Source organism: Colletes latitarsis, chromosome 9, assembly GCF_051014445.1.
Source record: "Colletes latitarsis isolate SP2378_abdomen chromosome 9, iyColLati1, whole genome shotgun sequence".
In the NCBI taxonomy this organism is placed as follows: domain Eukaryota; kingdom Metazoa; phylum Arthropoda; class Insecta; order Hymenoptera; family Colletidae; genus Colletes; species Colletes latitarsis.
In genome coordinates, this window is record NC_135142.1 from 7,571,713 (window position 1) to 7,643,801 (window position 72,089).

The 72,089-nt window shown below is 48.0% G+C and overlaps 1 protein-coding gene across 1 annotated transcript; it reads left to right on the top strand.

Moving 5' to 3' along the window:
- Positions 1–31,532: 31,532 nt before the first annotated feature.
- Positions 31,533–37,108, top strand: LOC143345630 (uncharacterized). The gene is made up of 2 exons (XM_076772977.1): positions 31,533–34,022; positions 36,938–37,108. Exons 1-2 carry the CDS (start codon positions 31,533–31,535, stop codon positions 37,106–37,108), a joined length of 2,661 nt encoding a protein of 886 aa, XP_076629092.1.
- The last annotated feature ends 34,981 nt before the right edge of the window (positions 37,109–72,089 follow it).

The following is a 72,089-nucleotide window of genomic DNA, read 5'->3' on the forward strand; positions in this document are numbered from 1 at the left end:
ATCCCCCTGATCCGGTCGACGACGCGTTGCGACCCCTCCTCCGCGCGACGCATGGCCCTCCCCCAGTGCGCCCCGACGGCCAGCACCAGTGTGTCATCCGCATAACACACCGTGCTGACGCCGTCGGGGAGGCCGGCCCGCAACACCGAGTCGTACGCGATGTTCCACAGGAGTGGCCCGAGGACCGACCCCTGCGGAACACCGCAGTACACCTCCCTCCGCATATCACCATCCCGGCCCGGATACTCGATCCACCTGCCGCGGAGATAATCCCCGACGACCGCCCTGAGACAAGGGGGGACCCGATGATATTCGAGTCCCCTCCTTATCTCTTCCCAGGGGAGGGTGTTAAAGGCATTGGCAATATCCAAGGATATTGCCAATGCCACCCCTCCCCGGGAGACGGCCGCCCCCGAGAGGGCCCTCACACGACCTATCGCGTCGATAGTCGATCGGCCCCCCCGGAAACCGAACTGGCAGTCGGCCAGACCGGGATCACCCCGCGACAGGTGCTCGACGAGGCGGGCAGCAATCACCCGCTCGAAGAGCTTGCCCACCTCGTCGAGGAGACAAATGGGCCGGTATGCGGAGGGAAAACAGTATACTGCTAAGAAAGCAGTTAGCTATTAAGCAAGTAGTAAGCTAGTAAGCAAGCAGGAAGCTGGTAAGGAGGCACTAAGGTAGAAAGCAAGTAGAAGGCTAGTAATGAAGCAGTAAGCGTGTATGTAACCAGTAAGCTAGTAAGCAAGCTGTAACCTAGTGTGCAAGCAGTTAGCTAGTAAGCGAGGAGGAAGCTAGTAAGGAAGCAGTACGCTAGTAAGCAAGCTGTAATTGGTAAGAAAGCAGTTAGCTAGTTACGGAATAGTAAGCTAGTAAGCAGGCAGTAAGATAGTAAGCAAACAGTAAGCTAGTAAGCAAGCAGAAAGATAGTCTGAACGCTGCTAGTTAGTAGGAGAGCAGTTTGCTAGAAAGCAAGCTGTAAGCAAGAAAGCAAGCGACAATCTAGTATGCATGCAGTAAGCTAGAAAGCAAGCAGCAAGCTATTAAGCTAGCATTAAGCTTAAAAGCAAGCAGAAGGCTAGTCAGAAAGCAGTTAGTTATAAAGCAAGCAGTTTGGCAGCAAGCAAGCAGTAACCTAGATAGCAAGTCGTGTGCTAGTAAGCTAGCAGTGAGCTAGTAAGCGAGCAGGGAACTAGTAACAAAGCAGTAATCTAGCAAGCAAGCAGTATGCTGCTAAGAAAGCAGTTAGCTATTAACCAAGTAGTAAGCTAGTAAGCAAGCACTAAACTAGTAAGCGAGGAGTCAGCAAATAAGGGAGCAGCAAGTTAGTATGAAGGCAGTAAGTTTGGAAGAAAGCAGGAATGTAGTAGGATAGCAGTATACTAGCAAGCAAGCAGTGGGCTAGTAACCTAGGGGGAAGCTAGAATGGAAGCACTATGCTAGTAAGCTTATAGTAAGCTAATAAGCAAGCAGTGAGCTAGAATGCGAGCAGGGCGATAGTATGGAAGCAGTATGCCAGTATGAAAGCACTAACCTAGTAAGCAAGCAGTAAGATAGTATGCTACCAGTATGTTAGTAGGCAAGCAGTGAGCTAGTAAGCGAGGGGGAAGCTAGCAAGGAAGCTGTACGCTAGTTAGCAAGCGGTAAGCTGGAAGGCAAGCAGTGAGCTAGTAAGCAAGCAGTAAGCTAGTTAGCAAGCAGTAACCTCGTAGGCAAGCTGTGAGCTATTAAGCGAGCAGGAAGCTAGAAAGAAAGCCGCATGCTAGTAAGCAAGCAGTTATCTAGTATGAAAGCTGTATGCAGGTATGCAAGCAGTATGCTAGAAAGCATGCAGCAAGCTAGTAAGCGAGCAGTAAGCTACTATACAAGCAGTAAGTTAGTAAATAAGCAGTGAGCTACAAAACGAGCAGGGCATTAGTATGGAAGCAGCATGCCAGTGAGCAATCAGGAAGCTAGTAAGTATGCAGTGAGCCAGTAAGCGAGCAGCGAGCAAGTAAGTAGCCTGTACGGTAGTAAGCAATCAATAGGCTGGTAAGGAAGCAGTTTGTTACTGAGCAAGTCGCAAGCTAGTAAGCATGCAGTAAGCTAGTATGCATGCAGTAAGCTAGTAGGCAAGCAGGATGCCAGCAAGGAAGCCGTATGCTAGTAAGCAAACAGTAAACTAGTAAGCATGCAGTATGCTGGTACGGAGGCAGTAAGGTACTAAGCAAACAGTAAGCGAGAAAGCAAGCATTAAGCGAGTAAGCTGGCAGTAGGATAGTTAGCAACCAGTAAGCAAGCAGTAATCTAGTAAGCAACCAGTAAGCTAGTAAGCAAGCAGCAGGCTAGTAAGAAAGCATTATACTCGTGAGCAAGCAGCAGGCTGGTAAGCAAGCAGTGAGCTAGTAAGCAGGCAGCTGGCTAGTAAGAAAGCAGAAATTTAAGAAGAAAGCAGGTGTGTTGTCAGAAAGCAGTTAGGTAGTAAGCAAGCAGTATGCTAATAAGCAAGCTGTAAGTAGGTATCAGAGCAGTATGCTAGTAAGCAAGCAACAGGCTAGTAAAAATGCAGTTAGTTAGTAGGGAAGAAGTAAGAATGTAGTAAAGCAGTATCTTGGTAAGCAAGCAAGAAGCAACTAAGGAAGCAGTAAGCTAGCGAGCACGCTGTAAGATAGTAACAAAGCACTTTACTAGTAAGGAAGCAGCAGGCTAGTAAGGAGGCAGTTAGTTAGTAAGGTGGCAGTTCGCTAGTAAGCAAGGAGCAAGCTTGTAAGCAAGCAGCAAGGTAGTAAGCGAGCATTAAGCGATTAAGCTAGCAGTAAGCTATTAAGCAGCCAGTAAGCTAGTAAGTAAACAGTGAGCTAGTAAGCGAGGAGAAAGCTAGTAAAGAAGCAGTAAGCTATAATGTAAGCAGCAAGCTAGTGAGCAAGCAGCAAGCTAGTAAGCATGCAGTAAGCTAGTAAGCAGGCAGTGAGCTAGTAAGACAGCAGTTAACTATTGAGCAAGCAGTTAAATAGTAAGCAGCCAGTACGCTTGTTAGCAAGCAGTAAGATGGTAAGAACACAGTTATCTAGGTAGCTCGTAGTAAGCTAGTAAGCGAGCAGGAAGCTAGTAAGAACGTAGTATGCTACTAAGCAATCAGTAAGCTAGAGAGAAAACGGTAAGCTAGTAAGCATGCAGCCGGCTAGGAAGCAAGCAGCAGGCTAGTAAGAAAGCTACTACCTACTAAGAAAGCAGGAAGGTATTAAGCAAGCAGTAAGCTAGTACGAGAGCAGGAAGATTGTAAGAAAGTAGTATGCTAGTAAGCAAGCAGTAAGCTAGTAAGCAACCGGTAAGTTGGTAAGCAAGCATTGAGCTCGTAAGAAAGCAGTAAGTTAGAGAGCAAGCAAAGAGCTAGTGAGGAAGCATTTAGTTAGCAACAAAGCAGTAAGTTTGTAGCAAAGCAGTAAGCTGGTAAGCAAGCTGGAAGCTAGTAAGCATTCGTATGGTAAGAGAGCGGTAAGTTAGTAAGAATGCAGTATGTTAGGAAGAATGCAGGAATGTTGTAAGCAAGCACTAAGATAGTAAGCAAGCAGTACGATAGTAAGCAAACAGTAACATTGTAAGCAAGCAGCAGGATAGTGAGCGTGCAGTAAGCGAGTTAGCTAGCAGTGAGCATGTAAGCCAGCAATAAGCTAGTAATCAAGCTGTAAGCTGGTAAGCATACAGTAAGTTAATAAGCAAGCAGTGAGCTAGTAAGCGAGCAGAAGCTTGTAAGGAAGCAGCAGGCTAGTAAGCCAGCAGTAGGCTAGTAAGCGAGCAGGAAGCTGAAAAGCGAGCAGGGACCCAGTAAGAGAGCAGAATGCAAGTAAACTAGCAGTAAGCTTTTAAGGAACCAGTAAGTTAGTATGCAAGCAGAAAGCTAGTAAGGAAGCAGTATGCTAGAAAGTAAGCAGCTGGCTAGTAAGCAAGCAGTAAGCTAGTAAGCGAGCAGGAAGCTAGTAAGCGAGCAGGAAGCTAGTAAGCAAGCTGTATGGTAGTAAGCAACCTACGGGCTAGACAGAAAGCAGTCAGCTAGTAGGAAAGCAGTATGCTAGAAAGCAAGCAGTAGGCTAGTAATTAACCGGTAGGCTAGTTAGCAAGCAGCAAGCTATTAAGCGAGGAGCAGGCTAGTAAGAACGCGGGTAGCTTGTAAGCAAGCAGTAAGCTAGTAGCCAACAAGATATTAAGCAAGCAGGAAGCCAGTAAGAAAAGAATTGGCTAGTAAGAAAGCAGTATGCTTGTCAGCAAGAAGCAAGCAGCAAGCTAGCATGCAAGCAGGAAGCGAGTAAGCTAGCAGTAAGCTAGTAAGCATGCAGTAAGCTAGAAGACAAGCCGGAAGTTAGTAAGGAAATACGAAGCTAGAAAGCAGGTAGGAGGCTAGTAAGCAAGCAGTAAGCTAGTAAGCAAGCAGTAAGCTAGTGTGGTGTGTGTGTGTGTATGGTATGTGTGAATCATGGGTGGTATGAGTAAGCGACGGATGCTTGGAGCCGAATGATTGTTTATGCAAGGGTATCGATGCCGATGCCGTCAATGTTGCGGGTGGCGTCATTCGTTTAGAAGATGCATGTGGCCGGCCCTGGGAGAAAAGGGCAGAGTCGAGCGAACCGTCGAAGTGTCCACACGAGCGATTTAAGACGTAGCGAGTTATATTTTTTACCACCTTTATTTTATTTCATGTTGAAATAAACTTGACATCTTTTATTCTATTTTAATTTCATTTCCTACAAAATTGGGGGCACGTCCGCGATCAGAATTTAAACCGAGTCGTAGCAGAACGTTTAGTGTGGACAGTAAAGTATTGTGAGAACAGAGTTTACTTAAAAGGGTTGAGGTGAAAGTGTAGAGTGTGTACTGCGAGGACTAGTGTTGAAAGTCACGATTCATAGTTGTGGTGGTCAATAAAATGGCTTCAGTAAGGAGGGATGCAAGTGATTTCTGCATCGCAGAATTGAAAGAAAAATTATGAGAGAAGGGACTTTCAATATCTGGTTTGAAAGCGGAATTGATTCAGCGGCTGCATGAAGCCGATCCGACCGGCGAATGGTTAAAAGTATGTACAAGCAGCGTGGTCGAAGAAACTGCGAGTGACAATAGTTCGGGATGCGCATACGATATGGTACAGATGCGGCGAGAAATGGAACTTGCGCAAAGAGAGAAGCAACTAGTAGAGCGGTAGCTTGATTTAGCTCGCCAACAAATTGCATTACTTCGAGAAATGCAGAGGCTTAATCTCGACAGAGGTGAGGCAGGGGAATCAACAAGCGTACCGACGGGGCAAAGACGACCGCCACCGGTAAATATCTCTGCCATTGCGGATTTATTAAGTTATTTTGATGGAAGTAGCAATACATTCGTCACGTGGGAGCGTCAAGTTCAAACATTGAAAATGACGTATCAACTGACGGATGATATGGCTAAACTGTTGATGGGATCGCGAATGAAGGGTAACGCACTTGAGTGGTTACATTCGAAACCTGAACATATTGCAATGTCAGTAGAAGAATTACTGAGGAATCTACAGGAAATGTTTTACCATCCTGGAAGCGTTCTTGAGATGAGACGACGTTTTGAGGCGCGTGTTTGGAGGAAAGAAGAAACGTTCAGCGAATATGTACATCAAAAAGTGATTTTAGGATACCGCGTACCTAGCAGTGACGCAGAAATCATAGAGTACATTATAGAAGGAATACCTGATCGAGGATTAAGGGATCTGGCGCGAGTGCAGAAGATAGCAACTAAGGGGGAACTGTTAGCAGCATTCGATAGGATTTCCTTGCAAGGAAGATCGTTGCCGTTCAACCCAGCGATCAAGCCAAAGAAAAGCAAGTGGTCACCAGTGAAGACAATAAAGCAAGACGTTAAAGAAGTGCCGAATAACCAATTACGATGCTCTAATTGCTGTGAGAGGAACCATCGAGTTGTAGACTGTCTTGTTAAAAGCAAAGGGCCAAGATGTTTCGCTTGCCGAGACTTGGGACACAGAGCCATGGATTGTAAGAAGGGGCAGGACAAGCAGGTAAACGAGTATACGGCAGTGGCCGTTCAGGACAATAAAGTATACAAGCCTGTTACATTACTAGGTAAGCAGATAGTAGCGTTTATAGATATGGGTAGCGATTTACATTTAATGAAGGCCGAACAATATATTAGGTTAGGATGCCCAACTTTACACGGTACAGAAATATCTTGTAAAGGATTCGGTTTAAGTAAGGTCACTACTTTAGGCAGTTTTTATGGGAACGTACAAATCGATACAAATATTTTCCGATTCTTAATTCACGTGGTACCGGATGAATATTTGAGACATAATTTTTTGATTGGCTTGGAATTGTTGCAAGAGGCTAAATTGACGTTAGACGGTAAGAGTGTTGAGGTTTCAAAACGCGATAACAGGGTAACGAATTCTTATGATGTACCAGAAATATTTTGCATAGATACTTTCGATGAGTCCGAGAACAATGTAACTAATTCTTTAATAGATTTGCAGCATATTAAAAATGATACCGTTAAACAAGAAATAGAAGATATATTAAGTAATTATGAGCCTAAAACTATTAAAAAGTCTAACATTAAAATGAACATTGTATTGAAAGATGATATATCTATATATCAACCTCCACGTAGATTAGCGCCAGTGCAAAGAGAAATAGTTAATAAACAGTTAGATGAATGGATGCAACAAGGAATAGTGCGAGAAAGTACATCGGAATATGCCAGTTCGATTGTACTGGTAAAAAAGAAAGATAATGGAATGCGTTTGTGTATAGATTATAGATTACTTAATAAGAAAGTATGTAAAGATCGCTATCCGCTTCCGTTGATAGAAGATCAGCTGGATCGTTTACAGGGCGCGACGATATTTAGTACTCTCGATTTAAAAGATGGTTTTTTTCACGTCCCGATTGAGGAAAATAGTTGTAAATTCACTGCATTTATAGTACCTGATGGGCATTTTGAATTTTTAAGAACCCCATTTGGTCTCTGCAACTCTCCAGCTATCTTTCAAAAATATATCAATAATATATTTCGTAACCCGATTCAGACAAGTGTTGTTTTGACATATATAGATGATTTAATTATTCTTGCGAATAACGAAAATGAAGCCGTATCAAGATTGCGTGAGATATTGTGTATTGCAAGTGATTATGGATTGCGAGTGAATTGGAAGAAATGTCGTTTTCTTCAACGTAGCATAGAATATCTAGGTCACATAATTGAGGATGGTCACGTACGTCCGTCGAAGCGTAAGACATTAGCTGTTATGAATTTTCCATTAGTAAAAAATGTTAGAGACGTACAGAGCTTCTTAGGATTAACCGGGTATTTTCGCAAATTTATTCCACAATATTCAGCAATAGCCCAACCCTTGACGAACTTGTTGAAAAAAGACGTAAATTTTGAACTAAATGAAAAACATATGCTAGCGTTTAAACAATTGAAAATTGCATAGAGCAGTGAGCCGGTTTTAAAATTATACCGCGTAGGTGCGGAAACAGAACTCCATACGGATGCGTCGAGCGTCGGACTCGGTGCCATCCTGTTACAGAGAGACGATGTCGATCAACGTTACCATCCAACATATTATGCGAGCTGGAAAACATCAGAGGCAGAATCGCGATACATTAGTTATGAATTGGAGATATTAGCTATAGTTAAAGCGTTACATAAGTTTAGAGTTTATCTTTTAGGAATACCGTTTAGAATAATAACCGATTGTCGTGCGTTTACTCTCACTATGAAAAAAAGAGACTTATGTGTTCGAGTTGCAAGGTGGGCATTATTGTTAGAGAAGTTCAATTATATTATTGAACATCGCTCAGGAAGCAATATGCGACATGTCGATGTGCTAAGTCGAAAGCCTATTCCGGTGTGTATGCTTATCAGTGAGTGTGAGACGAGTGTGCTCGTGAGATTGCGAAAAGCGCAATGTGCGGACAAAGAGTTATCGGAAATGATGGATTCTGTGAATAGTGTACAAAATAATGATGGCGACTACGTAATAAGAAACGGACTTTTGTTTAAGGTAATTGCCGACGATGTTCGCATAGTAGTGCCGCGTGCTATGCAGTGTCAAATAATAAGACAGTTGCATGAGAAACCGAGACCCTTGTTAGAAAAGATTATTGGTTCAAAGGTCTAAGATCTAAAGAGGAAAAAGTGATTCAGAATTGCATTGCGTGTATGTTAGCTGAACGAAAATCTGGAAAACGAGACGGACTATTATACCCTATCGACAAAGGAGACGTTCCGTTAGATGTATACCACATTGATCACTTAGGACCGCTTCCGTCAACTCGGAAGAATTACAAACACATATTCGTAGTGATAGATGGATTTTCTAAATTTGTGTGGCTCTATGCTACAAAATCTACCGGTACTGGAGAGGTCGTCAACCACTTGAAAAAACAAGCGAAAATTTTTGGCAATCCCCGAAAGATTATTTCGGACCGTGGAACTGCATTTACTTCGGCAGAGTTTCAAGAGTACTGCAGAGAAGAAAATATTGAAGCTGGCCTTATTACAACGGGGGTACCAAAAGCGAATGGACAGGTAGAAAGGGTGAACAGGACAATCATTCCTGTGTTAACTAAGTTGGCCGCACCAAAACCTAATGAGTGGCACAGGTACCTAGACGTATGCCAAAACTACCTGAATGCAACTCCTCACCGCAGTATCGGCAATACACCTTTTAAGATTCTATTCGGGACTGATATGAGGTTGAAGAACAATCCCGCGGTCCGAGAAATAATAAGCAACGAGTGGAACGAACTATTTCAAGAAAATCGAGACGAATTGAGACGGCAAGTAAAAAACAACATTTTGAAAATCCAACAGAAGAATCGGCGTAGTTTTAACCGGAATCGTAAAGAGGCTCATCACTATCACGAAGGAGATTTGGTCGCTATCAAAAGGACACAATCAGGACCAGGTTTAAAGTTTGCGCATAAATATTTAGGCCCGTATCAAATTACCCGTGTACTGCGCAATGATCGGTATTTGGTAGAGAAAGTAGGTGAGCACGAGGGGCCACGACAAACATCGACAACTTCAGAATACTTGAAATCGTGGATTGAGGACTTAGAAGATGCATTGACGGATAGTGAGAATACATCTGATATCTGAGGGCAGATATCTCTGCAGGATGGCCGAATGTGGTGTGTGTGTGTGTATGGTATGTGTGAGTCACGAGTGGTATGAATAAGCGACGAATGCTTGGAGCCGAATGATTGTTTATGCAATGGTATCGATGCCGATGCCGTCAATGTTGCGGGTGGCGTCATTCGTTTAGAAGACGCACAAAAAAGGGCAGAGTCGAGCGAACTGTCGAAGAGTCCACACGAGCGAGTTAAGACGTAGCGAGTTATATTTTTTACAACCTTTATTTTATTTCATGTTCAAATAAACTTAACATCATTTATTCTATTTTAATTTCATTTCCTACACTAGTAAGCTACAAGTAAGCTATTAAGCTAGCAGCAGGCTAGTAAGAAAGCAGTTAGCTAGTAGGAAAGCAGTATGCTAGTAAGCAAGCAGTGAGCTAGTAAGCGAGCAGGAAGCTAGTAAGGAAGCAATATGCTAGTGAGCAAGCAGTAGACTAGTAAGTATCCAGTTATCCAGTAAGCAAGCAGTGAGCTAGTAAGCGAGCAGGAAGCTAGTAAGGAAGCAGTATGCTAGTAAGCAAGTTGCAGGCTAGTAAGCAAGCAGTAAACGATTAAGCTAGCAGTACGCTAGTAAGCAAGCTGTGAGCTAGTAAGCGAGCAGGAAGCTAGTAAGGAAGCAGTATGCTAGTAAGCAAGTTGCAGGCTAGTAAGCAAGCAGTAAACGATTAAGCTAGCAGTACGCTAGTAAGCAAGCAGTGAGCTAGTAAGCGAGCAGGAAGCTAGTAAGGAAGCAGCATGATAGTAAACAAGTTGTAAGCTCGTAAGCAACAAGTAAGCTGGTAAGCATGCAGTAAGCTGGTAAGAGAGCAGTTAGCTAGTGAGCAAGTAGTATGCTAGTGCGCCATGCTCGGCAGCGTGAGGAAGTGGTGGGCCGTGACCTCCTTCTGCAAGATCGTAATGCTGCAGAAGGAGGCCGCGGGAAGGGAGCGCGAGCGTCAGCAGCGCGCTGAGGCTCGCGCTCGTATGGTGGCGCGAGGGCGTCGCGGGAGGCCGCCTTTGCGCGGCGGATGACCCTGGCTAGGAGGGGGGCCCTGAGGGGAACCTCCTCCCGTCAGGCGGCGAAGGGTCGGACCGGGTGGGTCACGGGTGGGGGACACGGGGAGGCACCCTCGGTGGCCTGGAGCGGCCATGAGCTCCCGGCCGCCGAGGAGTAGAAACGGGGCCGCAGCCGCCACTAAACGCGGCCCCGGGACGGATGGCGGTAGGGCGGAGTGACCTCGTCCTGCCGCCATGAGATAGCGTGACAGCCGGGGGGACCCTTTTGTCCCCCCGTGGATGGGCGCACAGCGCAGGCACGGGGAGGATACCGGAAGTATGCTTCGAGCGATTCCCGGTATCCTCCCAAAACGTGCGGAAGAGTCACCGTGGGGTTTTTAGTGGGTAGGTCCCGCGCCCGTCATTCCATGGGCGCGGGGAATCCCACACACCCCTTCCGCCTCTCCACAAAGAGGTGGAAGGGAGACTTACGGATATTTTCCCCACGAAAAAAAAAGCTGGTATGCAACCAGTAAGCTAGTAAGCGAGGAGGAAGCAAGTAAGGAAGCAGTATGCTAGTAAGCAACCAATAAGCTAGTCAACTAGCAGTTAGCTAGTAAGCAAGCAGGAAGCTAGTAAGCAAGCTGCAATCTAGTAAGCAAGGAGTGAGATAGTAAGTAGGCATGAAGCTAGTAAGGAAACAGTAAGCGTGTAAGCTAGCTGTAAGCATGTAAGCAAGCAGTAAGCTAGTAGGTAAGCAGTGAGCTAGCAACGCAGCAGTATGCTAGTAAGCAAGTAGTAAGCTAGAGAGCAAGCAGTAAGCTTGAAGGCAACCAACAAGGGAGTAAGCAAGCAGTAAGCACGTGAACAAGCAGTAAGCTGGTCAGGAAGCAGATAGCTAGTAAGGAAGCTGTAAGTTAGAAAGCAAGCAGTGAGATAGTTAGGGAGCAGGAAGCTAGAATGGAGGCAGGATGCTAGAAAGCAAGCAGTTAGCTAGGAAGAAACAAGTTTGCTACTAAGCAAGCAGCTCGCTGGTAAGGATGCAGTTAGCTAGTAAGGAAGCAGTAAGTAATGAAGGAAGCAGGAGGGTTGTAAGAAAGCGGTTAGCTAGTCTGAAAGCAGCGAGCTAGTATGCCTTCAGTGGGCTGGTAGGTTTGCAGTTAGCTAGTAAGCAAGCACTGAGCTAGTATACGAGGAGGAAGCTGGTAAGGAAGCAGTATGCTACTAAGCAAGCGGTAATCTAGTAAGCGAGCAGGGAGCTAGTAAGCAACCAGTAAGCTACTAAGCAAACAGTCAGCTTGTAAGCAAGCAGCAGGCTAGTCAGAAAGCTGCTAGCTAGTAAGAAAGCAGTAAGCTAGTAAGCAACCTGGAAGCTAGAAAGCAAGCAGTAAGCTGGCGCGAATGCAATTAGCTTGTATGCAAGCAGTAAGCTAGTATGCAAGCAGTGAGCTAGTAAGTGAGACGGAAGATATTAAGCAAGCAATAAGCAAGTAAGCTAGCAGCAGGCTAGTAAGAAAGTAGTTAGGTATTGAGCGAGCAGCAAACTAGTGGCAAGCATTAATCTTGTAAGCTAGCAGTGGGCTAGTAAGCGAGCAGGGAGCTAGTAAGGAAGCATTAAGCTAGTAGGCAAGCAGGGAGCTAGCAAGAAATTACTCAGCTACTAAACGAGGAGGCAGCTAGTAAGCAAGGAGTAAGCTGGAAAGCAAAGAGCAAGCTAGTAAGCAAGCAGTAAGCTAGTAAGCAAGCTGAAGCTAGTACAGAAGCAGTATGCTGGAAAGCATGCGGTATGTTCGATAGCAAGCAGTGAGCTAGTAAGCGAGCAGTAAGAGCGATGGCAAGCAGTGTGCTAGTAAGCGAGCAGTGAGATAGTAAGCGAGCTGTAAGCTAGAAAGCAAGCAGCAAGCAAGTAAGCAAGCATTAAGCTAGATAGCAAGCCGCTGGCTAGTAACAAAGCAGTATGCCAGTAAGCTAGCAGTAAGCTAGTAAGCAAGCAAGTAGGTGAGAAAGGGGAGTTCTGGACAGGGGGCTCTGAGGGGGGTGCGGGGAGGGGGGAGATGAGGGTGAGGGAGGGTGGGGGAGGGGGCCTGTGCGCCGGAGTGGGGGGGGCCCGTGGTGGGTCCGTGGGGGGGGGGGGGGGAGCAGTCGGATTGGGAGGTCGGTAACTATTACCGACAGTCGATAATTGGTATCTACGGTCGATAATTAGTATCTACGGTTGGTAAATAGTATTTATGGTCGGTAATTAGTATCAACGATCGATAATTGACATTAACGGCTGGTAATTAGCGGAGGTTAGAAAATGGAAGAGGGTAATTGCCTGGTATCGATAAAAAGGGAAGGGGGGATAAAAGAGATGCATCTGGTAAAAAGAAGTGGTAATTATCAAAGGTAATAATCAGAGGTCGATAAAGAGGAGGTGGGGAAAGAAATTAGACGTCTTTTGACTATTTCGAAATTTTATTCCACAAAAATTAGATACAGTTTTTATTTTTAATTATTAATAGCATTGTTAAAATAGGTACGAGTATGTGCAAAGGTTGTGAAAAGACCTTGTCTCGTACCCTTTAACGTAGTTTGGTCCGGATCACGAGGGATTGGGAATATGGGGGAAAGTGAATGTACAGTTTATAATTATCTTTCGCCTAGTCCAATGGGCTGGCCGTTTATTAATAAGAAAAATTCAAAATTAAATAAACGTAAAAAAGGAAATTAACGAAAAAATTAACTTTATATTTACGATTTTTTTAAAAATTGCAGGAAAAAAGCCCGAGCTGATGGCTCGGGAAAAAAACCTGCACCGCCGTCGGCGCCTACGGCTCTCGTCTCGGTCTTCTGTAATCAAAAGAAATACCGAAATCCGGCGGTTAATACCTGACAACGCTCGGTGCGTTGTCTGACTCGCTTTAATCCACACGCTCCTTCTTCCGTTTACGGTGAATAGGAGCGGGATTCTTACACAGCGATACACAACTGTGTTAGTGGACTGTATTATTATTTCAACGTTTCAGATTTTGGAAACGTTGAATTGCAGATGGGGAAGACGAGATTCTAATCTCGATCTTCCCACTGCTGCAAGCTTGGTTTTTGCAGGAGAGGACAACAAGTGGAGGTTGTAAGGCTCCAAAGGTTGTCAACTCCGCGGTCCCTCGCCGTTCCCTGGTCCGTACGGGACCGGTGTGATGCAGAGCCTTAACTGCGCAGAAGCGACTGATTATTAAGGTTCTAACACCACGGTGCCCTTTGAACGTAGTTCTACGTCGAGTGTCCGTACCCACTGACGATCTGGAACCCACGCTCGAGCAGGTCGAAACTAGCCGAGATATTTACCCAGGGAATGCCAATAAGGCCCCTATCGGGTGTTATCCCAAACTTTTGTTTCGACCCTGGAAAACGACGAACCCAACCCAGGGATTTTGCAACGAAGGCTCCCTGTAGGTTGGGGTTCTGAACCGTGCAATAGCCAAGCAGAGAATCAAGAAATTCTCTCGGTTCTCAAACACGACCACTGATTTCAGCAATACGTGTTTGTCCGTCACAACGGTGGCGATAATCAAGCACTGTTTAAGTGCAATCTGATTATATTCAGCCACCGATGGCGGGTTGTGAAAATTACTCAAGTTATCGAGTAAATTTTCCCGTTCCTATGGTTCAGTTACCGCGGAAATCGAGATATTCTCACGAAACCGTAGGGTACGAAATTCGACTGGACGTGATTCTTTCGAATCCGCAGCAGTCTCTGTCTTGTACCGTTTCGGTTAAGTGGATCCACGATCGTATTAGACGAATCTAATTAATCGTATGTATCGATTCCGACAGATTGACGAGGTCGGCTCAGGAGATCCGCACTCGTCGAGAACCAGATAGCAAGTGTTCCCGAGACATACCTGCTTAACCGTGGCCACGAGGGAGGGGAAATTTTCATCTCGTGGCGCTGTCTGGTTTAAGCTGTCTGTCTCTTACTAATTTTGTATCCTCTCTGTAATTTTGGCGTATTAACACGTGTTCTCATGGAACCGTTACTAGGCCGATCGCGTGATTTGTATCGAAAGTAAGTTTGTAGTTTTTCTACACGGTATTGCTCGAAACATATTACGCCGCAGATAAGGCTCTGGAATGTCGCGTAAACTGAGAATACCGTATAAGAAACTTTCTGCTTTTTCTATCGATCACGCGACGGTTTAACCGACTTTTCAAACAACGAATTAACGCGTTATTTAAACAAGCATCATATAAAATGTTATCCAGCGCATATGCCAACAGCTCGCAATCTACAGGCGAATTTTTGTCGTAATATTCACGAAGGATTTTGTCTGCATCACGTTTACGCATAATACTATTGCGTTTTAAAATATTTGTAAATTCTTGGTATTTCTCACCAACATAGTGCGCATTTTGGCATAGCCACGAATATGCATGCTCGATGCACTGTTCCAGTTCGAATAAAAACAATAGAGTTGTCGGTTTCATATACATGCAAGCATCATGCAATTTCACTTGTACAATGTTCATATCACGCATTGCAACAACCGTAAGCACCAAATCACAAATTGATAACGATGTTGGAGAAGGAGCTGATAGCACATGTTGTTTGATGTCCTCGCGTTTCTGAATAAACACCATCCATGTTGAGTAAGACAGCAACAATTTATTTCCTCGAGTATCGCCAAGTATAATTTCCACGGCGGATACAGGTCCTACACCGATTGCAATATCCAAATACTTGTATGCTGTGGATGTGAGGGCAAACCTCCTTCCCAGTATATGAGGCGTTGAATGCTGTTTCTTGCTACTGTTACATGTAGAAAAGTAAATAAAGAATAAAAGGTAAGTAATGACAATAAGTAATAACAATAAGAAAAAATGGATAAGAAAAAATGGTGATAATAATACTTACTGATTACTTGTGCATGCTGTATCGCAAGGAATGCAATAATTCATTTTTTCAGAAAAAATTTGAACGTAGAATTCAATAGATAATGTTTCACGACGATACTATCAAACGAGTGTGAATATTGTGCAGCACTTAAATGCAACGTTGCATCATATGTATCAGGGAAGCGGGTGGCGCGTAGTGGGGGGACGAATTTCAGGGAAGCGGGTGGCGCGTAGTGGGGGAAGGAATTTTTTATATCACATGTTCTTCTTCTGCGAAAAGTGCAGCTTTTGCAAAAATGTCTTTTAGATTACCTTGAACACGTCTAAACATGCAACTTCTGCAAAGCGTATAACATTACATTCGCAGGATGATGCAAACAAATAATATTCTTCGCGACATAGATCATTTGTGGGGAAGGAGGAATTTTTTATATCACGTGGAAAAGTGCAACTTTTTGCAAAAATTGTTTTTTAGATTACCTTGAACATGTCTAAACATGCAACTTCTGCAAAGCGTATAACATTACACACGAATTGTGCGAGCTATTGGGGTCCTAATCATTTTACGTACACGCTATTCATATTCTTATTTTATGTCGCATGTTCTTCTTTTGCGAAGAGCGCAACGTTTTTTTTTTTTTTTGCAAGACGTTTTAGATTACACTGAACACGTGCAAAAACGCAACTTCTGCAAACGTATACATTGCACTCACAGGCAAAGAATTCTGTAATATATATATGGAGACCCTTACCATGGGAAAGAAATTAGATACCATGTTTTGATGATTTAAAAATATGATATATTTATTAAAGCAATGAATAATTATGTTACGAAACATTACTTTTATGGATCCACGAATTGTGCGAGTTATTGAGCCCCAACCATTTTACATACACATTGTTCCCCTTCTTACGCAATACTTTTTCAACTATATACACGTCGGAATTTGCAACGCGTTGCAACTCGTGTTCGTAGAATCCTCCAGCAATTGGTTTTTCATAAATATCTTTCAGCAGATACGTTGCAGGATTAGTTTTCTGTACCTCGGCGATTGTAAATATTTCAGTGCTCCAATTCGGTGTGTAACTTTTTTCAAAAATTGTCTTGAATTTGCTCACGCGTACTGCATCTCCCACTTTGAATCGTGCAGGAGCGGCAATTTTTATATGATTATACGCCATTGTTAAGAGCATAGCAGCGTTTGTTGGTGTAACATCAATTGGTCGCATAGCGATAGTTCGATGCTTTCGCGCGTTGTAATTTGATATGAGATGCTGCAGCGAATCAATCTATTTATAATTTCCATTAAGTGTAAACTGTGTCCACGTATCGTTTTTGAGTGTACGATTGAACCGCTCGACGACTGACGCCTTCATCACCGAATACGTTGAATAATGATTTATGGTGTATTTTGACAAAAGTTTTTGCATATTTGCGTTGTAAAATTCCTTTTCTTTGTCGGTCTGCAAATTTTTCGGATACCTCCCACTGTCTCGGATTATCTTCCCGATCGCTGTAGAAACTTCATTTCCATTCTTGGTTTTGAGGGGTATAGCCCACGCATGCTTACTCAGCACATCGATAACAGTGAGTATGTAATGGAAGCCTCTGTTATATCGCGTGTAAGGTCGCATCTCAACCACATCCGCTTGCCATAGGTCGTCGTATCCATGTACTATGACGCGTCTTCGAGGAAAATGTCTTCTCGCTGGAGCATGCAATTCTTCCACAAGACATCGTTTCTCGATACTGGAGGTTTTCTTCTCGGCCATGTATGACTCGCCACTAACGCGAAGACCTAACGCACACGTCTTATCAATCAATGTTCAACGTCTCAACACCCCAACGTCCCCAACACCCCAAAACCTCAAGGCTCCAACATCTCAATGTCCCAACATCCCAACGCCCCAACGTCCCAACGTTCCAACGTCCCAACATCCAGCTATTGATGCATTTGATTTCGGAATTCGATAATATCCCTCTCCAAGTGATTCAGTTGATCTTTCAAATTCTGAACGTAATCATGAAACATGATCATCTTCTTGTCGAATTCATCTTGCCGATTTTTTATAAATGTCATGTTTTCTTGCAAGTATAGTTTGTTGATAGCGTCACCATCCTCTACGGGTGGTGCTACTCGACGAATCTTGCGCGCCTTTGCATCATAATCGGCACCGACAATACATAGAGCGTTGTTGCGCACATAATTTCTCACTATTCCATTCCAGCGATAGTATGATTCCATTGTTCCAAACGATGACCCAAACTTGTTGATTGGCATTTTGATAATGATTGATTCTATCGTCAAAGTGCAGCTTAATTTATAATGAGCTCTGCCTCGCGAAGTTCCTCGATAATCGATAACATCTCATTATCGTGAGCATTGTGACCAGCTTGACGCGAAGCCTCGAGCAATCGAAGCCGATCTACGAGTTCGTTAGGATCATTCCAATGAACGTATTCAATCTTGTTGCTGGTTAATCTCATCGAGCTTGGTACACCCTTTCCAACTTTTCTATCTTTCAATAAAGGCTTGACTACATAGTTATACTTGTATCCTTTGTTGCCTAATGTTTTACCATACGAATCATGCTTGTACTTATGTGCACTCGTTGTCAGCAGTATGTCCCTATATTTGCATTCATCAGCCTCAGTATAAATGTCGTTATCTGGAATTTTCTTAAATATCAATTTATAAAGACCGGGTGTACCAGAATATCGTATGCCATCGATAATTATGTTATCGGCATTGTCCACATCAACGTGTTTATTACCGAGCATCGGTCCATCATTACCGAGATAAACACCATACACATGATCCATACCAACCTCTATGTCTCCACGTAATACAGGCGCGATGTATTTTTGACTCAGCGGACCTAGGTGATTCCGCAACGTTTTTTCACCTTCCGACGTTTGCAACCGACTTCGAACAGATGTTGAGAAACTGCTTTTTGGGGTTTCAAAAACATCTTCGTTGCGAAGCTTTTTGGACTTTCAAAAGTATCTTCGTTTCCTAAGCTTTTTGTTGCTGGTGTTGTTTTAATCGGTATAGAGGTCATCGTATTCATACCAGGTAAACTGCTTAATCTTGCTGAGGTTTTTATTGTTGGTGCTATCTTAATCGGTGTAGAGGCCATCAGATTCGTATCGGGTAAACTTGCTGAGCTTTTTATTGTTGGCATCGTCTTAATCGATGTAGAGGCCGCTGTAGAAATCATGGGATTCATATCGAGTAAACTGCTTAATCTTGGTTTTTTTATTTTTAGTGGTTTCGAAAGATTTAGCCAGTAATTTGATTGTGTTTTATCCAATTCCTTGATATTCGGAGTGGCTAATGGTTCGCTTCCGATATCTGTATTATTGTATAGATCATAATTTTTTGTCGCGTTATCAACAATTGCTTTCAACGGTTCAGTAACAGGCTTAAAGTGTTTTTCCAGCGCAATCTCTTCCTCAATTTTACCAGTTTTCAATTCACGATACTTTTTGCGAATCAAATCACTCGTTCTCGCAATCTGTTTCGTTATCCTCTCACAATCTTCAATATTGTTGCTCATGTTGGAACACTGCTTTGTCAACGTATCGGAAATAACTGAACATGTTATGATATTGCAAAGTCATTAAATCCCTTTCTATAGCGACCATTCCATAATGCGCTGTCTTTATCAATCACTACAAATCCATATTTTTCTTGCCAACAAGCGGTACACAATTTGCAGAAATTCTCAAATGACATGTCAGTGTTAACATGATCGTTGTATACATGTTTTAGATTTGTACCATCTTGTTTGAACATGATCAGCAGGTTCGCGTTGTCGCGTATCAGATGCTTCGGTATCTTTGCATATGTCTGACAAAGATAGAAACAGTCAACGTCCGAGTGCCTACCCATTGCAAAGTATTCTCTTACCACGTTTTGCTTATCACATGCCACATCATTAAAGATAAAAATGGAATTCGGAAGTGCATCGCTCGGCGGAACGACATCGCTGTTATTCGAAAATGTAAAATAACCAATTTCGTCTATCGATGAGAATATATTTTCTAGATATCGATATTTCGGTTGGTGCAACGATTTCGAGTACACGTATACGTTTTCGAAATAAATACCATGCGGACTTTCTAACAAACTAATCAACACGTTCGTTTTGCCACAATTCGATGGACCGCAGATGATACCACGTATAGAGGCCGGCAGCATATTTCCATGTTTGCGTAACTCTTTCTCAGACTGTATCTTTTTGTCCAGATTAGTCACTTTGATCATAGGTGATTGGCGTATAAACTGCATATTTTATCAGCATTATACAAATGAAGATACTTTCGAAAGAGTGCTGGTCTATTTATAGCGATGCATAGAGCTGAAACAATCAGTATTCAAATATAACCTGTCGAGTCAGCAGAACACACATTGACTGTCTACCACCACCATCGATAAACAACTGTGACGAATGTCAGCAAAAATTGGGAAAGGCCTATTAAATCGCGTTATAAACACACTTCCGATTGAATTACATATTCCAGGTTATCAGTTTTGTGGCCCCGGAACACATTTAGAGAAACGTTTGGCGCGAGGCGATCAAGGTATCAATCCGCTGGATGCTGCATGTCGCGAGCATGATATAGCGTATTCACAAAATAACGATCTCGTAAAACGACACGCAGCTGACAACATCCTAGCAGCAAAAGCACGAGAACGCATTACTGCGAGAGATTCCAGTCTCGGGGAAAAGGCTGCTGCTACAACCGTTTGGGCGGCTATGAAGGCCAAAACAAAATTCGGCATGGGTTTGAAAAAGAAAAAAAAGAGTGCTGTGAAGAAGCGAATACTTCCAACGGCGAAACGTGGCGGTATCCTACCGATTTTACCATTATTGGGGGTTCTTGGCTCATTGGTCGGAGGGGCGGCAGGAGTCGCGAAGGCTGTGAACGATAAGAAGGCGATGCATCGCCAGCTAGAAGAAATGAATCGTCATAATCTCGCCATGGAAGGTCGCGGACTTTATCTCGCGCCATACAAACGCGGGCGAGGAGTCTCAAAGAGGAAAAAAAAAAGTCAAAATTAAAATGCCTGCAGGCGTAACCACAAACATACAATTGCAGCAACTGGCAAAACGTATGCGTATTCCATATTTCAGAGGTATTTTTATGCGCAATACTTTACCAACAGATGGGGTACGCAGGAATGAGAGCGGGATCGTAAATTTGGATACTGTTGAGGGACCAGGTACTCATTGGGTGGCATACGCAAAACGGGGAACATGCGCCATATATTTTGATAGTTTTGGCAATCTTCAACCACCGAGGGAACTGATACAATATTTGAAGAATAGTGTAATTGAGTATAATCACATGCCTTATCAGCGCTATAATCAAAGCAATTGTGGACAGCTGTGTTTACAGTTTCTGCTGACAGTTGACAATCAATTTAAGGATAATCATTGTACGCTTTAACTCCAGTATCCATTGGAACATGTCGCTGACGCTAACGCTCACCGGGCAAAGTAGTATTCTCGCAGTAAGCTATTTTCCAGCAATCGATTTGAGCAATGATGATTACGAACTCGGTCTTATGGACTTTGAAACATATTACACAATACCGAATGTAAATTTGTCAAATAATAAATTTTACTATGATAATGATGATAAGGAAATCATTATTCCCGAGGGATCTTATGAGCTGGACGACATTCACATGTATTTGCAACGATCGCTTTCATGGGATAATGAAGGGAACCCGCCCTTGATGCTTAGAGCTAACAACAATACGATGAAGAGCGAAATTAGGTGTAATTATACCATAAATTTTACCAAACCCAATACTATTGGCTCGTTACTGGGGTTTTCAACGAATCGGGTGCTACAACCACGAAAATGGCACGAATCGGATACATCAATCAATATAATGAATGTAAATATCATTCGCATTGAATGCAACGTGACAGCTGGCGCTTACAGCAATAACAAGTGTGCGCACACGATACATGAGTTTTCGCCTACCGTTCCACCAGGATATAAGATATCGGAAAGACCAACACAGATCATTTACCTTCCGATTACTGCACGAAGCATTTCGGATTTGACGATTCGCGTTGTGAATCAAGACGATCAATTGCTCGATTTTCGAGGGGAACAGATCACCGTTCGATTGCATGTGCGGAGACAGCGACTGTAGTAGGAGATGCTTGTGCTGAACGAAGGGGAGCAAGTGAAACAGACGACGCATGAAAATAAAGAGAAGACAATTCAATCGCTTGCACGCCACACTGTATCGAATATTGACTGTCTAAAACCATCAGGCGAGAGGACAATTCGATCACCCACAAAACTTACTGCATCGAATGTTGAATTTCTGAAATCGTTGGGTTTTGTTGTACGAAATGACTAATATCTTAAACATTGGAAGTGAACCGATCTTTGATGATCGCATTATCAAGATTGAGACTCACACATACAACCCATACGCCAACACAACGTTTGGACACAACGATGAGATACGAATACCTATACAACAGCAGGATTTATACACGCTACCATGTGAGAGCTTTCTATACGTTGAAGGAAGATTCATAGTAAAGAAGCCAAACAATGAGTTGGATGCATTCCTCGGAAATAATTGTGTTGCGTTTATGTTTGATGAAATTCGATATGAACTCAATGGTGTGGAGATCGATCGTAACAGAAACGTTGGGATAACAAGTACCATCAAAACATTTGTGTCCTCAACATATGACAAATCGTTAATTTTACGGAATGCTGGATGGGCCGTACAATCAAACATACCGACAGGTTACTTTAACTTTTGTGTACCGCTCAATATGCTGTTGGGGTTTTGCGAAGATTACAGGCGTATAGTAGTCAACGCTCGACATGAACTCATTCTTATACGCGCTCGCAATGATAACAACTGCATCATTGCAAATTCCGCGCTGGAGCCGGAGATCGAATTACTAAAGATACAGTGGCGAATGCCGCGCATTATACTGAATGATACGAATAAACTATCGATGTTGCGGATTTTGGAAAGCGGACAATACCTAAGCATGAGTTTTCGTTCGTGGGACCTGTATGAGTACCCATTATTGCAAAGTACAACAAAACATTCGTGGGCTGTTAAAACTGCAACTCAGCTGGAGAAGCCGCGATACGTCATTTTTGCGCTGCAGACTGGTCGGAAGAACAACATGTCTAAAGATGCAAGCAATTTCGATGAATGTAACTTGACCAATGTGAAACTGTATCTAAACTCTGACTTTTATCCATATGATGACTTGAATCTTGATTTTGATAAAAACAGATATGCTATTCTTTTTGATATGTATGCACGTTTTCGTAAAGCTTATTATGGATACGACTGTTACGAAACGCTTTGCAACAGGGAGAACTTTTCGTTGTATGGACCGTTTGTAGTCATCGATTGTTCGAGACAGAACGAATCAATCAAGAGCGCTACCATAGATGTGCGAATAGAATTTGATTGTAAAGAAAACGTGCCAGCAAATACTACCGCCTATTGTCTTATTTTACATGATCGTGTTGTCGAATACTGTCCCCTGTCCAACGTTGTGCGCAAGATTACCTAAACTGTAACATCAGCAATGTTTGTAATATATATAACAGGCGGACACGCCGCATTGCAGCATAGTTTCACAGATATTTTCATGATGGTACCAACATTTGTCGACATACAAGGATTCGTTAGCGACACAGAGTTTGTTGTAAAGGAAGTGGCAGTGTTGAAAAAAGGAAGCACTCTAGCGCATTATATCTTCCAAAGTCCATATCCATGGTGTTTATTATCTGCGCCCGATAAATCACGAGCTACTTGGGTGACGAAGAATCATCACGGACTGTCGTGGGACGACGGTTTTATACCCTACAGCATGAGCAAAATGCTTATTACATCGGCAATAGTAGATGAGTCAAACCCAATCATCTATGTTAAAGGGCTTCAAAAACGTGATTGGTTAATAAACATGGTGGCTGAACATATTAATGCAGAGAACATCGATGCTGATTATGGTGATATTGAATGCTTAAAAAATCTTGATTGTGCAAACACATGGCGATGTGGTAACCATAAAAAGACATGCGCTATGCAAAATGTATTTAAATTATACAATTGGTGGTTAAAATATCAAAAATAAATGTACCTTTTTTGATTTGTAAAATGTATTTAAATTATGCAATTGGTGGTTAAAATATTGGAAATAAATGTATCTTTTTGAATTAATTTATGTCATTTAAAAAATACATCTAATTTCCCCATCCTCCTCCTTCCTAGCAATTTTTATAAAATTATGAACTTTCAGAATATGTCTAAAAATCTTTTAATGTTTTTGCAAGCTTCTGAAAAACATGTACTTATTAGTGATGGTTGAAATATTGGATATAAATGTATCCTTTTATAAAATTATGAACTTTAGAATAAATCTAAAACCATTGATGCCGATTACGAAGATATCAAGTGTTTGAAAAATCTCGATCGTGCTAATACATTGTAATCCAACAACCATGAAAAGACTTGTGTTTTACAAAAATGTATTTAAATTATACAGCGAGTGGTTGAAATATCAGAAATAATAATTTTTTTTTTTTTTTTTTTTTTTTTTTTTACTGTGAACTTTTCCTAATGTAAAATTAATAACAAATTGGGGTGAGGGAGATGTGTAGAGATACCATGTATATATAAATTGTTTTATTACATACTATAATTACATACATAAAAAATATATATATAATGAAATGAATAAAAAATATAAAAATTACATGAAAATGTAAATAAAAAATATATATATATTGAAAAATGAATAAGAAATATAAAAATTACATAAAAAATATAAATAAAAAATATATATATTGAAAAATGAATAAGAAATATAAAAATTACATAAAAAATATAAATAAAAAATATATATATTGAAAAATGAATAAGAAATATAAAAATTACATAAAAAATATAAATAAAAAATATATATATTGAAAAATGAATAAGAAATATAATTGGTATGTCTAAAGCGGTATTTTATAATGCCCCCACGGCAGCGTCTTGGTTGAATATGGTACAATATATCGTTTGTCATCGTATGGACTCAAAGCAATTTTTGTTTCTGATACCGTGTACACTTCATGCAACATGGATCTTATACACGATTGGTGACAAATCTTTTCAACCTCACCCATCAAACATTGCACATAATCATCAAATGTTATAGTTCGCGCTACAACATTACTCTTGACACCTTTCACCTTTTTCGTATCTTTCTTACCATCGACTTGTATGGCATACATTTTCGCTCTCAATCCAACAAATTCCGTCATAATCGCATCATTATTTTCATCTTTCATTAAACCTGGTACCTTCTTATTAGCAAGCGGAATACCATATCGATTATCTGTGGGATAGTCGCTCGTGTCAAAGCGGATAATATCGCGTATCATAAGTTCATAAATATCGTCACACTCGATGTGGTAGATTAGACTGTCTGTACCGGTGTACATAATTTTACATTTATTCCTATGTGTGGGTAACATGTAATCGTGATGGAATTCATACAAACAAATCTTAGATATATCTAGTATACACATGCCCACATAGATTGGTTTGTTAAATTTTACGAACAATTTATGCAGTTTGATCGCAACTAGGTTTTCCGAAAATATGCTGCGACTGTGGAAATTTGGTTTAGCGATCAGTGCCTCTGCACCGTATCTCCCTTCCCATTTCGTTACTAATTTGACATCTACATGATTGCGCACATTCTCCATGGTTTTGCCAAACACTGCATTATTCATTAACTTATATAAATTTTTCTCAAAATCGTTTGTAGCAAGAGTTCTGAACTTTGTATTTAGTTCGATGTAATCGCGAAGCCATGGGGATTGGAAAAACTGTAATACGCGGTGAACTTCAGTTACGCGAAGGCCGTGACGAATACATTGCTGCAGATTGCGATAGTGTATTACGTAACGCTTCTTATCGTATAGAGTTGCGAGGAGCTTCTCCTGGCGCTTGCCAGGCGGTTTATCATGTGTTGGGCAGAACGGTAGGTCAGTGTGCGAATCATGCAGATGTTGCGGATACTCCAGATCGACTTCCAAAATATACCCCGTCGATGAGTCTAACGCTACGGTCATTACATCTACATCTTTGTTGTTGACCCACTGAAAATTGGCATATGGTAATGGTTGACACATTGCCCAGCCGTACAAATTATTTACATCGAAATACATTAAATATGACGACGGTTGCGATGGATCGTGCGATTGCGTGTATTTGTTGTTGGCTCGTGCGCGTCTGTTGGAACATTGACTCAAACCACCACGTATACCACGTTCGATAAATAGGACCATGTCGATATCGGTAAGAAGTTCGAAATTGATACGTGTATGCTTCAGCATGGCATCCCACGTAAAACCAGGCAAAGTATAATAGTGCGCGGGGTCGAGTCCATAACTTGCGATGCAACTATTGCGAAAATTTTCAAAAATATCAGCCAACAGCAAGACATCCGTCTTCAGATACAAATCGCTATACTCGCCGAGCGTTTCAATGGAGAACCGCTTCCACACGTTGGCAGCGTGTGCGTAGTCGTTTTCGGATACTGTATCGCCAGTTACGGAACTGTAAAATGAATTGCGTGATGGTAAACATGATTGGTCCAACTTTTCAATACAGTCAATGTACTCGTATGGAAACACCCCTTTTCGCGTCAATAAATCAAAATCTTCCACAGATAATTTTTGAAACTCGGACCGTGTAATTTCAAGTTTATCTTTACTAAGAAAAAATACCAATTTCTCGTGACTTGTATTTAAAAATTTAAATGAATCGATGAATTGCAATTTTATGCGCTTGCGCGAGTTTGATTCTTCATTCGCGTTTTCAACGTATTTTGTAAATGAAATGTACTTCTCTTTTGTTATCGGCAATACAGTGACATCACCCTCAAATGCTGTGGCTATCTCCTTGATAATAAAATGTGAATCATAACCGGATAAATTGTGAAAGACTATAGGGATGGCAAATGCGTCTTTATAATTTAGATTGTGATTTGAATGTGCAGGACCTCTGTACCGACCGGTTAAGTGGCAATGATCGCGTACTCGCATATCATCTCGCGTAAACGGTGTTTCGCATATATGGCAGTGTGTTGCCGTATTAAAATTTCGTAATTGTTCAGCTGATAAATTTTCCATGGGTACATTGGTCGATAAGATGGACTTTACACGATGTGACAAATCTTGAAGTTGTCTCACAAACCATGATACGCAATCAGGATCGCGACGACATTGAAACGTAGATAACGAGTCGTCGTACGAGCACCGCACATAATATCCCACGCTAAATACTCGATGATGCTGGTACGTGTATCTTGACGCTTCTCGATCAGTATCCGTTTTCTCCAGGATGCATTCCAGATCGGCATACACGATAAACGGAACACGCTCTTTCCTGTTGTAGTTGCTGAAGCTGAGCCACTTACTGCAATCATCATTTGGCAATATGATTGCACAATCGTTCATCTTCTCACAATCCATGGTGTGAGCTTCCAGCTTCTCATTCGAACTAAAGTAGTGCATCTGCAATAAGAGGCATAATTTTTATCTAACATAAAATATTTAAAAGATTTATTATATACATACCTATCACAAAAGTATTTCCTGCCATTATGTTTACTCAATTGTGTGCATACGAGGCGAGATAAGTTCTTAATCCATGTGAAATGTCCCACGTCGTTTGCTCCTTCTAAATACAACAAATTGACATGTCTTTCCATCTTCTTATCGGTGACTCGTATTGGTAACACCTTCTTATTCTCAATGGTATAGACATTGATGGAGATGTTGTTGATATGTTCAAACTTTTTAATTTGGTTCAATGTCATTGGAAATTCAATATCCTGGATATTCAACACTGTTGTATAATGAGGATATGACGATGCGAGAGATACGTGACTTTCGGCTGGATACAGAGCGGCCACCACCGACCACGCAAAACATGCATTGTCCGTCGAGCATACATTGATTACTGCTTTCTTTAGTCGTACCTCTCGCGGTAATTGTATGGCACATCCTGCATGCATTGGCATATATTTATTTACATTAACAATTAAATTCAGTATCCGCGACAGCGCCCACCCACTATCGCGTTCCTGAAATTCGTCTAAGGATGCTAGAATGGGTTCGATGACACGTAAATCATACCATTCGCGTAGGTCAGACAAGCGAAAAAGTTCACAATTTTTCGTGTTAACACTTTTGTTTGCACATTTGTTACCAGCAACAAATTCACCATTAAGTATAGTATTTATTTTTACACTATCATGTTTCAGCACAATGTTTCGCACATGATCGACTACAATATCCCTCGCATCTTCGAGGGATATTGTGATTCTATGTGGTTAGAATTTATCACTGCACCGGTCAATATACGGTTAACGAAAGCCGTATCAATTTCACGCCATCTGAGTCTTGCACTATGTCCAGCACCCGCATGTACAAATCGATTGCGTGTCGAATCTTTTAGACTTTCTAATCTAGCGATACGAGCAATCAATGATTGTTTTTCACCGATTGAGAGTCGCAGTCTCTTGATTCGGCTTCGTTCCACCAACGAATCGAGATAATCGCCAAATCGATGTTCCCATAAATTGTATTCTTCCATCGACCTTAATTGAGCGGCTTGCTCGTACAGCTCCTGCTCTTGATGATCCATACTGTCGTCTTTTGTGTTAATGTGTATAGTGATGCATACGATATATTACAAAAAATCACTGTTCCCGATGATGCTTTCGGTGATGCTCGCGATATATTACAGAAATCTGTGTCCGCGAATGCGCTGTTATAGGTTTTGCAGAGGTTGTGTTTTTTGCGCGTGTTCATCCACAAATGTATTGTATACGTTTTTTGCACATGTTCAGTGTAATCTAAAACACCTTGCAAAACAGTTGCGCTTTTCGCAGAAGAACATGTAACATAAAATAGTAAGAAGGGGGAACAACGTGTACGTAAATATGGTTGGGGTTCAATAACTCGCACAATTCATGGATCGAACACGAGTTGCAACGCGTTGCAAATTCCGACGTGTATCTAGTTGAAAAAGTATTGCGTAAGAAGGGGAACAACGTGTACGTAAAATGGTTGGGGCTCAATAACTCGCACAATTCGTGGATCCACAAAAGTAATGTTTTGTAACATAATTATTCATTGCTTTAATAAATATATCATATTTTTAAATCATCAAAACATGGTATCTAATTTCTTTCCCATGGTAAGGGTCTCCATATATATATGTTACAGAATTCTTTGCCTGTGAGTGCAATGTATACGTTTGCAGAAGTTGCGTTTTTGCACGTGTTCAGTGTAATCTAAAACGTCTTGCAAAAAAAAAAAAAAACGTTGCGCTCTTCGCAAAAGAAGAACATGCGACATAAAATAAGAATATGAATAGCGTGTACGTAAAATGATTAGGACCCCAATAGCTCGCACAATTCGTGTGTAATGTTATACGCTTTGCAGAAGTTGCATGTTTAGACATGTTCAAGGTAATCTAAAAAACAATTTTTGCAAAAAGTTGCACTTTTCCACGTGATATAAAAAATTCCTCCTTCCCCACAAATGATCTATGTCGCGAAGAATATTATTTGTTTGCATCATCCTGCGAATGTAATGTTATACGCTTTGCAGAAGTTGCATGTTTAGACGTGTTCAAGGTAATCTAAAAGACATTTTTGCAAAAGCTGCACTTTTCGCAGAAGAAGAACATGTGATATAAAAAATTCCTTCCCCCACTACGCGCCACCCGCTTCCCTGAAATTCGTCCCCCCACTACGCGCCACCCGCTTCCCTGATACATATGATGCAACGTTGCATTTAAGTGCTGCACAATATTCACACTCGTTTGATAGTATCGTCGTGAAACATTATCTATTGAATTCTACGTTCAAATTTTTTCTGAAAAAATGAATTATTGCATTCCTTGCGATACAGCATGCACAAGTAATCAGTAAGTATTATTATCACCATTTTTTCTTATCCATTTTTTCTTATTGTTATTACTTATTGTCATTACTTACCTTTTATTCTTTATTTACTTTTCTACATGTAACAGTAGCAAGAAACAGCATTCAACGCCTCATATACTGGGAAGGAGGTTTGCCCTCACATCCACAGCATACAAGTATTTGGATATTGCAATCGGTGTAGGACCTGTATCCGCCGTGGAAATTATACTTGGCGATACTCGAGGAAATAAATTGTTGCTGTCTTACTCAACATGGATGGTGTTTATTCAGAAACGCGAGGACATCAAACAACATGTGCTATCAGCTCCTTCTCCAACATCGTTATCAATTTGTGATTTGGTGCTTACGGTTGTTGCAATGCGTGATATGAACATTGTACAAGTGAAATTGCATGATGCTTGCATGTATATGAAACCGACAACTCTATTGTTTTTATTCGAACTGGAACAGTGCATCGAGCATGCATATTCGTGGCTATGCCAAAATGCGCACTATGTTGGTGAGAAATACCAAGAATTTACAAATATTTTAAAACGCAATAGTATTATGCGTAAACGTGATGCAGACAAAATCCTTCGTGAATATTACGACAAAAATTCGCCTGTAGATTGCGAGCTGTTGGCATATGCGCTGGATAACATTTTATATGATGCTTGTTTAAATAACGCGTTAATTCGTTGTTTGAAAAGTCGGTTAAACCGTCGCGTGATCGATAGAAAAAGCAGAAAGTTTCTTATACGGTATTCTCAGTTTACGCGACATTCCAGAGCCTTATCTGCGGCGTAATATGTTTCGAGCAATACCGTGTAGAAAAACTACAAACTTACTTTCGATACAAATCACGCGATCGGCCTAGTAACGGTTCCATGAGAACACGTGTTAATACGCCAAAATTACAGAGAGGATACAAAATTAGTAAGAGACAGACAGCTTAAACCAGACAGCGCCACGAGATGAAAATTTCCCCTCCCTCGTGGCCACGGTTAAGCAGGTATGTCTCGGGAACACTTGCTATCTGGTTCTCGACGAGTGCGGATCTCCTGAGCCGACCTCGTCAATCTGTCGGAATCGATACATACGATTAATTAGATTCGTCTAATACGATCGTGGATCCACTTAACCGAAACGGTACAAGACAGAGACTGCTGCGGATTCGAAAGAATCACGTCCAGTCGAATTTCGTACCCTACGGTTTCGTGAGAATATCTCGATTTCCGCGGTAACTGAACCATAGGAACGGGAAAATTTACTCGATAACTTGAGTAATTTTCACAACCCGCCATCGGTGGCTGAATATAATCAGATTGCACTTAAACAGTGCTTGATTATCGCCACCGTTGTGACGGACAAACACGTATTGCTGAAATCAGTGGTCGTGTTTGAGAACCGAGAGAATTTCTTGATTCTCTGCTTGGCTATTGCACGGTTCAGAACCCCAACCTACAGGGAGCCTTCGTTGCAAAATCCCTGGGTTGGGTTCGTCGTTTTCCAGGGTCGAAACAAAAGTTTGGGATAACACCCGATAGGGGCCTTATTGGCATTCCCTGGGTAAATATCTCGGCTAGTTTCGACCTGCTCGAGCGTGGGTTCCAGATCGTCAGTGGGTACGGACACTCGACGTAGAACTACGTTCAAAGGGCACCGTGGTGTTAGAACCTTAATAATCAGTCGCTTCTGCGCAGTTAAGGCTCTGCATCACACCGGTCCCGTACGGACCAGGGAACGGCGAGGGACCGCGGAGTTGACAACCTTTGGAGCCTTACAACCTCCACTTGTTGTCCTCTCCTGCAAAAACCAAGCTTGCAGCAGTGGGAAGATCGAGATTAGAATCTCGTCTTCCCCATCTGCAATTCAACGTTTCCAAAATCTGAAACGTTGAAATAATAATACAGTCCACTAACACAGTTGTGTATCGCTGTGTAAGAATCCCGCTCCTATTCACCGTAAACGGAAGAAGGAGCGTGTGGATTAAAGCGAGTCAGACAACGCACCGAGCGTTGTCAGGTATTAACCGCCGGATTTCGGTATTTCTTTTGATTACAGAAGACCGAGACGAGAGCCGTAGGCGCCGACGGCGGTGCAGGTTTTTTTCCCGAGCCATCAGCTCGGGCTTTTTTCCTGCAATTTTTAAAAAAATCGTAAATATAAAGTTAATTTTTTCGTTAATTTCCTTTTTTACGTTTATTTAATTTTGAATTTTTCTTATTAATAAACGGCCAGCCCATTGGACTAGGCGAAAGATAATTATAAACTGTACATTCACTTTCCCCCATATTCCCAATCCCTCGTGATCCGGACCAAACTACGTTAAAGGGTACGAGACAAGGTCTTTTCACAACCTTTGCACATACTCGTACCTATTTTAACAAAGGTCCTTCGAGCCGGATATAACACGAGGTTGAGAGGAATTGGGAAAGGTACAGTAAATCACACGTGTCGAATATCCACGTGAGAGGTTAGTTCGAGCTGATTAATCCTCGATAAAACCCAACAATGGCCGTGGCTAAAGAAACCATGTGGACGGAAGCTGATGAGCACATAGAGACCATGTGCGAAATCACCTACCGCCTAAGCAAATTGGGTACTAACCTGAGAAAAACTGGCAGAGCGAATTACTCGGTGAGACTTCTCGAGGAAAAGCTCGATTTTGCCAAAACACAATGGAAGGAGTTAAACGATCGGTATACGGCAGTGCGCAAGCTCTTAAAGCCGGCGCAAAGACAAAACTACGATTTCTTTAAACAGAATATTATCGTAGCCGCCGAAAACGATTTCCACGAATACATGGATCTCGTAAGCACGGAAATCGACCGACTCACCACTGACAAAAGACCAGCGGTGTCGGTCGAACCATGCAACGTACCGATCGAGCTCCCCAAGCAGCGAATACCCAAATTCGGAGGTGATCCTCGAGAGTGGGAACACTTTGAGGATCTGTTTACCGCCGGGGTAATTAACAATGCTGCGTTGGGAGACATCCAACGATTGTATTTTCTGAATGCCTGCCTTGAGGGGCCGGCTGCAGCAATCGTTGCTTCCCTTCCAGTCGTGGGTCGCAACTTCACGGAAGCGTGGACGAGGCTGAAGACCGAATTCGGCCTCCCACGCATAGTCACTGGGAAACTACTGGACAAGCTTCTATATCTGAAGCCCATCGATATGAACGACTTGTCCAGCATGCAACAAGTGACCGTGGGTTGCACCCAAGCAATCGCTGTTCTGGATACAAAGGGCACACCAGAACAGCAACGAGACTGGCTGCTCGCTCATTGGGTGAAGCAACACTTCACCCCCGAAATGGAGCTGGAATGGCAAAAAACGCTAGACCTCTCGCCCGATTATCCTACGTTCGAGGACGTAAGGAAATTCGTGGACAAACGGTCACGTGCCTTGCTCTCCATGAACGAGGAGCGCAGAAAAGCTGCCTTGGGGCTTCCAACAAAATCCACGCGTAATCGAAGCGCGGCGTGGGAAGTCAGCGCCGCCTCGAAGAACGTGAGAAGCCATAACGTTGTCATGGAAAACGTCCAGGCTGAACAGCCACGACGAACGGGTTCCGATAACGTCAGGCAGGTTGGAACAACGCCCACTCAATTGTGCGGATTCTGTAACGGGCCGCACAGTTTGCCGAACTGCCGAAATTTTGCAATATTGACTGCAAAAATGCGCAGTCAGTATGTGAAAGGTCGCCGGTGGTGCATCCAGTGCCTGGGCACCACTCATACGGTGACCAAATGCAAAAACTCCACGGCATGTACGACATGCGGCGGGATGCACCATTCCCTGCTGCACTTCGAGGTAAAACGGGAAGCTCAACCGACTAAGCCGTTACCAAAAAGTGAGGTCGGCAACCGGGAAGAGCAGCGTCTTAATGACCAATCCCGTCGGCCTACGAAATCGAGGCCGAAACCCAACACTTCGGCGAGTGCTAAAACAACGCCCGCCTCCACGTCGCACTGTACCGCTCTTGGTACAGGCGCACCGAGGCCAGTGCTATTAGCGACCGCCCGAGTTAAAGTGTTCGGCAAAAATGGCACGACGCGAATCGCGCGCGCCCTACTCGATCAAGGATCGGAAACGTCCTTCATATCCGCGAGTTTGGTGAATGACCTCAAACTCGCGCGGAGGAAAACCCCAGCTACGGTGACGGGCCTAGGGGGTGACCGAACCCGATCGATAAAGTACAGTGTCGGAATGAGTCTCGGCGCAAAAGACGGTGAGAAACCGATGTGTGTGGCTGATGCGTACGTCGTGCCTCAAATCACGACCTACGCGACTCCATCGGTAGGAACGCTCGAATACGAAGCGTTCCTGGAATTACCGCTTGCCGACCCCGACCCCGCATCGGATCAAACCATTGAAATTTTGATCGGTGCGGACTTATACGCACAGATTATGCGAGCGGGATTCCGTCGCATAAACGATGCAGGTCCCATTGCACAAGAAACTGCATTCGGCTGGGTGATATCCGGGCCGACAAACGCAGCAAGTGGTGCGCAGAACACGGTGCAGTCGCTGTACTGCACCGTACTCGAATCGCTGGATCAAGCGGTTCGAAAGTTCTGGGAAATGGAAGAAATTCCCGCAACCTCCACGCATACCAAAGCAGAAGAGGAGTGCGAAGCATTCTTTCAAAAAACCGTTACCCGTGACGAAACTGGGCGGTTTGTAGTCCGACTCCCCCTCAATTGCCCGAGACCGGAAGAAGCGTTGGGAAATTCCTTCCATATCGCGCTTTCCGCTCTCACAAGGCTGAGGAAGAAACTGGACACGAATCCGACTCTCGGTAAAGAATACGCAGAGTTTCTAGCGGAATACGAGTCTTTAGGTCATATGTCGCGTATCGAACCTATTGACCAAACTAGACTTTACATTCCGCACCGAGCGGTCATTCGCACGGACAGCGCGACCACCAAATTGCGGGTCGTCTTTAATGCGACCAGCAGGACAGTGGGTGGACGCTCCCTAAACGACATCCTACACGTAGGTCCGAAATTACAAAACGATATTACCTCGGTATTAACGAGATGGCGTTTGTACGAATACGTGTTGGTGGCTGATATCGAGAAGATGTTTCGACAGATTCTCGTCGCCCCTGAGGACCGTCGTTTTCAATGCATAGTATGGAATGCACCCGAAACCGAACAGCTGGTAGCGTTCGAGTTAAATACCGTTACATACGGAACGGCGTGCGCCCCGTACTTGTCGATGCGTACCCTCCTCGAATTAAAGGAACAGGATGGAAAGAAATTTCCGCTTGCCGCTCCGATTCTCGAGAAGGACATTTACGTCGACGATGTATTCCTGGGAGCACCTGATAAATCCTTGTTGGAGAAAATCCGCACACAAGTCTGCGAGCTCCTCCAAGGAGGCGGGTTTGAGCTGAGGAAGTGGGCAGGAAATTCGCCACAATTATTGCGAAATATTCCCCACAGCGCTCACTCCCACGCCGTTGACCTCACTTTGTTCGATGATTCTGAACTAAAAGTGCTCGGTTTACGATGGATACCGTCTGGAGATTATTTCTATTTCAATCTCCAACGGTTCCAACCCTCGGCATCACCGATGACAAAAAGAAATTTGTTTTCGGAAATTGCCAAGCTCTTCGATCCGCTCGGCTGGCTCTCGCCGGTTGTAATTCGCGCGAAGATTTTGATGCAGTCTCAGTGGCTGGAGAAAATCCAGTGGGACGATCAAATCTCCGCGAATACGCAAAAAACGTGGAATGCGTTCTGTACGGATTGGAGCAGCTTAAAGGAGTTAAAAATTCCTAGATGGATACGTTTCGGAGTTGATACGGTGTCAGTAGAATTGCATGGATTCTGCGACGCTTCGCTCGCGGCCTATTCGGCCGTCACGTATTTACGCGTGACGACGATAAGCAACGAAATTTTTACGACGTTGCTGATGGCAAAAACGCGAGTCGCTCCGATTAAAACGCAGTCCATCCCAGTCCTCGAATTAAACGGGGCGGCACTCCTCTCCGAGCTGGTGGTGCACGTGCAGCGGTCACTTCCGATAAAAGTGCACCGCGTAATCTGCTGGACAGATTCCACGATTGCATTGGCTTGGTTAAGGAAGCATGCATCGACATGGAAGGTTGTAATCGCCAACCGAGTGTCGAAAATCCAGACATTACTCCCGAACGCTGAATGGCATCATGTTCCCACGCGCTCGAACCCCGCGGATCTAAATTCGCGTGGGGTGGACGCGTCGGAACTCCTTCAGTCGGAGCTCTGGATTTCCGGGCCGACGTGGCTTCGACAAGCGGAAGAAAATTGGCCAAAAATGCCCGCTTCGATCGAGACCGAGGAGGGTAAGCGCGTATCGCATACCCTCGTAGCAACTCCACAAAAGGAATGGGATTTTGTATTCCGATTTTCCAAATGGAGTAAGCTACTCCGCGTAACCGCCTACTGTCTTCGACTAAAAAGGACGTGGGACGGGGAGCGGCGGTCTTTCGGTGCCAAAATCGTCGAAGCACCGGAATTACAGCGTGCAACAGAAAGAATTGTGCGCTATTTACAACGCATGCACTTTGCGGAAGAGTACCAAAGCTTAAAAAAGCGGAAGGGAATTCCTGCAAAGTCTCCGTTAAAAAGCCTCAACCCTTTCCTCGACGAAAAAGATGTCTTGCGAGTGGGTGGAAGGCTGGAGAATGCAGCACTTGCATGGGAAACAAAACACCCGGTAATTCTGCCAAAGCATCATGTTTCTAACATGATAATCCGGCAATGTCACGTTGATACGTTACACGGGGGTTTGCAATTAACCATGTACACGGTGAGACAGAAATTCTGGATCATCGGTTGTCGTAATGCGGCGCGTACGGTTATCCATAATTGCATACGATGCGTGAGATGGCAAGCAAACGCCTCTACGCAGATAATGCAGGATTTAATTCCGGAACGCAGTCGCGAGGCACGAGTTTTTTCGAACTGCGGAGTAGATTACGCTGGACCATACCGTGTCCGCGACTCCGCCGGTCGAGGAAAAGCAGCTCATAAAGCTTACATAGCAGTATTCGTTTGCTTCGCTACAAGAGCCGTGCATATCGAACTCGTGCATGATTACACAACAAGTGCATTTTTGGCCGCCTTGGATCGATTTATCGCCCGTCGAGGAGTTCCGTCCTGCATGTTCAGTGACAACGGAACAAACTTCGTCGGAGCGGATCGAGAATTGCGAGAACATTTCAATATCGTGTACAATACACAGGAAATGCGCAATAAGTGCGGCCAGAAGGGTATTACGTGGAAATTTAATCCACCTAGTGCACCTCATTTCGGCGGTATGCAAGAAGCCGGTGTGAAATCGGTGAAACATCACCTCAAACGCACCCTCGGCGATTTCGCGCCTACAAGCGAGGAAATGCAGACATTACTCTGCAAGATCGAAGCGAGCTTGAATTCTCGACCGATTTCCGCTTTAAGCGATAACCCTGAGGATTATGCGCCTCTCACACCGGGCCACTTCTTGATCGGAAGTCCGATAAATGCACTTCCGTTCGAGTCCGTGGAAACTGAAAAACTCTCCCGCCTTACACGTTGGAGAGCGATACAGAAATTCCACGAGCAACTCTGGAGGCATTGGACGCGTGATTATCTCACGCACCTCCAGAACCGCTATAAGTGGCATACCGCCCACGCACAGCTAAAACCAAACGATTTGGTGTTAGTGCAAAACCCTCTTCTCCCCCCAAATCAATGGGAAATGGGTAGAATCGAGGAAACATTCCCGGGTAAAGACAGGCGTGTGCGTGTAGTTAAAGTTCGCACAGCAACGTCCACCTACACACGTCCTATCACACGTCTGTGTAAATTGCCCGTGGAAGAGTCGGTAACGACAACAAACGTCGACGACGCTATCGGGACATAAGAAATCCCGAATTCCGCTAGACAAAGAGACACAGTAGAGTGAGAAAGACCATTGACACAATCCTGGTGTTGTCTCACACGTTCTACAAGTCTCAGCTGAGGGATACGGACAGAGGGGTACCATACCCTACCATCCCGTCAAGAATTGAGGAAGGGAGCGATTCCCCGATTCCCCGGGATCCACGGCTTTAAAAGCAGGATCCGCGGACCGAATCGGTTCAGTTCCGGATCAAATCAAGCGGAAACAATGTCGAGCGACGAGAGTGTAATAACGGTAGTGGGGGCCAACCGTATTGACCCGGAAATGGAGGCGCAGTTTGGGCGCCTCCTCAAATTGGGGGAAGTGTTCGCCCCCAAAAGCACCAAGGAGGCGGAGGTGCCCGAGGCAGTGGCCTCGACTTCAACAGCCCCAGAAAACAGGGCCACCGAGGCAGCGGATCCCGAAAAAGAACCGCCAGCCGCCACCGTCGGCACTTTGCCGACCTACGACGTTTACATGGGGCCGGAGTTAATACGTGTGCCGGCCCATATACCGTGGACCACCAAACGGTATAAATGTCCGGCCGAAGGCGGCCACTTTCATCTGAAATGGGCACCATGTGGCCGGCTCGTCGCCTGTAACTTTCGGCCGCTAAAGGCCCGAAAGAGCGCGACGACAACGGCCGTTCAGCCGCCACCAACGCCAACCGGGCCGCCCCCGCCGACAAAGCCGACCTCGTCGAGGAAGCGGCCAGTCAGGGAGAACCCGGTGCCCCGGGAAACAGGGAGGTCCTGGCGCCGCAGTGAGCAGCGACGAAAGGCAAGGGCGAGGGCCCGGCAACCCTCCGGTGATGGCCAGCGGCGGGACAACTCCCTAACGGAGGTGGTCCTCACCTCCCTGAAGCTGCTGCAGGAGCAGCAGGCAAGCAGCCAGGCGTCATCGTCGAAGTAAGTAACTTAATTTTGTTAATTAAGTGAACAAAATCCTCTCTGTGTCGAAAAAACCGCGAATTACCGCTCCTTTGTTTATTGCACGGACCGTGCAAGGGGGGCGGTATGTTTAAATAACGCGTTAATTCGTTGTTTGAAAAGTCGGTTAAACCGTCGCGTGATCGATAGAAAAAGCAGAAAGTTTCTTATACGGTATTCTCAGTTTACGCGACATTCCAGAGCCTTATCTGCGGCGTAATATGTTTCGAGCAATACCGTGTAGAAAAACTACAAACTTACTTTCGATACAAATCACGCGATCGGCCTAGTAACGGTTCCATGAGAACACGTGTTAATACGCCAAAATTACAGAGAGGATACAAAATTAGTAAGAGACAGACAGCTTAAACCAGACAGCGCCACGAGATGAAAATTTCCCCTCCCTCGTGGCCACGGTTAAGCAGGTATGTCTCGGGAACACTTGCTATCTGGTTCTCGACGAGTGCGGATCTCCTGAGCCGACCTCGTCAATCTGTCGGAATCGATACATACGATTAATTAGATTCGTCTAATACGATCGTGGATCCACTTAACCGAAACGGTACAAGACAGAGACTGCTGCGGATTCGAAAGAATCACGTCCAGTCGAATTTCGTACCCTACGGTTTCGTGAGAATATCTCGATTTCCGCGGTAACTGAACCATAGGAACGGGAAAATTTACTCGATAACTTGAGTAATTTTCACAACCCGCCATCGGTGGCTGAATATAATCAGATTGCACTTAAACAGTGCTTGATTATCGCCACCGTTGTGACGGACAAACACGTATTGCTGAAATCAGTGGTCGTGTTTGAGAACCGAGAGAATTTCTTGATTCTCTGCTTGGCTATTGCACGGTTCAGAACCCCAACCTACAGGGAGCCTTCGTTGCAAAATCCCTGGGTTGGGTTCGTCGTTTTCCAGGGTCGAAACAAAAGTTTGGGATAACACCCGATAGGGGCCTTATTGGCATTCCCTGGGTAAATATCTCGGCTAGTTTCGACCTGCTCGAGCGTGGGTTCCAGATCGTCAGTGGGTACGGACACTCGACGTAGAACTACGTTCAAAGGGCACCGTGGTGTTAGAACCTTAATAATCAGTCGCTTCTGCGCAGTTAAGGCTCTGCATCACACCGGTCCCGTACGGACCAGGGAACGGCGAGGGACCGCGGAGTTGACAACCTTTGGAGCCTTACAACCTCCACTTGTTGTCCTCTCCTGCAAAAACCAAGCTTGCAGCAGTGGGAAGATCGAGATTAGAATCTCGTCTTCCCCATCTGCAATTCAACGTTTCCAAAATCTGAAACGTTGAAATAATAATACAGTCCACTAACACAGTTGTGTATCGCTGTGTAAGAATCCCGCTCCTATTCACCGTAAACGGAAGAAGGAGCGTGTGGATTAAAGCGAGTCAGACAACGCACCGAGCGTTGTCAGGTATTAACCGCCGGATTTCGGTATTTCTTTTGATTACAGAAGACCGAGACGAGAGCCGTAGGCGCCGACGGCGGTGCAGGTTTTTTTTCCCGAGCCATCAGCTCGGGCTTTTTTCCTGCAATTTTTAAAAAAATCATAAATATAAAGTTAATTTTTTCGTTAATTTCCTTTTTTACGTTTATTTAATTTTGAATTTTTCTTATTAATAAACGGCCAGCCCATTGGACTAGGCGAAAGATAATTATAAACTGTACATTCACTTTCCCCCATATTCCCAATCCCTCGTGATCCGGACCAAACTACGTTAAAGGGTACGAGACAAGGTCTTTTCACAACCTTTGCACATACTCGTACCTATTTTAACAATGCTATTAATAATTAAAAATAAAAACTGTATCTAATTTTTGTGGAATAAAATTTCGAAATAGTCAAAAGACGTCTAATTTCTTTCCCCACCTCCTCTTTATCGACCTCTGATTATTACCTTTGATAATTACCACTTCTTTTTACCAGATGCATCTCTTTTATCCCCCCTTCCCTTTTTATCGATACCAGGCAATTACCCTCTTCCATTTTCTAACCTCCGCTAATTACCAGCCGTTAATGTCAATTATCGATCGTTGATACTAATTACCGACCATAAATACTAATTACCAACCATAGATACTAAATATCGACCGTAGATACCAATTATCCACTGTCGGTAATAGTTACCGACCTCCCACTCCGACTGCCCCCCCCCTCCCGACGGACCCACCTCGGGCACCCCTCACCCACCTTCCCTCCCCCTCCCCCGCACCCCCCTCGGTGCCCCCTGTCCAGAACTCTCCTTTCTCACCTACTCACGTCTCCATCGGGGCAGTCCCCCGTCGTCGCTATAGCACGAGACACATCCTGCGTTGTGACCGAATCGTCTAGCCCACAAACGCGCATCTCCGTGCGCTTCGCGGGCCTCGCGACCCGGACAACCCGCTCGCCCAGCTGTTCCCAGAGCCTCTGGGAGAGTCGGTCCGCCTTCTCCCAGCCCTACGGTCCGGGAATCTCCAGCAGGAGGCCCCCGGACACGGCTCTCTTCTTCCTTACTAGCCTGCTGCTCGCATACAAGCTTACTGGTTGCTTACTAGCTAACAGGATGCTTAGTAGCATTCTGCTCCCCTACAAGAACCCTGCTCGCTTACCAGCTTACTGCCTGCTTGCTAGCATACTGCTTGCTTCCTAGCCAGCTGCTTGCTTTTTAGCACACTGATTCCTTACTAGCTTCCTGCTTGCTTACTTGCACACTGGTTCCTTAATAGCTTACTGCTAGCTTGCTAGCACTCTGCTCTCTTACTAGGTCCCAGCTCGCTTTCCAGCTTCCTGCTCGCGTACTAGCTTACTGCTGGCTTACTAGCTTACAGCTCCTTTACTCGCTTACTGCTTGCTTACTAGCCCGCTGCTCGCTTATTAGATTACTGCTTGCTTACTGGCATACTGCTTTCTTACTAGCAGGCTGCTTGCTTACTAGTTTACTGCTTTCTTACCAGCTTACTGCTCGCTTACTAACTTACTGCTTGCTTGCCAGCTTACTGCTCCCTTATTAGCTTCTTGCTTGCTTACCAGGATACTGCCTTACTACAAACTTACTTCTTCCCTACTAACGAACAGCATTTTTACTAGCCTGCTGCTTGCTTACTAGCTTACTGTTTGCTTACTAGCTTACTGCATCGTAACTAACTTACTGCTTTGTCACTATCTTACTGCTTTGTTACTAACTTACTGTTTTGATACTAACTTACGGCTTTGTTACTAGCTCACTGCGTGCATACTAGCTTACTCCTTGCTTACTAGCTTACTGCTTGCTTACTAGCACACTACTCGCTTAGTAGCTGACAGCCTGCATACTAGCTTGGTGCTTGCTTTCTAGCTTACAGCTTGCCCACAATCTTACTGCTAGCTTACTCGCTTACTGCTCCCTTACTAGCTCACTGCTTGCTATCGAACATACCGCATGCTTTCCAGCATACTGCTTATGTACTAGCTTCAGCTTGCTTACTAGCTTACTGCTTGCTTACTAGCTTGCTCTTTGCTTTCCAGCTTACTGCTTGCTTACTAGCTGCCTCCTCGTTTAGTAGCTGAGTAATTTCTTGCTAGCTCCCTGCTTGCCTACTAGCTTAATGCTTCGTTACTAGCTCCCTGCTCGCTTACTAGCCCAGTGCTAGCTTACAAGATTAATGCTTGCCACTAGTTTGCTGCTCGCTCAATACCTAACTACTTTCTTACTAGCCTGCTGCTAGCTTACTTGCTTACTGCTTGCTTAATATCTTCCGTCTCACTTACTAGCTCACTGCTTGCATACTAGCTTACTGCTTGCATACAAGCTAATTGCATTCGCGCCAGCTTACTGCTTGCTTTCTAGCTTCCAGGTTGCTTGCTAGCTTACTGCTTTCTTACTAGCTAGCAGCTTTCTGACTAGCCTGCTGCTTGCTTACAAGCTGACTGTTTGCTTAGTAGCTTACTGGTTGCTTACTAGCTCCTTGCTCGCTTACTAGATTACCGCTTGCTTACTAGCATACTGCTTCCTTACCAGCTTCCTCCTCGTATACTAGCTCAGTGCTTGCTTACTAGCTAACTGCAAACCTACCAGCCCACTGAAGGCATACTAGCTCTCTGCTTTCAGACTAGCTAACCGCTTTCTTGCTACCCTCCTGCTTCCTTCATTACTTACTGCTTCCTTACTAGCTAACTGCATCCTTACCAGCGAGCTGCTTGCTTAGTAGCATACTTGTTTCTTCCTAGCTAACTGCTTGCTTTCTAGCATCCTGCCTCCATTCTAGCTTCCTGCTCCCTAACTATCTCACTGCTTGCTTACTAACTTACAGCTTCCTTACTAGCTATCTGCTTCCTGACCAGCTTACTGCTTGTTCACGTGCTTACTGCTTGCTTACTCCCTTGTTGGTTGCCTTCAAGCTTACTGCTTGCTCTCTAACTTACTACTTGCTTACTAGCATACTGCTTCGTTGCTAGCTCACTGCTTACCTACTAGCTTACTGCTTGCTTACATGCTTACAGCTAGCTTACACGCTTACTGCTTCCTTACTAGCTTCATGCCTACTTACTATCTCACTCCTTGCTTACTAGATTGCAGCTTGCTTACTAGCTTCCTGCTTGCTTACTAGCTAACTGCTAGTTGACTAGCTTATTGGTTGCTTACTAGCATACTGCTTCCTTACTTGCTTCCTCCTCGCTTACTAGCTTACTGGTAGCATACCAGCTTTTTTTTTCGTGGGGAAAATCTTCGTTAGTCTCCCTTCCACCTCTTTGTGGAGAGGCGGAAGGGGTGTGTGGGATTCCCCGCGCCCATGGAATGACGGGCGCGGGACCTACCCACTAAAAACCCCACGGTGACCCTTCCGCACGTTTTGGGAGGATACCGGGAATCGCTCGAAGCATACTTCCGGTATCCTCCCCGTGCCTGCGCTGTGCGCCCATCCACGGGGGGACAAAAGGATCCCCCCGGCTGTCACGCTATCTCATGGCGGCAGGACGAGGTCACTCCGCCCTACCGCCATCCGTCCCGGGGCCGCGTTTAGTGGCGGCTGCGACCCCGTTTCTACTCCTCGGCGGCCGGGAGCTCATGGCCGCTCCAGGCCACCGAGGGTGCCTCCCCGTGTCCCCCACCCGTGACCCACCCGGTCCGACCCTTCGCCGCCTGGCGGGAGGAGGTTCCCCTCAGAGCCCCCCTCCTAACCAGAGTTATCCGCCGCGCAAAGGCGGCCGCCCGCGACGCCCTCGCGCCACCATACGAGCGCGAGCCTCAGCGCGCTGCTGACGCTCGCGCTCCCTTCCCGCGGCCTCCTTCTGCAGCATTACGATCTCGCAGAAGGAGGTCACGGCCCACCACTTCCTCACGCTGCCGAGCATGGCGCACTAGCATACTACTTGCTCACTAGCTAACTGCTCTCTTACCAGCTTACTGCATGCTTACCAGCTTACTTGTTGCTTACGAGCTTACTACTTGTTTACTATCATGCTGCTTCCTTACTAGCTTCCTGCTCGCTTACTAGCGTACTGCTAGCTTAATCGTTTACTGCTTGCTTACTAGCCTGCAACTTGCTTACTAGCATACTTTTTTTTTTTTTTTTTTTTTTTTTTGTCGTGGGGAAAATCTTCGAAAGACTCCCTCCCACCTCCTTGGGGAGAGGTGGGAGGGGTGTGTGGGATTCCCCGCGCCCGTACAACGACAGGCGCGGGACCTACCCACTAAAAACCCCACGGTGACACTTCGGCACGCTTTGGGAGGATACCGGGAATCGCTCGAAGCATTCTTCCGGTATCCTCCCCGTGCCCGCGCTTTCGCGCCCATCCCCCGGGGGGACAATCGGTCCCCCCAGTAGACACACTGCCTCATAGCGGCGGGACGGGGCCACTCCATCCCGCCGCTATCCGTCCCGGGGCCGCGTTTAGTGGCGGCTGCGAGCCCCAACTCGCAACCGCCCGCGACCCCGTTTCCACCCCTCGGCGGCCGGGCGTTCATGGCCGCGCCAGACCGCCGAGGGTGCCTCCCCTTGCGTCGGACCGGCAGGGGGAGGCACTCCTACCCCCAACCGGTCCGACCCGGCGCCGCCTGGCGGGAGGAGGGTCCCCTCAGGACCCCCCTCCCAGCCTAGGTCATCCGCCACACCGAGGCGGCCGCCCGCGACGCCTCGCGACCGGGCGACGACCTCGGGCCACCGCACGAGCGCGAGCTTCAGCGCGCCGCTGAAGCTCGCGCTCCCTCCCCGCGGCCTCCTTCTGCAACATTACGTTCTCGCAGAAGGAGGCCACGGCCGTCCACTTCTCCTCGCTGCCGAGCATGGCGCGCACCACGCCCGGCAGCGAGACATCCCGCCCGACGACGCCGACCAGGACACGGCGCTCCCCCTCCCACGCGGGGCATACCTCCAGGGTATGATCCGCCGTGTCCTGCTCAGCGTCGCAGTGGCAGCAACGCGCCGTCGGCTCCTTCCCTATCCGGCACAGGTATCTTCCGAAGCTGCCATGCCCGGAAAATACCTGTGCCATCCGGTAGGTGAGGCTGCCATGGCCTCTGTCCAGCCACTCCTTCAGGAGTGGCCGAACCGCCCCGACAGTCCGGTGCCCCGCGGTTGGCAGAGCCAGCCGCTCCTGCCACGCGAGGAACACGGACTGCCGGGCCTGGCGCTTCAAATCGCCCCAAGCAGGTTCCTGCCCGCCCGGGACCGCCCCCACCCCCGCGCGACGGTCGACGCGGTGCCGGTACATCGCCGCGTGCGACCGCGCGAGCAGGTCCATGGGCGGCATCCCCGCTAGAACCGTCGCCGCCTCATGTGACATGGTCCGATACCCGCGGACGACCCTGAGCGCCATGCGCCTCTGCACCCGACGCAGCATAGTCATGCTGCGCCGGGAGGCAGCCAGGTCGTCCGCCCAGACGGGGGCCCCGTATAGGGCCACCGACTGGACCATTGCCACATAGAGGCGACGAACTCGGCCCGCCGGGCCCCCCAGGTTGGGCAGGATCCGGCCCAGAGCCGCAACCATCCTTTCCAACCGGGGGACCAGGCAGCGGAAATGCTTCTCGAAACGCCAGTGGCTATCGAGGATCAGCCCCAGATACCTGATCTGGGGCTTCACCTCGATGTCAGCCCCACCCACCCGAATCAGAGGGGGTGGCGGATCCTGCCGAGGTGAATGAAACGCAATCACCTCGGTCTTATGGACCGCCACCGTCATCCCCATCCCCCTGATCCGGTCGACGACGCGTTGCGACCCCTCCTCCGCGCGACGCATGGCCCTCCCCCAGTGCGCCCCGACGGCCAGCACCAGTGTGTCATCCGCATAACACACCGTGCTGACGCCGTCGGGGAGGCCGGCCCGCAACACTGAGTCGTACGCGATGTTCCACAGGAGTGGCCCGAGGACCGACCCCTGCGGAACACCGCAGTACACCTCCCTCCGCATATCACCATCCCGGCCCGGATACTCGATCCACCTGCCGCGGAGATAATCCCCGATGACCGCCCTGAGACAAGGGGGGACTCGATGATATTCGAGTCCCCTCCTTATCTCTTCCCAGGGGAGGGTGTTAAAGGCATTGGCAATATCCAAGGATATTGCCAATGCCACCCCTCCCCGGGAGACGGCCGCCTCCGAGAGGGCCCTCACACGACCTATCGCGTCGATAGTCGATCGGCCCCCCCGGAAACCGAACTGGCAGTCGGCCAGACCGGGATCACCCCGCGACAGGTGCTCGACGAGGCGGGCAGCAATCACACGCTCGAAGAGCTTGCCCACCTCGTCGAGGAGACAAATGGGCCGGTATGCGGAGGGAGACTCCGCGGGCCGACCCTCCTTCCGGAGGAGGACCATCCACGCCACCTTCCAACTGGGGGGGAATCGCCCGTCCCTCAGGCAGCGGTCGAACAACCGCCTGAGGTCGGCCCCAAGGACGCCCTGGGTCAAGACCCAAACCCGGCCGGGCACACCATCCGGACCCGGGGCCGTGTTACGAACCCCGAGCCGTCTGATGGCCGCTGCCAGCTCCTCCTGCGTGACCCCCAGCTCGGCCGTCCACTCCACTGGGACAGCCGCCGCCGCCGGAGGACGCGGTCCCCTCTCCCCAATTGGGAAGAGTGTATTGACCACGTCCTCCAGCAGCCGGGGGTCAAGACCCTCGGTGACGGGTGGCGCCCACGGGCGGAGCTTATTCAGCACCACCTTATATGGGCGCCCCCATGGATCGTCATCACGGGTCTGGAGGAGCTCCTTCCATGCCTGGGTCTTGGCCCGTTTGATGGCGACCTGCAGAGCAACCCGCGCCACGCGGTATGCTCCATACAGGTCATCAGCTGCCCTCGCTCGCGCCACGCCGTCGCCTGTACGTTGACGACGGCGCGCGCGGGTGTACTGGCGTCGGGCGCGGACAGTCGCGACTCGCAACTCCGCGATCGCGTCCGACCACCAGTACACCGCCCGGCGAGGAGAAGCCCGCCCGACCCGAGGCATCGCCGCGTCGCAAATACCCGCGACCAATGCTCCGAGCCGGGCGACCTCCTCCTCTATGCTCGGCAACTCGGCCGCTCCCTGCGGCCAAGTTGCAGCGAGGGCAGCTGCCATCAGGGCGTCCTTGTCTAGGCGCCGAAGCGCCCAGCGGCGTGGTGGGGTGCCACGCAGGCGGCCGTGTCGGGATGCACTCGCGGCGGCAGTGACCTCCATCCGGATGTACCGGTGATCGGAGAGTGTCTCTGCCCCCACGACCACGTGCCAACCCGACACCATGCGCACGGCGTTGGGGGTCGCGAATCCAACATCCACGATGGACCCCCCATATCGCCGCACGCATGTGTGCTCCGACCCCCGGTTCAATACCCGGAGGTCGAGCCCCGCCGCCCAATCGCCCAGGATCCCGCCGCGAACGGAGGTCCTGGGGGATCCCCAAGCCACCGACTTGGCATTAAAATCCCCCAGGACCAGCACCGGCCGGGCCGCGTAGCGCTGCACGCATGCCGCGACCTCGGCCAGGTACAGCTCGAACGCAGCGTGACCGCTACGGGGCGAAATGTAGCACCCCACCACAGCGACTCCCCCCCAGTCCACGGCGACGAATCCCCGACCGCGCTCCAACAAGGAGAACGGTGGGGACCCGTCGCCCCCTCCCCATACCGTCGCCACCAAGCCGTCCGCGTCGCCCACCCAATGAGGGTGATCAGGGACGCGGTACGGCTCGGCGGCGACCGCCAGGCCAACCCCCCACTCCGCGAGGACTTGGGACATCAAGTCCTGTGCCGCGCGGCAGTGGTTGAGGTTGGCCTGGAGGAGGAGGCGGGGCGGCATTAATTAATGGCCGCGCCAGCCTCCTCCCGGCCGTCCGTCCCCGTAGCACCGTCCACCTCCATGGAGGACGATGCCACCGCCCTCGGCACCGGAGCCGGTGCAGCCCGCCTCTTCCTCTCCTTCCGGGAGGGGGGGGAGCACTTCTTGCTCCCCACCCTGTGATCGGCTGGCCTCCCCATGTCCGCACACAGCGGGCAGTGGGGGGCCGCCGAGCACTGGCTCGCACGGTGCTCTTTGGCACCGCAGCGGTAACACTGACCGCTGCGGTCCACCGGCGAGGTGCACCACTGCCTCACGTGCCCCAATTCGAGGCAGCGGTGACACTGGAGCGGGCGCGGCGCGAGGATTTCCACTCGCGCCGAAACCCACCCCACCAACACCCTCCCGGATTCCGCCACCTTACGGGCGGCGGAGAGGGGGCACCGGGCCCTCACCGACCCGAGGCCGGAGGGCGACCTGCGGATCTCTCCGATCCGCAGGTCCTCCACAGGACAGTCCCCCGCCCTCGCAAGGGCACGGGACACATCCTGTGTGCTGACCGAGTCGTCCAGCCCACAAACGCGCATCTCCGTGCGCTTCGTGGGCCGGGCGACCCGGACACCTCGCTCGCCCAGCTGCTCCCGGAGCCTCTGGGCGAGACGATCCGCCTTCGCGCCGCCTTCTGCACCGGGAATCTCCAGCAAGAGACCCCCGGTCACGGCCCTCTTCGCCCTCACGGAGGCGATGCCCAGCTCTTCCAGGGAGATATTCTCCCTGGCGAGCCGCATCGCCTCCGCGAGGGTCAGGTCGCCCCCCTGCGCAACGGTCAGCGTCACCGCTGCCGTTTTTGGGGGACGACCTGGTCGTGCCTTCCCGACCTTCGCGGCCTTTACCTTGGCCGCCGGCGGCGGAGGCGGAGGCTGCGGTTGCGAGGCCTTCCTCGCCGCCCGCTTCGCCTTCCGCCCCACCACCTCACTCCACGCCACCCCCCCTTGGGAGGGTGCTGTGGAGGACGCGACCACCGCGACCACGGGTACACCACCCCCCTTGGGGGTCGCGACCCGGGGCCCTGGTGCCGCAACGCTGGGCGGAGCCTTCACTCCGCCCTTCTTTGCCTTCCCCGACTGTACCGGAACAGGTCGGGGAGGCACCGCCTTCCTGCTGACCGCTCTTCCGGCGAGGAGCTCCTCCCGGAAGGCGGCCAGCTTGCCATCAATCATGTCCCCAATCCTCCTCAGAAGATCGTCTTCTGAGGAGGACGGGGACTTCTTCACGGGCGGAGTGCGGGTGGAAGGGCCCGCGGTGCCCCGCACCACTGCCGCCGCACTCCGCTTATTTACCTCCGCCGAGGGACGCGGCGGTGGAGGAGGAGGGAGGATGGGAGGGAGGGCCGCGCTGTTCCACAGCGCCTCTGCCCTCCTCCTCCCCTGTCGCTCCTCCTCCAACAGGAGCTGCAGACGGGCGTTCCGCCCTCTGAGCTCCCGCGCCGCCTCCCTCATTTCCTCCGCCGCGGCCTTCAGGGCCTCCGCGCCACCGCTTTTCTGCCCCTTAAAGGCGCAGGCAGCGGCGACTTTCTCCACCCGCCTCAGCGACGAGGAGATCCTCTCCGATATCTCCTCGGTCACCTCGTCCCTGAGGCAACTCAGCCTCACCGACGGGCTCATCGCCCCGCCCACCTCGACGACGGCCTGCCCCGTCCTCTTCCTCTTAGAGCCTATGTGGCTCGTGCTGGAGGAGAAGGACGAGACCGACGCCGTCTCGTCGTCCTCCGCCACCCTCCACAAAGCCGGACCTGGCACTGAGTGGGGCGCGAGCGCCGCCACCCTAACCCCAACCCCGTCTCCGTCCTCCCCAACCGACAAAACCCGCCCCATCCCCATTTTATTTTCTGTGCCCATAAAAATCCCACGAGATGGTCGGAAATAAAGGTCCACCCGGGCAGAGCCGCCTTACCCGGGTAAGCCTAATACTCCGGGGGTTCGGCAGGTTCCCCGGAGGTGGGGGGCCCGGCGGGCCGAGTTCGTCGCCTCTATGTGGCAATGGTCCAGTCGGTGGCCCTATACGGGGCCCCCGTCTGGGCGGACGACCTGGCTGCCTCCCGGCGCAGCATGACTATGCTGCGTCGGGTGCAGAGGCGCATGGCGCTCAGGGTCGTCCGCGGGTATCGGACCATGTCACATGAGGCGGCGACGGTTCTAGCGGGGATGCCGCCCATGGACCTGCTCGCGCGGTCGCACGCGGTGATGTACCGGCACCGCGTCGACCGTCGCGCGGGGGTGGGGGCGGTCCCGGGCGGGCAGGAACCTGCTTGGGGCGATTTGAAGCGCCAGGCCCGGCAGTCCGTGTTGCTCGCGTGGCAGGAGCGGCTGGCTCTGCCAACCGCGGGGCACCGGACTGTCGGGGCTGTTCGGCCACTCCTGAAGGAGTGGCTGGACAGAGGCCATGGCAGCCTCACCTACCGGCTGGCACAGGTATTTTCCGGGCATGGCAGCTTCGGAAGATACCTGTGCCGGATAGGGAAGGAGCCGACGGCGCGTTGCTGCCACTGCGACGCTGAGCAGGACACGGCGGATCATACCCTGGAGGTATGCCCCGCGTGGGAGGGGGAGCGCCGTGTCCTGGTCGGCGTCGTCGGGCGGGATGTCTCGCTGCCGGGCGTGGTGCGCGCCATGCTCGGCAGCGAGGAGAAGTGGAGGGCCGTGGCCTCCTTCTGCGAGAACGTAATGTTGCAGAAGGAGGCCGCGGGGAGGGAGCGCGAGCTTCAGCGGCGTGCTGAAGCGCGCGCTCGTGCGGTGGCCCGTGGTCGTCGCCCGGTCGCGAGGCGTCGCGGGCGGCCGCCTCGGCGTGGCGGATGACCTAGGCTGGGAGGGGGGTCCTGAGGGGACCCTCCTCCCGCCAGGCGGCGCCGGGTCGGACCGGTTGGGGGTAGGAGTGCCTTCCCCTACCGGTCCGACGCAAGGGGAGGCACCCTCGGCGGTCTGGTGCGGCCATGAACGCCCGGCCGCCGAGGGATGGAAACGGGGTCGCGGGCGGTTCCGAGTTGGGGCTCGCAGCCGCCACTAAACGCGGCCCCGGGACGGATAGCGGCGGGATGGAGTGGCCCCGTCCCGCCGCTATGAGGCAGTGTGTCTACTGGGGGGACCGATTGTCCCCCCGGGGGATGGGCGCGAAAGCGCGGGCACGGGGAGGATACCGGAAGAATGCTTCGAGCGATTCCCGGTATCCTCCCAAAGCGTGCCGAAGGGTCACCGTGGGGTTTTTAGTGGGTAGGTCCCGCGCCTGTCGTTGTACGGGCGCGGGGAATCCCACACACGCCTCCCACCTCTCCCCAAGGAGGTGGGAGGGAGTCTTTCGAAGATTTTCCCCACGACAAAAAAAAAAAAAAAAAAAAAAAAGGTTCCCCGGAGGTGGTCGCTTGGGATTGGGCCTTCTCCCCCAACCATGCATCCCATCGCCGCGCACCATAGCTTAGGATTGGAGGGCGATTTTATAGAGTCGCCACACTCGTGGCCCAGGCGGTGAAGCCAAGACCCCCGTTCCTCCTGCCGTCACGTACCATTCACAAAACCAATATGGAATTGTGAATGGGTCGTTGTGACGACCAACAGGAGGCTTACGGTGTGTGTATGACTCGGGTACCCCGGGTTCGTTAAGCCCGTACTGCAGCTGAAAGGCTGGCAGCCCCTGAGGGGCTTACTAGCATACTGCTTCCTTACTAGCTTCCTGCTCGCTTACTAGCTCACTGCTTGCTTACTGGATAACTGGATACTTACTAGTCTACTGCTTGCTCACTAGCATATTGCTTCCTTACTAGCTTCCCGCTCGCTTACTAGCGCACTGCTTGCTTACTAGCATACTGCTTTCCTACTAGCTAACTGCTTTCTTACTAGCCTGCTGCTAGCTTAATAGCTTACTTGTAGCTTACTAATGTAGGAAATGAAATTAAAATAGAATAAATGATGTTAAGTTTATTTGAACATGAAATAAAATAAAGGTTGTAAAAAATATAACTCGCTACGTCTTAACTCGCTCGTGTGGACTCTTCGACAGTTCGCTCGACTCTGCCCTTTTTTGTGCGTCTTCTAAACGAATGACGCCACCCGCAACATTGACGGCATCGGCATCGATACCATTGCATAAACAATCATTCGGCTCCAAGCATTCGTCGCTTATTCATACCACTCGTGACTCACACATACCATACACACACACACACCACATTCGGCCATCCTGCAGAGATATCTGCCCTCAGATATCAGATGTATTCTCACTATCCGTCAATGCATCTTCTAAGTCCTCAATCCACGATTTCAAGTATTCTGAAGTTGTCGATGTTTGTCGTGGCCCCTCGTGCTCACCTACTTTCTCTACCAAATACCGATCATTGCGCAGTACACGGGTAATTTGATACGGGCCTAAATATTTATGCGCAAACTTTAAACCTGGTCCTGATTGTGTCCTTTTGATAGCGACCAAATCTCCTTCGTGATAGTGATGAGCCTCTTTACGATTCCGGTTAAAACTACGCCGATTCTTCTGTTGGATTTTCAAAATGTTGTTTTTTACTTGCCGTCTCAATTCGTCTCGATTTTCTTGAAATAGTTCGTTCCACTCGTTGCTTATTATTTCTCGGACCGCGGGATTGTTCTTCAACCTCATATCAGTCCCGAATAGAATCTTAAAAGGTGTATTGCCGATACTGCGGTGAGGAGTTGCATTCAGGTAGTTTTGGCATACGTCTAGGTACCTGTGCCACTCATTAGGTTTTGGTGCGGCCAACTTAGTTAACACAGGAATGATTGTCCTGTTCACCCTTTCTACCTGTCCATTCGCTTTTGGTACCCCCGTTGTAATAAGGCCAGCTTCAATATTTTCTTCTCTGCAGTACTCTTGAAACTCTGCCGAAGTAAATGCAGTTCCACGGTCCGAAATAATCTTTCGGGGATTGCCAAAAATTTTCGCTTGTTTTTTCAAGTGGTTGACGACCTCTCCAGTACCGGTAGATTTTGTAGCATAGAGCCACACAAATTTAGAAAATCCATCTATCACTACGAATATGTGTTTGTAATTCTTCCGAGTTGACGGAAGCGGTCCTAAGTGATCAATGTGGTATACATCTAACGGAACGTCTCCTTTGTCGATAGGGTATAATAGTCCGTCTCGTTTTCCAGATTTTCGTTCAGCTAACATACACGCAATGCAATTCTGAATCACTTTTTCCTCTTTAGATCTTAGACCTTTGAACCAATAATCTTTTCTAACAAGGGTCTCGGTTTCTCATGCAACTGTCTTATTATTTGACCCTGCATAGCACGCGGCACTACTATGCGAACATCGTCGTCAATTACCTTAACCAAAGTCCGTTTTTTATTACGTAGTCGCCATCATTATTTTGTACACTATTCACAGAATCCATTATTTCTGATAACTCTTTGTCCGCACATTGCGCTTTTCGCAATCTCACGAGCACACTCGTCTCACACTCACTGATAAGCATACACACCGGAATAGGCTTCCGACTTAGAGCATCGACGATGTTCAATAGTATAATTGAACTCCTCTAACAATAATGCCCACCTTGCAACTCGAACACATAAGTCTCTTTTTTTCATAGTGAGAGTAAACGCACGACAATCGGTTATTATTCTAAACGGTATTCCTAAAAGATAAACTCTAAACTTATGTAACGCTTTAACTATAGCTAATATCTCCAATTCATAACTAATGTATCGCGATTCTGCCTCTGATGTTTTCCAGCTCGCATAATATGTTGGATGGTAACGTTGATCGACATCGTCTCTCTGTAACAGGATGGCACCGAGTCCGACGCTCAACGCATCCGTATGGAGTTCTGTTTCCGCACCTACGCGGTATAATTTTAAAACCGGCTCACTGCTCTATGCAATTTTCAATTGTTTAAACGCTAGCATATGTTTTTCATTTAGTTCAAAATTTACGTCTTTTTTCAACAAGTTCGTCAAGGGTTGGGCTATTGTTGAATATTGTGGAATAAATTTGCGAAAATACCCGGTTAATCCTAAGAAGCTCTGTACGTCTCTAACATTTTTTACTAATGGAAAATTCATAACAGCTAATGTCTTACGCTTCGACGGACGTACGTGACCATCCTCAATTATGTGATCTAGATATTCTATGCTACGTTGAAGAAAACGACATTTCTTCCAATTCACTCGCAATCCATAATCACTTGCAATACACAATATCTCACGCAATCTTGATACGGCTTCATTTTCGTTATTCGCAAGAATAATTAAATCATCTATATATGTCAAAACAACACTTGTCTGAATCGGGTTACGAAATATATTATTGATATATTTTTGAAAGATAGCTGGAGAGTTGCAGAGACCAAATGGGGTTCTTAAAAATTCAAAATGCCCATCAGGTACTATAAATGCAGTGAATTTACAACTATTTTCCTCAATCGGGACGTGAAAAAAACCATCTTTTAAATCGAGAGTACTAAATATCGTCGCGCCCTGTAAACGATCCAGCTGATCTTCTATCAACGGAAGCGGATAGCGATCTTTACATACTTTCTTATTAAGTAATCTATAATCTATACACAAACGCATTCCATTATCTTTCTTTTTTACCAGTACAATCGGACTGGCATATTCCGATGTACTTTCTCGCACTATTCCTTGTTGCATCCATTCATCTAACTGTTTATTAACTATTTCTCTTTGCACTGGCGCTAATCTACGTGGAGGTTGATATATAGATATATCATCTTTCAATACAATGTTCATTTTAATGTTAGACTTTTTAATAGTTTTAGGCTCATAATTACTTAATATATCTTCTATTTCTTGTTTAACGGTATCATTTTTAATATGCTGCAAATCTATTAAAGAATTAGTTACATTGTTCTCGGACTCATCGAAAGTATCTATGCAAAATATTTCTGGTACATCATAAGAATTCGTTACCCTGTTATCGCGTTTTGAAACCTCAACACTCTTACCGTCTAACGTCAATTTAGCCTCTTGCAACAATTCCAAGCCAATCAAAAAATTATGTCTCAAATATTCATCCGGTACCACGTGAATTAAGAATCGGAAAATATTTGTATCGATTTGTACGTTCCCATAAAAACTGCCTAAAGTAGTGACCTTACTTAAACCGAATCCTTTACAAGATATTTCTGTACCGTGTAAAGTTGGGCATCCTAACCTAATATATTGTTCGGCCTTCATTAAATGTAAATCGCTACCCATATCTATAAACGCTACTATCTGCTTACCTAGTAATGTAACAGGCTTGTATACTTTATTGTCCTGAACGGCCACTGCCGTATACTCGTTTACCTGCTTGTCCTGCCCCTTCTTACAATCCATGGCTCTGTGTCCCAAGTCTCGGCAAGCGAAACATCTTGGCCCTTTGCTTTTAACAAGACAGTCTACAACTCGATGGTTCCTCTCACAGCAATTAGAGCATCGTAATTGGTTATTCGGCACTTCTTTAACGTCTTGCTTTATTGTCTTCACTGGTGACCACTTGCTTTTCTTTGGCTTGATCGCTGGGTTGAACGGCAACGATCTTCCTTGCAAGGAAATCCTATCGAATGCTGCTAACAGTTCCCCCTTAGTTGCTATCTTCTGCACTCGCGCCAGATCCCTTAATCCTCGATCAGGTATTCCTTCTATAATGTACTCTATGATTTCTGCGTCACTGCTAGGTACGCGGTATCCTAAAATCACTTTTTGATGTACATATTCGCTGAACGTTTCTACTTTCCTCCAAACACGCGCCTCAAAACGTCGTCTCATCTCAAGAACGCTTCCAGGATGGTAAAACATTTCCTGTAGATTCCTCAGTAATTCTTCTACTGACATTGCAATATGTTCAGGTTTCGAATGTAACCACTCAAGTGCATTACCCTTCATTCGCGATCCCATCAACAGTTTAGCCATATCATCCGTCAGTTGATACGTCATTTTCAATGTTTGAACTTGACGCTCCCACGTGACGAATGTATTGCTACTTCCATCAAAATAACTTAATAAATCCGCAATGGCAGAGATATTTACCGGTGGTGGTCGTCTTTGCCCCGTCGGTACGCTTGTTGATTCCCCTGCCTCACCTCTGTCGAGATTAAGCCTCTGCATTTCTCGAAGTAATGCAATTTGTTGGCGAGCTAAATCAAGCTACCGCTCTACTAGTTGCTTCTCTCTTTGCGCAAGTTCCATTTCTCGCCGCATCTGTACCATATCGTATGCGCATCCCGAACTATTGTCACTCGCAGTTTCTTCGACCACGCTGCTTGTACATACTTTTATCCATTCGCCGGTCGGATCGGCTTCATGCAGCCGCTGAATCAATTCCGCTTTCAAACCAGATATTGAAAGTCCCTTCTCTCATAATTTTTCTTTCAATTCTGCGATGCAGAAATCACTTGCATCCCTCCTTACTGAAGCCATTTTATTGACCACCACAACTATGAATCGTGACTTTCAACACTAGTCCTCGCAGTACACACTCTACACTTTCACCTCAACCCTTTTAAGTAAACTCTGTTCTCACAATACTTTACTGTCCACACTAAACGTTCTGCTACGACTCGGTTTAAATTCTGATCGCGGACGTGCCCCCAATTTTGTAGGAAATGAAATTAAAATAGAATAAAAGATGTCAAGTTTATTTCAACATGAAATAAAATAAAGGTGGTAAAAAATATAACTCGCTACGTCTTAAATCGCTCGTGTGGACACTTCGACGGTTCGCTCGACTCTGCCTCTTTCTCCCAGGGCCAGCCACATGCATCTTCTAAACGAAAGATGCCACCCGCAACATTGACGGCATCGGCATCGATACCCTTGCATAAACAATCATTCGGCTCCAAGCATCCGTCGCTTACTCATACCACCCATGATTCACACATACCATACACACGCACACACCACACTAGCTTACTGCTTGCTTACTAGCCTCCTACCTGCTTTCTAGCTTCGTGCTTCCTTACTAACTTCCGGCTTGTCTTCTAGCTTACTGCATGCCTACTAGCTTACTGCTAGCTTACTCGCTTCCTGCTCGCTTACTAGCTCAGTGCTTGCTTACTAGATGACTGGATACTTACTAGCCTACTGCTTGCTTACTAGCATACCGCCTCCTTACTAGCCTGCTGCGTGCTTTCTAGCTTAAAGCTTGCATACTAGATAATTGCTTGCATACTAGCTTACAGTTAGAATACTCGCATCCTGCTTGCTTGCTACCTTGCTGCTTGCTTTCGAGCTTACTGCGTGCTTTCTAGCCTACTGCTTGCTCACTAGCTTGCTGCTTGCTTTCTAGCTTACTGCTTGCTTACTAGCATACTGCTTTTTATCTAGCTAACTGCTTTCTTACTGGCTTCCTGCTTGCTTACTATCTTGTTGCTTACTAGGATACTGCTTGCTTACTGGCGAACTGCTTTCTTAATAGCCTGCTGCTTGCTTTCTGGCTTACTGCTTGCTTACTAGCTTGCTGCTTGCATTCTAGCTTACTGCATGATTACTAGCTTACTACTTGCTTACTAACTAACTGCTTTCTTACCAGCTTACTTCTTGCTTACAAGCCTGCTGCTTGCTTACTAGCTTACCGGTTACTTACTAGGTTACTGCCAGCTTACTAGCTTACTACCTGCTTACTAGCATGCTGCTTCCTTACTAGCTAATTGCTTTCTTACTAGCCAGATGCTTGCTTACTAGCTTACCTGTTGTAAACGAGCTTACGCCTTGATTAATAGCAGGCTGCATTCTTACTAGCTTTCTGCTCGCTTACTAGCTCAAGGCTTGCTAACTATCAAATTGCTTTCTTAATAGCCTGCTCCTTGCCTTCTAGATTACAGCTGGCATCCAAGCTTACTGCTAGCTTATTTGCTTACTGCTTGCATACTAGCCAGCTGCTTATTTTCTAGCTTAGTGCTTCCTTTCTATCATCCTGCTTGCTTACTAACTCGCTGTTTGCTTACTAGCTTGCCGCTTGCTTACATGCGTACTGCTAGCTTACTCGCTTCCTGCTTGCTTGCCAGTTGCAAACGAGCTTACGCCTTGATTAATAGCAGGCTGCATTCTTCCTAGATTCCTGCTCGTATATTAACTCAAGGCTTGCTTACTATCAAACTGCTTTCTTAATAGCCTGCTCCGTGCTTTCTAGATTACAGCTGGCATTCAAGCTTACTGCTTGGTTACTAGCTTACTGGTCGCTGACTAGCTTACTGCATGATTACAAGCATCCTGTTCCTTACTAGCTCCCTGCTCGCTTGCTACCTCACTGCTTGCTTACGAGATTACTGCTTGCTCACTAGCTTGCTGCTTGCTATCTAGCTTACTGCTTGCTTGCTAGCATACTGCATGCTTAATAGCAAACTGCTTTCTTACCAGGCTGCAGCTTGCTTTCTAGCTTACGGCTTGCTTAATAGCTTGCTACTTGCTTACATGCTAATTGCTTCCACTCCAGCTTACTGCATGCTTACTAGCATGCTGCATGCTTTCTAGCATACTGCTTGATTACTTGCATACAACTTTCTTACTAGCTAACTGCTTGCTTACTAGCATGCTGCTTCCTTACAAGCTTCATGCTCGCTTGATTGCTCACAGCTTGCATACGAGCTTACTGCTTGCTAACTAGCTTACTCCTTGCTTACCTTCTCACTGCTTGCATTCCAGCTTACTGCTTGATAACTAGCGTACTGCTTCCTTACTGGATTCCCACTCGCTCACTAGCTCACAGCTTGCTTCCTAGCTTACCTGGTAGCTTACTAGCTTGTTGCCTGCTTTGTAGCAATCTGCTTCCTTACTAGCATACTGCTTTCCTACTAGCTAACTGCTTTCTGTCTAGCCCGTAGCTTGCTTACTACCATACAGCTTGCTTACTAGCTTACTTGTTGCTTACTAGCATACTGCTTCCCTACTAGCGCCATGCACGCTTACTAGATCTCTACTTGCTTACTAGCTTACTACTTGCTTACTAGCATACTGCATCCATACTAGCTTCCCCCTCGCTTACTAGCACGCTGCTTGCTTACTGGTTTACTGCTTGCTTTGTATCTTACTGCTTCTTTACTAGCATAATGCTTTCTTACTAGCTCACTGCATGCTGACTAACTTACTGCTTGCTTAATATACTTATTACTGCATGCCAACTAGCGTACAGCTTCCTTACTGGATTCCCACTCGCTTACTAGTTCATCGCTTGCTCCCTAGCTTGCCTGGTAGCTTACTATCTTGTTGCCCGCTTTGTAGCTATCTGCTTCCTTACTAGCATACTGCTTTCCTTCTAGTTAACTGCTTTCTGTCTAGCCCGATGCTTGCTTACTACCATACAGCATGCTTACTAGCTTACTTGTTGCTTACTAGCTTACTGCACTCTTTCTAGCTACCTCCTCGCTTACTAGCTCACAGCTTGCTTACTAGCTTACTGCGAACTTACACGCTTACTGCATGATTACTAGCCTGTTGCCTGCTTGCTAGCTTACCGCTTGCTTTCTAGCCTACCGCTTGCTACCTAGCTAACTGCTTGTTTACTAGTATACTGCTTGCTTGCTAGCTTGCCGCATGCGTTCTAGCTGACAGCCTGCTTTCTAGCTTACTGCTTGCTTACTAGCATACTGCTTGCTTACAAGCAAACAGCATCCGTACTAGCTCCATGCTCGCTTATTAGCTTACTGCTTGCTTTGTTGTTTATAGCTTGCTTTCTAGCTTAATGCTTGTTTACAAGCTTGCTGCATGCTTTCTAGCTAACAGCTTGCTTTCTAGCTCACTGCTTCCTTACCAGCTTCCTGCTTGCTTACTAGCACACTCCATGCTTACTAGATTACTACATGCTTACTAGCTTACTCCTACCTTACTCGCTTACTGCTTGCATTCTAGCTTGCTGCTGGTTTTCTAGCTTACTGCTTGCTTACTAGCATACTGCTATGTTCTTAGCATACTGCTTGCTTAGTAGCTAACAACTTTCTTACCAGCTCACTGCTTTCTTACTAGCTTACTGCTTGCATACTAGCATTCCGCTACCTTACTAGCTTCGTGCCAGCTTACTAGCGCACTACTTGCTTACCAGCTTACTACTTGCTTACTTGCTAATTGCTTTCGTTCCAGCTGACTGCTTGCTGACTAGCATACTGCTTCCTTACTAGGTTCCTCCTCGCTTACTACCTCACTGCTAGCTCACTAGTTTGCTGTTTTCTTACTTGCCTACTACTTCCTTACGAGCTAACTGGTTTCTTACAAGCTTACTGCTTGCTTACAAGCTTACTGTTTGCTTACTTGCTTACTGCTTGGTTACCAGTTTACTGCGTGCTCGATAGCTAACTGCTATCTTGCTATCCTGCTGCTTGCTTACTAGCTTACTTCTTGCTTACTACCTTGCTGGTTGCTTACTAGCTTACTACATGCTTACTATCATAATGCTTCCATACGTGCTCCCTGCTGGCTTAATAACTCACTGCTTGCATACTAGCTTACTGCTTCCTTACTAGCATACTGCATTCCAAATAGCCGACTGCTTTCAGACTAGCCCGATGCTTGCTTACTTCCATACTGGTTGCTTACTACCTTACTGCTTCCTTACCAGCCTACTGTTTCCTTACTACCTCACTGCTCACTTACTATCTCACTGCTTGCTTACTAGCTTACTGCTTGCCTACTTGCATGCTGCCTCCATACTATCTTCCAGCTCGCTTACTGGCTCACTGATGCTTACTAACTTACCGCTCGCTTACTAGATCACTGCTTCCTTACTACCCCGCTGATTACTTACTATCTCACTGCTTGTTTACTAGCTCACTGCTTGCTTACTAGCATGCTGCTTCCCTACTAGAACACTGCGTTCCTACTATCTAACTGCTTTCTGACTAGCGTGATGCTTGCTTACTACCTTACTGGTTGCTTACTAGCTTACTGCTTTCATACTAGCATACTGCTTCCTTACGAGCTCCCTGCTTGCTTACTAGCCTACTGCTTTGTTTGTAACCTACTGCTTTGTTACTACCATACTGCTTGCTTAATAGGTAACTGCTATTTTTCAAGCCTGATGCTGGCTTTCTAGCGTTCTGCTTGCTTACCGGTTTTTTGCCTGCTTTCTAGCTTACTGCTTGCTTACAAGCACATTGGTCCCTTACTAGCTAATTGCTTCCTTACTAGCCTGCTACTTTTTTTTTTTTTTTTTTTGTCGTGGGGAAAATCTTCGAAAGACTCCCTCCCACCTCCTTGGGGAGAGGTGGGAGGGGTGTGTGGGATTCCCCGCGCCCGTACAACGACAGGCGCGGGACCTACCCACTAAAAACCCCACGGTGACCCTTCGGCACGCTTTGGGAGGATACCGGGAATCGCTCGAAGCATTCTTCCGGTATCCTCCCCGTGCCCGCGCTTTCGCGCCCATCCCCCGGGGGGACAATCGGTCCCCCCAGTAGACACACTGCCTCATAGCGGCGGGACGGGGCCACTCCGTCCCGCCGCTATCCGTCCCGGGGCCGCGTTTAGTGGCGGCTGCGAGCCTCAACTCGCAACCGCCCGCGACCCCGTTTCCACCCCTCGGCGGCCGGGCGTTCATGGCCGCACCAGACCGCCGAGGGTGCCCCCCCTTGCGTCGGACCGGTAGGGGGAGGCACTCCTACCCCCAACCGGTCCGACCCGGCGCCGCCTGGCGGGAGGAGGGTCCCCTCAGGACCCCCCTCCCAGCCTAGGCCATCCGCCACGCCGAGGCGGCCGCCCGCGACGCCTCGCGACCGGGCGACGACCTCGGGCCACCGCACGAGCGCGAGCTTCAGTGCGCCGCTGAAGCTCGCGCTCCCTCCCCGCGGCCTCCTTCTGCAACATTACGTTCTCGCAGAAGGAGGCCACGGCCCTCCACTTCTCCTCGCTGCCGAGCATGGCGCGCACCACGCCCGGCAGCGAGACATCCCGCCCGACGACGCCGACCAGGGCACGGCGCTCCCCCTCCCACGCGGGGCATACCTCCAGGGTATGATCCGCCGTGTCCTGCTCAGCGTCGCAGTGGCAGCAACGCGCCGTCGGCTCCTTCCCTATCCGGCACAGGTATCTTCCGAAGCTGCCATGCCCGGAAAATACCTGTGCCATCCGGTAGGTGAGGCTGCCATGGCCTCTGTCCAGCCACTCCTTCAGGAGTGGCCGAACCGCCCCGACAGTCCGGTGCCCCGCGGTTGGCAGAGCCAGCCGCTCCTGCCACGCGAGCAACACGGACTGCCGGGCCTGGCGCTTCAAATCGCCCCAAGCAGGTTCCTGCCCGCCCGGGACCGCCCCCACCCCCGCGCGACGGTCGACGGGGTGCCGGTACATCACCGCGTGCGACCGCGCGAGCAGGTCCATGGGCGGCATCCACGCTAGAACCGTCGCCGCCTCATGTGACATGGTCCGATACCCGCGGACGACCCTGAGCGCCATGCGCCTCTGCACCCGACGCAGCATAGTCATGCTGCGCCGGGAGGCAGCCAGGTCGTCCGCCCAGACGGGGGCCCCGTATAGGGCCACCGACTGGACCATTGCCACATAGAGGCGACGAATTCGGCCCGCCGGGCCCCCCAGGTTGGGCAGGATCCGGCCCAGAGCCGCAACCATCCTTTCCAACCGGTGGACCAGGCAGCGGAAATGCTCCTCGAAACGCCAGCGGCTATCGAGGATCAGCCCCAGATACCTGATCTGGGGCTTCACCTCGATGTCAGCCCCACCCACCCGGATCAGAAGGGGTAGCGGATCCTGCCGAGGTGAATGAGACGCAATCACCTCGGTCTTATGGACCGCCACCGTCATCCCCATCCCCCTGATCCGGTCGACGACGCGTTGCGACCCCTCCTCCGCGCGACGCATGGCCCTCCCCCAGTGCGCCCCGACGGCCAGCACCAGTGTGTCATCCGCATAACACACCGTGCTGACGCCGTCGGGGAGGCCGGCCCGCAACACCGAGTCGTACGCGATGTTCCACAGGAGTGGCCCGAGGACCGACCCCTGCGGAACACCGCAGTACACCTCCCTCCGCATATCACCATCCCGGCCCGGATACTCGATCCACCTGCCGCGGAGATAATCCCCGACGACCGCCCTGAGACAAGGGGGGACTCGATGATATTCGAGTCCCCTCCTTATCCCTTCCCAGGGGAGGGTGTTAAAGGCATTGGCAATATCCAAGGATATTGCCAATGCCACCCCTCCCCGGGAGACGGCCGCCCCCGAGAGGGCCCTCACACGACCTATCGCGTCGATAGTCGATCGGCCCCCCCCGGAAACCGAACTGGCAGTCGGCCAGACCGGGATCACCCCGCGACAGGTGCTCGACGAGGCGGGCAGCAATCACCCGCTCGAAGAGCTTGCCCACCTCGTCGAGGAGACAAATGGGCCGGTATGCGGAGGGAGACTCCGCGGGCCGACCCTCCTTCCGGAGGAGGACCATCCTCGCCACCTTCCAACTGGGGGGGAATCGCCCGTCCCTCAGGCAGCGGTCGAACAACCGCCTGAGGTCGGCCCCAAGGACGCCCTGGGTCAAGACCCAAACCCGGCCGGGCACACCATCCGGACCCGGGGCCGTGTTACGAACCCCGAGCCGTCTGATGGCCGCTGCCAGCTCCTCCTGCGTGACCCCCAGCTCGGCCGTCCACTCCACTGGGACAGCCGCCGCCGCCGGAGGACGCGGTCCCCTCTCCCCAATTGGGAAGAGTGTATTGACCACGTCCTCCAGCAGCCGGGGGTCAAGACCCTCGGTGACGGGGGGCGCCCACGGGCGGAGCTTATTCAGCACCACCTTATATGGGCGCCCCCATGGATCGTCATCAAGGGTCTGGAGGAGCTCCTTCCATGCCTGGGTCTTGGCCCGTTTGATGGCGACCTGCAGAGCAACCCGCGCCACGCGGTATGCTCCATACAGGTCATCAGCTGCCCTCGCTCGCGCCACGCCGTCGCCTGTACGTTGACGACGGCGCGCGCGGGTGTACTGGCGTCGGGCGCGGACAGTCGCGACTCGCAACTCCGCGATCGCGTCCGACCACCAGTACACCGCCCGGCGAGGAGAAGCCCGCCCGACCCGAGGCATCGCCGCGTCGCAAATACCCGCGACCAATGCTCCGAGCCGGGCGACCTCCTCCTCTATGCTCGGCAACTCGGCCGCTCCCTGCGGCCAAGTTGCAGCGAGGGCAGCTGCCATCAGGGCGTCCTTGTCCAGGCGCCGAAGCGCCCAGCGGCGTGGTGGGGTGCCACGCAGGCGGCCGTGTCGGGATGTACTCGCGGCGGCAGAGACCTCCATCCGGATGTACCGGTGATCGGAGAGTGTCTCTGCCCCCGCGACCACGTGCCAACCCGACACCATGCGCACGGCGTTGGGGGTCGCGAATCCAACATCCACGATGGACCCCCCATATCGCCGCACGCATGTGTTCTCCGACCCCCGGTTCAATACCCGGAGGTCGAGCCCCGCCGCCCAATCGCCCAGGATCCCGCCGCGAACGGAGGTCCTGGGGGATCCCCAAGCCACCGACTTGGCATTAAAATCCCCCATGACCAGCACCGGCCGGGCCGCGTAGCGCTGCACGCATGCCGCGACCTCGGCCAAGTACAGCTCGAACGCAGCGTGACCGCTACGGGGCGAAATGTAGCACCCCACCACACCGACTCCCCCCCAGTCCACGGCGACGAATCCCCGACCGCGCTCCAACAAGGAGAACGGTGGGGACCCGTCGCCCCCTCCCCATACCGTCGCCACCAAGCCGTCCGCGTCGCCCACCCAATGAGGGTGATCAGGGACGCGGTACGGCTCGGCGGCGACCGCCAGGCCAACCCCCCACTCCGCGAGGACTTGGGACATCAAGTCCTGTGCCGCGCGGCAGTGGTTGAGGTTGGCCTGGAGGAGGAGGCGGGGCGGCATTAATTAATGGCCGCGCCAGCCTCCTCCCGGCCGTCCGTCCCCGTAGCACCGTCCACCTCCATGGAGGACGATGCCACCGCCCTCGGCACCGGAGCCGGTGCAGCCCGCCTCTTCCTCTCCTTCCGGGAGGGGGGGGAGCACTTCTTGCTCCCCACCCTGTGATCGGCTGGCCTCCCCATGTCCGCACACAGCGGGCAGTGGGGGGCCGCCGAGCACTGGCTCGCACGGTGCTCTTTGGCACCGCAGCGGTAACACTGACCGCTGCGGTCCACCGGCGAGGTGCACCACTGCCTCACGTGCCCCAATTCGAGGCAGCGGTGACACTGGAGCGGGCGCGGCGCGAGGATTTCCACTCGCGCCGAAACCCACCCCACCAACACCCTCCCGGATTCCGCCACCTTACGGGCGGCGGAGAGGGGGCACCGGGCCCACACCGACCCGAGGCCGGAGGGCGACCTGCGGATCTCTCCGATCCGCAGGTCCTCCACAGGACAGTCCCCCGCCCTCGCAAGGGCACGGGACACATCCTGTGCGCTGACCGAGTCGTCCAGCCCACAAATGCGCATCTCCGTGCGCTTCGTGGGCCGGGCGACCCGGACACCTCGCTCGCCCAGCTGCTCCCGGAGCCTCTGGGCGAGACGATCCGCCTTCGCGCCGCCTTCTGCACCGGGGATCTCCAGCAAGAGACCCCCGGTCACGGCCCTCTTCGCCCTCACGGAGGCGATGCCCAGCTCTTCCAGGGAGATATTCTCCCTGGCGAGCCGCATCGCCTCCGCGAGGGTCAGGTCGCCCCCCTGCGCAACAGTCAGCGTTACCGCTGCCGTTTTTGGGGGACGACCTGGTCGTGCCTTCCCGACCTTCGCGGCCTTTACCTTGGCCGCCGGCGGCGGAGGCGGAGGCTGCGGTTGCGAGGCCTTCCTCGCCGCCCGCTTCGCCTTCCGCCCCACCACCTCACTCCACGCCACCCCCCCTTGGGAGGGTGCTGTGGAGGACGCGACCACCGCGACCACGGGTACACCACCCCCCTTGGGGGTCGCGACCCGGGGCCCTGGTGCCGCAACGCTGGGCGGAGCCTTCACTCCGCCCTTCTTTGCCTTCCCCGACTGTACCGGAACAGGTCGGGGAGGCACCGCCTTCCTGCTGACCGCTCTTCCGGCGAGGAGCTCCTCCCGGAAGGCGGCCAGCTTGCCATCAATCATGTCCCCAATCCTCCTCAGAAGATCGTCTTCTGAGGAGGACGGGGACTTCTTCACGGGCGGAGTGCGGGTGGAGGGGCCCGCGGTGCCCCGCACCACTGCCGCCGCACTCCGCTTATTTACCTCCGCCGAGGGACGCGGCGGTGGAGGAGGAGGGAGGATGGGAGGGAGGGCCGCGCTGTTCCACAGCGCCTCTGCCCTCCTCCTCCCCTGTCGCTCCTCCTCCAACAGGAGCTGCAGGCGGGCGTTCCGCCCTCTGAGCTCCCGCGCCGCCTCCCTCATTTCCTCCGCCGCGGCTTTCAGGGCATCCGCGCCACCGCTTTTCTGCCCCTTAAAGGCGCAGGCAGCGGCGACTTTCTCCACCCGCCTCAGGGACGAGGAGATCCTCTCCGATATCTCCTCGGTCACCTCGTCCCTGAGGCAACTCAGCCTCACCGACGGGCTCATCGCCCCGCCCACCTCGACGACGGCCTGCCCCGTCCTCTTCCTCTTAGAGCTTATGTGGCTCGTGCTGGAGGAGAAGGACGAGACCGACGCCGTCTCGTCGTCCTCCTCCACCCTCCACGAAGCCGGACCTGGCGCTGAGTGGGGCGCGAGCGCCGCCACCCTAACCCCAACCCCGTCTCCGTCCTTCCCAACCGACAAAACCCGCCCCATCCCCATTTTATTTTCTGTGTCCATAATAGTCCCACGAGATGGTCGGAAATAAAGGTCCACCCGGGCAGAGCCGCCTTACCCGGGTAAGCCTAATACTCCGGGGGTTCGGCAGGTTCCCCGGAGGTGGTCGCTTGGGATTGGGCCTTCTCCCCCAACCATGCATCCCATCGCCGCGCACCATAGCTTAGGATTGGCGGGCGATTTTATAGAGTCGCCATACTCGTGGCCCAGGCGGTTAAGCCAAGACCCCCGTTCCTCCTGCCGTCACGTACCATTCACAAAACCAATAGGGAATTGTGAATGGGTCGTTGTGACGACCAACAGGAGGCTTACGGTGTGTGTATGACTCGGGTACCCCGGGTTCGTTAAGCCCGTACTGCAGCTGAAAGGCTGGCAGCCCCTGAGGGAAAATAAGACGGTATTAAAAAAAAGCTCATTGTTTTGAATCTGACGTATAGCCTATCGACAAAACTCAACGCGATTCATGAAGTCGTTCCCATGCAATTCTTGGTGAAGACTAACGTGATACGGATGAAATTTGTGACGGTGCAAAATGCGAAGTACGCTCCTCCTACTAATGCCAGATTCGCGTTCAGTTTGTCGCGAACTAATATGAGAATTTCTAGACACACTAGCGAGCACACCGATTTCCATTTCTTCGTTAATTACTCGTTTCTGGCGTTCACTTTTACGAACACTTAAACTACCGGTTTGCCTAAGTTTATCATACACATTTTTAAATGTTTGACGCGAAGGCTGAGACCGATGTGGATATCGTTCAGCATACAAGTTTTTCGCCCTTACAGAATTTTGTTGGCATTCGCCACAAATAAGAAGCATATCAACCTGCTCTTTAAACAGATACATCGTGCCGGATTGACCGATTTATCGATACTAATCTTATGATGTTTATCTTACTCTGCAAACTATTAAAGTGTCCTTCAAGCAGTGTTTATTCTCAGTGAAGTAAACGGTAAGCATTACGCATTCCTCTACTGTTGACAATACGTATGTTTCATTTACTACCAAAACCATAAGTATTATCGCCTTTCTCTAGTTTCTATGACCTTCAATGACCTTGTGTAATAGGTCGTTGAACTCGTTTTAAGATCCTCTATCGTGATACGGAAGCAAAAACATACCGATCCATTTAAAAAAATGGATGTGACCTTGAAATGTCCGAAGTACCTCCACCTGCAAAAAACTATTATCGCCACCCAATAGTGCCCTTCGTACTGTGCAATTTACTTTAGCAAATATTTCTGTGAAACTTATAGTTTCGAAGATATCTGAGGTGCTAATAGTTACTGCCCCACCCTGTATAAAGTAAATTGTTTTTGTTATTCCACCACCTATTTCCAATAGGTTATGGGCCCAGTTTAGTTTTGTGCTATCTGCGAGTAGTGTGGAATAAAAAAAAAAGAACTTAAAAGCAAAAACTATAATTGCTGTGTATATATATTTAAATACTAGTGTGTGTATCTTAGCATAATAATCCGTAGTGTAATAATTAGTGTAATTTAGTGTATAGCTGTTATAAATATTAAAGAAACAATGGAAGGTGTAACATGAAAAGGAACATTAAAGCATTTGATGGTGAGAAATATAGCGTCTGGAAATTTAGAATTCGTGCGTTGTTAACAGAACTAAATGTGATTGGTGTTATCGACGACGAAGTTCCGGATATGTTAAGTGCCGAGTGGATAAGAGCAGATAGGACTGCAAAGAATATAATTATTGAATATTTAGCAGACTCTTTTTTAAGTTTTGCGGAAACAAACAATAGTGCGAGACAAGTGATAAAAAATTTGGACTCGATTTATGAGCGAAAAAGCCTTGCTACTCAATTAGCGTTAAGAAAGAGATTATTAACACTAAAATTACAAAACGATACACCACTATTAAAACATTTCTCAGTGTTCGATGAGATTATATCGGAGCTTACAGCAGCGGGTGCGAGACTTGAAGAGACAGACAAGGTGTCTCATTTATTATTAACCTTACCTACCTCCTATGACGGTGTGATAACCGCCATTGAAACTCTATCGGAGGATAGTTTAACGCTGGCATTCGTTAAGACTCGACTTCTTGATCATGAAGTCAAATTAAATGACGAGTCGCGAGATACAAGCCTGAAGGTACTTCAAGCAAATTGTTTAAATATGTTAAAAAACTATTTAAAATCGCGTTAGTCTGAAATATTAAATTCTCGGCTGCGATTCCCGTATCCGTTTGTGTACGTGACACTGCGGAAGGTTAAGCGTTCGTCAGGTTCGTTGAACGTTCGGACGATTTAAAACCGCGGCCGTTTACGTGTTATTGTACGCAGACCTCACGCGAAGATTCGCTTCACACCGGTTTAAACGGTATCGTGACGTCAGCGTCGAGAGAGAGAACCGTATGATATATTGAAACGAGATCGACAGCTGAATTCGGCAGCGCCGCGTCGCGACGACAAGGCGCGACCGAGTCTTCGTCTGTCGATCCGCGACGATATTCGCAATTATTCACGAGCCGACTGCCAACGGGAGCGGATCCCAGAAGATCTCGCTCCTCAAGTACGGATCCGCATATAACATTTGGACTTGTTTTACAAAGAATTCTCTCCGTTGCTGCGGTTAGAGTTTTCCCAGAACAATCTACCTGCGACAAAAGGGAGGTCGTAATACACGCTGCGCGTGGCGCGACCGCCTTTGCTAGGAAGGATTGTACGTTGCAGTCGTTGCCGCGACCGCGACGTAAGGGACTCAGGGTGCACCCACCCAGGATCCCTTTAAAGCTATACGGCTTTGGAGCCTCCCAAAGGTCATACCGTTGAATCGGTACCGCCTCGTGGAGTGCTCTTCGTGCAAAGGTCGCTGAAAAACCCTCTCCAGAAACCCGTCGGTGTACGAGTCGACCGTACACCCTACGGAGGAGTTCGGGTTCAAGGTCGCCCCACCTTCCGTCACGCCGCCTACCAAATACGGTCCCCGTGCAACACGGTCGCCGGGTAGGCTTTATAGTGCGGTTGGACCCGCGAGGGATTTTTTGCAAAGGACACTTTACTGTCACGGCCCCCGGTAGAAACGGTCGCCGTGCAGTAATTTTACAGTGTCGCAGAAATTCACCTCGCACGACGTTTCTACGTCACCTGCACGAAGAGCGTGCTCACGGGATCCACCCATTTGGAGCTTTACGACCTCCATTTGGTGACCCGTCCGTGGCTAAGTCGCCCCCGACAGATACGAGTGAATTCTCTTCTGTTCAGGGTAAAAGTCTCGCTGATAATTTCAATAAATAATTATCAGCGAACAAGTACAAATTTACAATCCACTGGTCCACGTTAAACGACAGCTGATTTCCCCTCCCAGCGCACCGATAGTCGCTAGGAGAGCGAGGCGAACAGCTGACGAGCGTGTGTTTACGATACGTGTACGCACGTATTTAATCTGAACGAACCTTTGTTACAGCAACCAAGGTCCATCCCAACCGGGGCCACGCCGGTGAAGCAACCCCCCGGCCGGATTATAAAAAACTGATTCTTTTTTTTTGTAATTTTATATTTTTTTATTTTTTAATTTTTTGTTAAATTTAAATAAAAGTTACAAATAAAATTACAAATAAAAACTTATCAATCACTTTCCCTAGTATTTCCCTCGTCCGGACCCCGGTTAGAACCCTTAGTTTTCTAACACAAATAAAGTTCTGAAGAAAATAAACTTCGGAAATAAAAATGTGTCTAAGAAGAATAAAGGACAATTGAAAGCACGACAATTTCAATCATTTAAAACAAATATTATTAAATGTCATCACTGTGGCAGGAAAGGTCACATAAAAAAGATTGTTATTATTATAAAAAAACAATACAGCATCAGCATCAGGCTGAGCAAGATAAAACTGTACAGACGGTGCAGATGAAAAACACACCGTCTACATCGAAGGAAAATACCTCCAGCTTTGCATTTATGGCTGGGGACTTTCATCAAGGAAATGATGGAAGTAAAATAACATTTCTGCTCGATTCGGGCGCATCGGATCACCTGATCAATCGGCAGGATTTAACAAGAGATTTTGAAGTTTTGGAAGAGCCAATAAAAATTTCCGTGGCGAAGAACGGGACCTTCATCGCAGCGACGAAAAGGGGCTCGCTGCAGATAACTACGAATATGGGCATCCCAGGTACAATCGAGGAGGTCTACTACTGCCCAGATGTGCCGTACAATTTATTGTCGGTACGACGCATTCAAGAGGCCGGCATGCCCGTAATTTTTGACGAAGAAGGCGTCAAAATAGTTCAAAGTGGTAAGGTCATTAGGTCAGGTAAGCCACTAAACAATTTAACTGGTATAGAATTTACGGTTTGTTCAAATAAAGTAAATTCAACGATGTTATTAAATGAAACCAGTAATTATGAATTATGGCATCAACGATTAGGCCATATCGGGAAAAATAAATTCTTAGAGTTAAAGAATAAAGAAATGTTTTTAGACATTGGCCAATTAAATAAAGTTAAAGTCCATGATAGATTATGTGAAGCTTGTATAAAGGGAAAACAAGCACGATTACCGTTCAGAAATGCAAAAGACAAAAGTCATGTAAAACGACCATTGTTTATAGTACATTCAGATGTCTGTGGTCCAATCACTTCTTCGACAATTAATGACAAAAATTATTTTGTTCTTTTTGTAGACGAATTCACTCACTATTGCGTTACGTACCTGATCACACATAAATCAGATGTATTTTCAGTCTTTCGAGACTATGTAGCTAAGAGTGAAGCTCATTTTAATTTAAAAATTGCAAATTTGTATTGTGATAACGGGAGAGAATATTTGTCAAACGAGATGAAGGGATATTTTGTTGAAAAGGGTATTAGTTACCACTTAACGGTTCCTCGAACTCCACAGTTAAATGGTGTGTCGGAACGTATGGTAAGGACAATAACAGAAAGGGCTCGTGCAATGGTTGCCGGGGTAAATTTAGAAAAGGTTTTTTGGGGTGAAGCCGTCCTAACTGCTACGTTTCTGATAAATTTAACCCCGACTAAGGCTTTAAAAGAGTCAAAAACATCATATGAATTGTGGCATAATAAAAAGCCTCAATTAAAGTATTTAAAAATTTTCGGTTCGACGGTCTATATACATAATAAAACAAGACAAACAAAATTCGAAGAAAAGTCTTGGAAAGGTATTCTAGTCGGATATGAACCGAATGGGTACAGAGTGTGGGACGTGGAAAGTAATAAATTTGCCATAGTTAGGGATATGATTGTAGATGAGACAAATTTCTTGGAATCCAGGCCTGTAATGGTACAGTCTGAAACTGATTCATCTGACATCAGTCAAAATCAGTGATGCCTCATAAATCTGATAGTAATAAATCAGATATAGTAGAATCCGAAACACTAAAAGCAAATACAGATATCGAATTAAGTCATAAACTTAATAAATCTGTAATTGAAACAGATATTTCAGGCCCTTCATCTAGTAATAAAAGGCAATTATCACCCGAGGTAAGAAGGAGTGATAGGATTAAACATCGTCCACCTATTTCGTATAATGAGATTGATGAGCAAAATGATTATATGATGTGTGCTCAATCTCTTGTTTGTAAGATACCTACATCGTATGAGGAAATTAAAAATAGTGTTCAATATCATATATTCAAAGCGCCTTGGCGTAACCGCTGGCAGCTCGTCAACAAGGCTTGATGTTATTGCCGTTACGCGAACACACCCGAGTCTCGCCAGATAGTTTTTCATACTCGGCCGGCGAATACAAAATTTAACCGCTCGCTTCGCACAGTTAGTCTGTAACTGATAATCGATTCATACAGAAGTAACCCTGTTAACAGTGAGCTCGTCAGGCTTTATAAGAATATACGCGAAGGGAGAATAAAGTTCATTAGCCGGAATATCCACAGTTCCGTGGGCCAATCTATCCTATCCACACTGCGAATTGGTTTATTCAATATAGACCGAGCCGAAACAAATAGGGACGATAGAATTTGGTGGGAACAGGCAATTAAAGACGAAATTAATTCTCTCATAGTTAATGAAACATGGAATTTAGTGCCAAGACCCGAAAAGAAAAATATTGTAGACTGTAAATGGGTATTTACAATTAAAAACGATGAATTTGGAAACCCATTAAAATATAAAGCTCGCCTTGTTGCGAGAGGTTTCAGTCAACAATATTTAATTGATTATGATGAAACATTTGCACCGGTAGCAAGAATAGCAAGTTTTAGATTTTTAATAGCATTTTCCAATCAG

Excerpts from the sequence above, each read along its gene's own strand:
- LOC143345630 (XM_076772977.1), top strand. The coding sequence starts at position 31,533 with ATGGCCGTGGCTAAAGAAACCATGTGGACGGAAGCTGATGAGCACATA. Across the intron at positions 34,023-36,937 it reads CCCTAAACGACATCCTACAC|ACAAAGAGACACAGTAGAGT; the intron begins GTAGGTCCGAAA and ends GAATTCCGCTAG.